At 38.4% G+C, this 72,089-nt stretch overlaps 4 protein-coding genes and 1 long non-coding RNA gene across 7 annotated transcripts; 1 reads left to right on the top strand and 4 right to left on the bottom strand.

Annotated features, from left to right (window-relative positions):
* Positions 1-21,444: 21,444 nt before the first annotated feature.
* LOC104121043 (beta-1,3-galactosyltransferase pvg3-like) lies at positions 21,445-22,647 on the bottom strand. The gene has a single exon (XM_009632937.4). It carries the CDS (start codon positions 22,555-22,557, stop codon positions 21,583-21,585), a length of 975 nt encoding a protein of 324 aa, XP_009631232.1. The 5' UTR covers positions 22,558-22,647; the 3' UTR covers positions 21,445-21,582.
* Positions 22,648-26,469: 3,822 nt separating this feature from the next.
* On the bottom strand, positions 26,470-32,771 carry LOC104121042 (uncharacterized). Of its 3 annotated transcripts, none has more exons than XR_011412234.1 (6): positions 30,789-32,771; positions 30,594-30,675; positions 28,559-30,491; positions 28,147-28,214; positions 26,816-26,978; positions 26,470-26,718 (listed from the first exon to the last, which is right to left on the bottom strand). It is a non-coding gene; the product is annotated as an uncharacterized lncRNA (long non-coding RNA). The 3 variants fall into 3 exon arrangements; XR_011412236.1 differs by having other exon boundaries at positions 30,410-30,491; XR_011412235.1 differs by lacking the exon at positions 28,559-30,491.
* Positions 32,772-35,333: 2,562 nt separating this feature from the next.
* Positions 35,334-36,850, bottom strand: LOC104121040 (beta-1,3-galactosyltransferase pvg3-like). The gene has a single exon (XM_009632936.4). It carries the CDS (start codon positions 36,510-36,512, stop codon positions 35,430-35,432), a length of 1,083 nt encoding a protein of 360 aa, XP_009631231.1. The 5' UTR covers positions 36,513-36,850; the 3' UTR covers positions 35,334-35,429.
* A 3,728-nt stretch (positions 36,851-40,578) lies between these two features.
* Positions 40,579-43,703, bottom strand: LOC138901309 (uncharacterized). Its single transcript, XM_070189065.1, has 6 exons — positions 43,637-43,703; positions 43,221-43,521; positions 42,636-42,959; positions 41,989-42,059; positions 41,382-41,432; positions 40,579-40,667 (listed from the first exon to the last, which is right to left on the bottom strand). The coding sequence occupies exons 1-6, from the start codon at positions 43,701-43,703 to the stop codon at positions 40,579-40,581; spliced, it is 903 nt and encodes a 300-aa protein (XP_070045166.1).
* Positions 43,704-49,855: 6,152 nt separating this feature from the next.
* LOC138901308 (uncharacterized) lies at positions 49,856-52,693 on the top strand. The gene is made up of 7 exons (XM_070189064.1): positions 49,856-50,082; positions 50,817-50,883; positions 50,962-51,048; positions 51,142-51,262; positions 51,795-51,958; positions 52,076-52,130; positions 52,344-52,693. Exons 1-7 carry the CDS (start codon positions 49,856-49,858, stop codon positions 52,691-52,693), a joined length of 1,071 nt encoding a protein of 356 aa, XP_070045165.1.
* The last annotated feature ends 19,396 nt before the right edge of the window (positions 52,694-72,089 follow it).

Genomic DNA, 72,089 nt, shown 5'->3' with positions numbered 1-72,089 from the left:
ATGATTCAAGTAGCTCACAAAGGGGTACAAGCATATGAAGCATGATAGCATGAAGCTTAGGTTTTGATACAAGGAATAACATAGCCTAAACATTACCCCGAGCATGGATGAAAACGGGATTCACACACACACGCTCATCCCTCGCATGGGTTTCACCCTCGGCACGTAGTCATCATTAATAATTCAAGCAACTAGTGCCTAGGCAAGATAATTATCTCAAATAATCCAAATCAATACTTCAAAAATTTTGTCCCTCGCAAATCTACCTCCAAACGGTTCGAATCTATCCACAAATAACCCAATAACATCAAATAAAGCTATAGGAATCAATTTTAAAGAATAAAACTTCAAACATTACACACTTCTCAAAAAGTTAATCAAAATCATCCCGGGACCACATGGTCAAAGCCCGATTCAAGGGGTACATGCTGACTACCCATAATCCCACGAGTCCAATATGTGATTAGATTCCAAAATCAAGTCCAAATGGACCTCCGAATCCTCAATTTTCACTCTCTTAAGTTGTAGGAACACCCCACCCCCCCCCCCCAATTTCTTTCAAAATTCCATATTTTAGGTGTTAATAATCCTTGTAGATTCTTGAAATAATATTTAAATTGAATAAAAATCACTTGCCCCAAAGTCTTGTATGAAATCCTCCTTCAAAAATTATCTATTTCCAAGTCTAGAATTCAAAATATGAGAGAATGAGCTAAATTTCTGAAATTAGAACTTTATATAGTTTGCCTAGCGCTACCCTTCGCGAATGCGGTCACTGCCTTGAGTTCGAGAAGCATGAACATGCAACAGCCCACAAAAACCTATCGCCAACACGGAAGAACCATCACGAACGGGATGCACAGCTGCCCCCTGGAATACGTAAACGTGAGCCCCCTCCAGCGAAAGGCCAAGCTCTAACCAGCCCCCAGTCGGCCTCCCTTCTACGCGAACACAACTCCAAGGGCGCGAACATAAAGACCAAAATCCACAGCTCTATGCCAACATGACCTTCAGCTTATGAATGTGAATATCAAAACTACCCTGACCCCAAATCCTTCTCCGTCATCACGAAGCACACCAGGCACCAGCAAAATTCTGCAATCCCAACCATGTTGCGGGTGGTCCAAAACTCACTCGAGCCACTCGGGATCCAGTCCAATCACAACAACAAGTTCATAAACACTATCTGGATTTAACCTTATCCTCAAAACATATACGATAACATCACATCAATGAATCAAAGGTCAAAACACAAATTGAACTTTTCTTAAGTTCAAGAACTTCTAACTTCAAGCCAATCGTTCGATTCGATCCTAACAAATCCGGATTACAACCAAACTTTGCAGACAAGTCTCAAATGATAAAACAAACCTATTTCAACTTCCAAAACAATAATCCAATTCTGATATCATCAAAGTCAACTCCCGATCAAACTTATGAACTTTCGAACCTTCAAATTTCCAACTTTTGATGATTAGAGACAAAACACTCTAGGAACCTCCAAAACCAAATCCAGATATATGCCTAAGTCCAAAATCACCATATGAACATGCTGAAACTATCAAATCACCAATCTGAGGTCGTCTATATAAAAGTCAAACCTTTGTCAATTCTTACAACTTAATCTTTCAAGGATGAAACTAATTATTCCAATTCACTCTAAAACCTTTCTGAAGCCATATCAACCATCCCCGCAAGTCACAAAATATCAAACAAGCGTAGAAAAAATATCAAATAGGAGAACGGGGCTCAAAATACAAAACTACCGGTCAGATCGTTGCAAACAGATTAGAAAGGAAGTTATAGAAAGAATAGGTTCACTTTGAATGTCAAAAAGGCACATAATTGTAGGGAGTTGTTGATGAGGCTTATATGTATAGTGTTTGTTTAGAGGCTTAATATTTATAATACCTTTCCTAGAATGTGGTTATGAACTTAAGTGCTTTCTAAGTGTATTTATTTTGTTACTAATGGTAATATTCACAGTTGTTACCAAAAATTGAAGTTTCCCCTAAAACATGCTACAATGTTTATTTTTGAAATTCTTCAAGAGTTGTGTTATTTATGGTAATACTATTTAAATAGGACATACAATATAAATATCCTTATTTTCTTCATGCATCTAATGCCCGTTTGCTTTTATTAAGACTAGTTTCTGAACATGTGTTGTAGTGATCCAATCTCTCATTTTGAGTTTTAGCTCTTCATTTCATGTTTGAAAACTAGGTTCATATAATATTTTTTGACTTATTGGGATAGTTTGCAATAGGACCCAAGAGATTGGGGGTGAGTTTCAACATTGTATGGAGCAAAAACAGAATTTTGATAGCTGAAATAGGGCCAAGTGCGGCCAACACTTGGGGAATGCTGTTTGTACTGTGGCTAGAACTTGGCTAATTCGATCCCTAAAGCATGGCTCTTTAACCATATTTTTTCGTGAATAGCCATGGCATTTTTACTAACTAGGACATTTCCTTTCTTGCATGAATAGTCATGTATTGACTTAGCTGGTCGTTTTGTGTATTTTGACCTCGTTCCCCTATTTGATGTTCCTGGTATGTGCATATGATATATGCTGACTTGCGGCGTCGTTGGGATTGGTTTCGGGGAGGTTTTGGAGTGAATTGAGACACTTTGTCTCATTTTGGAAGTTTAAGTTGTAAGAGTTGACTAAGGTTGACTTTTATGTAAACGACCTTAGATTTGTGTTTTTTTTGGTTCCAATAGGTTCGAATGGTAATTTTTAACTTAGGAGTATATCGTGTTGGCTCTAATTGTCGAAAGTTGGAAAGTAAAAGGTTTGGAAAGTTCATAGATTTGACCGGGAGTTAATTTTTTGATATCGTGTTTGAATTTTTGTTTTGGAAGTTGGAATAGGTTCGTTATGTCATTTGGGACTTGTGTACAAAATTTGAGGCCATTCTGAGGTGGTTAGATGTGGTTCGTCATGAGTTTTGAAAAGTTGGAAGTCGATTAGTTTATTAGGCTTAAATTGAGGTGCGATTTGTAATTTTGGTTTTATTTTGTGGGGATTTGAGACCTCGAGTAGGTCCGTTTTATATTTTGGGACTTGTTGGATTGATTGGACAGGGTCCCGAGGAGCTCGGGTGTGTTTTGGATGAGTTTCAGATCATTTTAACCTTGTTTGGCAGTTGTGTTATTGGTATTTTGCACATGCGAGGTTTTGTCCGTATGTGCGAGTCCACATGCGGATAGGGGAATCGCAGATATGAAGGAAGGCAGAAGGCAACAATGTTCTGTAGGTGCGGAGCTCTGGGCGCAGGTGCACACACGCTGGTTTGACCGCAGAAGCGAGAGTGCTTTGCAGAAGCGGAGGATCGGGGAGCTAGTGACTTTCGCAGATGCAAGCCTGGGCTCGTAGAAGTGAGATCACCGATGCGTGGAATGATCTGTAGAAGCGGAAAGAACTGGGCAGAGTATTTTTAATCGAGTGCTTGACTTATTTTATCATATTCTAGGATTGGGAGCTCGTGTTGGGGCAATATTTGAGGAATTGTCACTCATTTGGATTGGGTAAGTTCTTTTAACTCATATTTGATTATAAATCATGATTTTACTCTTCATTTTGGCCTTTGTTTGATGAAATTTAAGGGAGAAAATTAGGATTTTTGTACTAGATATTGGAGAGCCATTATTTGGGATTTGAACCCCGATTCGGAGTCAATTTTGGATGAAACTTGTATAGTTGGACTTTTATTGGAATGGATAGTCGGGATATGTGACTTTTGTCGGGTTCCAAGTAGCAGGTTGACTTTTATGTTGACTTTGCATTTCCTATGGCCTTATTTGATGTTATTGAGTTATTTTTGGCTAGATTCGAGTCGTTCGAAGGTTGATTCGTGCTATTGACTTATCTTTCTTGAGGTAAGTATCTTTCCTAAGCTTGGTTGAGGCACTAATTGTCTGAGTTATTGTTGTCGGCTACATGCTAAGGGTGGCGCACATCCGAGGGGTTGATCCCATGTGCGTGCACCGAGTTTTTATCCATGCTCGGGGTAGTTCTAAAGCTAATTTATGCCATAAATTGAATGATATACTTCTTGCTATCATGATTCTTATGTTTGTACCCCATTGGTGAGCTATTGGAATCATGTTAGAGATTATAGTAGGTAAATCTCTTGTTCAAACATGGGGTCGGTTGTACTTATACAACATTTACCATTTAATTATGCAGATCCAGATGTTGGACCTAGCTGAGACTTGTTCGTAGTTGTTGTGAGCTGCTAAGAGACGAGGTAGAGCTGTATTCCGATCGTAGTCCTTGACGTCTCTTTCATTTTAATTACTTTTGTTATTGTTCGGACAATATTTCTATTTTGTATTTTCACACTTGTATTTTCTATTGTAGAGCTCATGACTCTGTATTACCAGTTCTGGGAGATTTCATGTATTGACACAGTTTATTTATGATATTTGACTTTAGATTTGTATTATTTCCAAAATTTCATTATCATGTTCGGTTATTGTTATGCTTGGCTTGCCTAGCAAGTAAGTTAGGTGTTGTCACAACCGGATGGTGGTTTTGGGTCATGACAAGTCATGACCTTTTCGTATAATAACCCGTCCGGTCATTTTGAACGTATTAGCCTCGATCCCCTATTTATTGTCCCCTCTGTGTTATATTGTGGTTATGTGACTTACTGGGGTGCTTGGTTTCGGGTTCGGGAAAGTTTCGGATTGAAATGGGACATAAAGTCCCTAAGTTGGAGGTTTAAATTGAAAGAGTTGAACGTAGTTTGACTTTTGAGTAGATGATTTCGGAATGGAGTTTTGACGATTCCAATAGCTCCGTATGGTGATTTTAATCTTAGTAGCGTGACCGGATGTGGATTTGGATGTCCGTAGGTCATTTCGGCATGAATTGGCGAAGTTAGGAAAATTAAGGTTTGGAAGATTTGAGAAGTTTTACCGGGAGTTGACTTTATTGGTATCAGGGTCGGATCCTAATTCTGGAAGTTGGAATAGGTCCGTAATGTTAATTATGACTTGTGTGCGAAATTTGAAGCCAATCAGAGTTGTTTTGGTATGTATCGGCGTTAGTTTTGAAATTCGCAAGTACATAAGTTCTTTAGGCTTGAATCGATGCACGATTCGTGATTCTAGTGTTATTTGATGCGATTTGACGCTTCGAGCATGTTCGTATGATGTTTTAGAACTTGTTGGTATGTTTGGTTGAGGTCCCGGGGGCCTCAGGTGTAATTCGGACCAGATTCGACACATTTTGGAACATTGAAGATTGCTGAATCTGGTGCTTCTGGTTTCCTTATATGCGATCACGAGTTGATTAACGCGATTGCAAAGAGTATTTGGGCACCGGAGGAAATTTTCTCTATGCGATCGCGAGAGGAGGTACGCAATCGCGGATGGTTCGCATTCAGTGAATCGCGAACGCGTGAAGGAGGTCGCGTTTGTGTAAAAGAAATGGCGAGGCTGGGGGATGTGGCAGTCTGTGCTATGCGATCGCGTGTCCTGGAGTGCGATTGCAAAGTTGAGGCAGCTTGTTTATCGCGTTCGCGGTTTGTTTCACGTGATCGCGAAGAGTAAATTGGAGCTGGGCATAATTTGTGTTACGCGATCGTGAAGGGATTTCCGCGATCGCGATGTGTAAATTACTGGGCAGCAGATTTAAGTTTCAAAGTCGAGGGTTTATTTCATATTTCATATTTTGGACATAGAGAGCTCGATGTGAGGTGAAATTTTTGGATATTTTCAGATAGAGCATTGGGGTAAGAATTCCTAACTCGATTTTGGTTAAATTACACGAATCTATCGTTGTTTTTATCATCTAATTAGGTATTTGAGTTGGAAAATTTGGGGGGAATTGGTAGAAACTTCTTAGGCTAAAAATTGAGGATTTGAAAGGCGATATAAGGTCGGATTTGAGTAATTCTTGTATGGTTGGACTCATTATCGAATGGGTGTTCGGAGTTTGTAAATTTGGTCAGGTTCAGAGACGCGGGCCTGGGTTTACTCTTTGAGTTGACTTTTTATTTCTTCACAAAGATCATAATTTTATTGTTCGAATTAGTTTCCTATAGTTTATATTTATGGTATGAAGTTGTTTTGGCTAGATTCGAGTCGTTCGGTGTTGGCTAATCAAGGGAAGGCCTACTAGTGGATTGATTTAGCGTGATTTGAGGTAAGTGACTTGCCTAACCTTGTGTGGGGGAATTATCCCTTAGGATTTGTGTTGGTTGTGCTAATTGTGATATTGAAAGTTGTGTACGCAAGGTGACGAGTGTGTACACAGGCTAAATATGAAAATTTCCAGTTTTAGCTATGAAGATTCCTTTCATGCCTTAATTGAGTTATCTTAACATGTTATATTCATCATCCTTAGTCTATTTTTACATATCTACTTGTCTTATTCTCTTACATGCTAATTGCCCTACATGTTTAGTTGAAGTTCTTATTTCCTTTATTCCGTGTTCATTACTTAATTGTTGAACTTTTTACCTGAAGTTGTTAAAATCGTGGAATATCTTGTTCTTGAAATTTGGTATTGATATGTAAAGATCGTGATTCACATTGAGGTAAAGTATTAAGTTGTAAAATACCAATCTGTTGAGTTGTTCATTCCGGTTATTATTGTTGAGACCCTTGTGTACTTTGTGGTTGAGCCATGGGCTCTTTACTGTGAAATTACTGTTATTGTTTGGTTTCACTGGCAAGTTGTAATATTGGGCACTTGAGGTGCGATTTGTAATACATTATGATATTGATACGCATGCGGTGGTATAAGGTTTTGGGTTTGAAATGCATGCGATAAGATAAGATGGGCTTGATACGCGTGGCTAGTAGGTGAACTACTAGAAGTCATGCAGTGTGATAAGGTGGGCTAAAACACGGGATGCTATTTCGGGGAAAATGATTTTAAAAACTAAATGTAAAGTCTCTCGCGGTGATATAAGGAAAGGTTGTGATTTATTCTTGTGAGTTGAGACTACGAGGCGGTACCTCGGTAGTGATTCTTGTTGGCATTTCTCCGTTTTTGCACTTGTCTTTGGTTGTTGTTTCCTTAGCATATTATTAATTGTTTTCTCCATGTTGCACTAATTGCTTTAGTTCCGTGTAGCTAACCTTGATATTCTATTCCTTGTTTCAATTTCATTACTGTCATTGTTACACTGCCTTATGTTTGTTCAGTCCTTTATTCATTCCAGTAGTTGCCTTGACCTGACCTCGTCACTACTCTACCGAGGTTAGGCTTGGCACTTCCCGGGTACCATTGTGGTGTACTCATGCTACGCTTCTGCACATCTTTTTGTGCAGATCCAGGTACATCCTACCAGTCCAGGCATCAGTGATTTGAGTTCGAGTGTGGAGACTTCAAGGTATACCTGCCAGTGTCTGCATGCCTCGGAGTCCCCTTCTACCTTGATTTCCTTATTTCATTTCCCTTTATAGACATCGATGTATAGGGTTATTCAGTATTATTACTTAGAGCTTGTGACTTATATTTCGTAGGGTTTGGGGAGTTATACATGTTGAGTTGCAGATTTTATTTTATATAATTGTTGAAGTTTTGAGATTTTAAATTATTATTATTTCAATTACTCTGCATGTTTGTTAGGCTTACTAGTCTTAGAGACTAGGTGCTGTCACGACATCCTACGGAGGGAAATTGAGGTCGTAACAAGTTGGTATCAGAGCTCTAGGTTCATAGGCGTTATGAGTCACAAGCAAGTTTAGTAGAGTCTCGCAGATCGGTACGAAGACGTTTGTACTTATCTTCGGGAGTCTATGGAACTGTTAGGAAAAGTTTCACTTCCTTGATTCCTTATCGTGCAAACTTGTTGACTTCAAAATTCTATATCTCTATCTTTCTATTCTCTCACAGATGGTGAGGACATGCACAACTGGATCTGATGATCAGACACCTACGTCCCCTGCTAGAGTCGCTTGAGGTCGGGGCTGGGGCAGAGGCCGAGGACGTCCATGTGGTGCAGCCAAAGCACCCGCACGAGCTACTAAAAAGGAGCCACCAGTAGCTCCAGTTGGAGAGCAGGAACCTGAGACGCCTGTTACTACCCCAATACTTCAGGAGACCCTCGCCAGGTGTTTGTCTATCTTTCTATTCTCTCACAGATGGTGAGGACATGCACAACTGGATCTGATGATCAGACACCTACGTCCCCTGCTAGAGTCGCTTGAGGTCGGGGCTGGGGCAGAGGCCGAGGACGTCCATGTGGTGCAGCCAAAGCACCCGCACGAGCTACTAAAAAGGAGCCACCAGTAGCTCCAGTTGGAGAGCAGGAACCTGAGACGCCTGTTACTACCCCAATACTTCAGGAGACCCTCGCCAGGTGTTTGAGCATGTTCGGCACTTTAGCTCAGGCAAGGTTGATCCCACTTGCTCCTGCCATATCTCAGGCCGCAGGAGGAACACAGACTCCCGCCACCCGTACCCCAGAGCAGCGGGTCCAGGTTGACCAGGTCCCAGAGATCATACCAGTGCAGCCGGTCACCCTAGTTAAGCCCGAGGTTAGGGCAGCAGCTTATGAGGGGGAGTAGCTCAGGCTCGAGAGGTACAAGAAGTACCAACTCCTACTTTCAACGGGTTAGATTCAGAGGATGCCCAGGATTTTCTTGAGGATTTCCATTGTATCTTCTATAATATGGGTATTGTGAAGTCGAGTGGGGTTGCTTTTACTACGTTCCAACTTAAGGGAGCGACTTATCAGTGGCGGCGAACGTATGAGTTGGGCAGCCGGGCCGAGGCATCTTCACTCACCTAGGATCAATTCTCAGAGATGTTCTTTAGGGAGTTTGTTCCTCAGAGTCTTAGGGATGCATGGCGCGCCGAGTTTGAACAGTTGTGCTAGGGTTCTATGACCGTATCGGAGTATGCAGTCTGGTTCAGTGATTTGTCCGGGCATGCACCAGCCTTGGTTTCTACTGTCATAGAGCGAGTTCATCGATTTATCGAGAGGCTCAACCTTGGTATCAGATTCAGCATGACCCGAGAGTTGGAGATAGACATCCCACACCAGCAGGTAGTGGAGATTGGAGGGTATGTGGGCCCGAGAGAGAGAGAAGAGGGAGTCCAAGAGGCCTCAGGATTCTGGCACATACAGTGGTACACGTGCCCCGGTTGCAGCCCGTCATGGTAGGGGCTATGCGAGCACTTCCATCTTCCAGCGGTATTCCATCCACTCCCAGGCCTCAGGTTCCCCATTATGCATCGCCACTGTCTAGTGCACCTCTTGCACGGGGTGCTTTCAGCGGTCAGTCCTACCGATCAGGCCGATCCAGCTCTAGAAGCCACGTCCTCGGAGGGCTTGTTTTGAGTGTGGTGACACTCGTCACATGGTGAGGGACTTCCCCAGACTCAGGAGGGGTGCACCTCCACAGACTACTCAAGCCCCATGTATACCACAGGGCCCTCAGGCTTCTCAAGTCATGGTTACCGCAGCAGTTGCCACTCCACTTGCACATCCAGCTAGAGGTGGAGGTCGGGGAGGTAGAGGTCGCCCTAGAGGAAGAGTCCAGGCCAGATATTATGCTCTTCCTGCTAGGACGGAGGCAGTTGCATCCGACTCAGTTATCACAGGTATTGTTCCAGTTTGTCATAGAGATGAATCAGTCTTATTTGATCTAAGCTCCACTTATTCCTATGTATCGTCTTATTTTGCTCCATATTTGGATATATCCCGTGATTCTCTGAGTTCCCCTGTCTATGTGTCCATGCCTGTGGGAGATTCCCTTGTTGTTGATCGTGTGTATCGGTTATGTTTAGTTGTTCTTGGTGGTTTTGAGACCAGAGTCGACCTATTGTTGCTCAGTATGGTAGATTTTGTTATTATTTTGGGCATGGACTGGTTGTCGCCCTATCATGATATCCTTGATTGTTATGCCAAGACGGTGACGTTGGCTATGTCGGGTTTGTCGGGGTTGGAGTGGAAAGGTACTTTAAATTATGTTCCTAGCAGGGTGGTGTCTTTCCTTAAGGAAAAACAAATGGTTGGTAAGGGATATGATGCGTATCTAGCATATGTGAGAGATGTCAGTCTTGATACTCCTACCGTTGAGTCAGTTCTTTTAGTGAGGGATTATCCAGATGTATTTCCGGCAGATCTTCCAGGCATACCACCCGACAGGGATAAAGATTTTGGTATTGATTTGTTACCGGGAACTCAGTCCATTTCTATTCCACCATATCGTATGGCCCTACCAGAGTTGAAGGAGTTAAAGGAACAATTGCAGAAGTTGCTTGATAAGAGTTGCATTCAGCCCAGTGTATCACCTTGGGGTGCTCCGGTCTTGTTTGTAAAGAAGAAGGATGGTTCTATGCTCATGTGTATTGATTATCGCCAGTTGAATAAGGTTACAGTGAAGAACAGGTATCCATTGCTATGCATTGATGACCTATCTAATCAGCTACAGGGTGCCAGAGTGTTCTCCAAGATTGAGTTGCATTCAGGCTATCATCAGTTGAAGATTCAGGAGCCAAATATCCCGAAGACTGCCTTCAGGACTTGGTATGGTCATTACGAGTTCCTTGTGATGTCATTTGGGCTGACCAAAGCCCCAGCAACATTCATGCACTTGATTAACAATGTATTCCGGCCCTATCTTGACTCATTCGTCATTGTGTTTATTGACGACATTATGGTGTACTCCCGAAACTGGGAGGATCATGAGTAGCACCTGAGGATCGGGTTTCAGACCTTGAGAGAAAAGAAGTTGTATGCAAAATTTTCAAAGTGTGAATTCTGGCTTGATTCGGTGGTATTTTTGGGTCATGTAGTGTAGAGTGAGGGGATTAAGGTAGATCCGAAGAAGATTGAAGCAGTGCAGAGTTGGCCCGGACCATCTTCAGCTACTGAGATTCGGAGCTTTCTTGGTTTGGCAGGGTATTACCGTCGATTCGTAGAGAGTTTCTCATCTATTGTCGCACCTATGACTAGACTAACCTAGAAGGGTGCTTCGTTCAGGTTAAGGCTGGCATGTGGGTCAGGGCCGGTCCTAAGTGGGCCGGTCCTAAGTGGGATAGGTCCTAACTTAAACGGGCCTATGTGGGCCCGGGCTACGCGGGCTTTTTGTTGGAACTAATGATCCCGGGCTAAGTGGGCCCAACGGATACTTTCTATTTTTTTAAAAAAATTTATAGAAGTTAGAGAAAACAAATGGTAATAAAAATATCTAAGGCAATTCCTTGTAAATTATATTATAGAATTGTGAACTAAACTTTTTAATTCAAATTTAAAGACAAAAATATTGTAAAGAGATATTCAAAGCAATGCGTTATAATTTTATTATAACATTAAAAAAATATTGCAATATCTTTCTTAGTCTTCCTCCTCTCTATGGAATAAGCACAATAAGGTGATAATACCACCATTGAGAAGAAAAAGAAACTAATCAAGATGTGCCAAAATACAAGTTACATATTAATTTTTGTTCATACAAGTTACATGGTATCTCTTTCAAATTTCATAAATCCTTCAAGGTCCGGAAGAATTTCCGTTGGTGGTGGCGGAAAAGAAGCTTGGCCATCACCGCTTCTGGGCAAAGCAGCATCCTCCGCAAGTTCAGCTAGTATTTTTTCGTAAGCTTCGTCTACCTCTGGTTGTGATTCAGCAAGTCCAAAATTTCTTCTTTTCGAACGGATCCAATCTCTAAAAAGTACTTATTTTTCCAAGCTCTCCCTCATAGACGCTCTATAATCACCGAGTTGAAGTCTTGCTTGACTGAAAGCGCTCTCTGATGCTGTTGTTGAAGCTTGAATAGTTAAAATGTCTCGAGCCATCCTTGAAAGAATCGGAAAGTATTTTTCTTTGTCCTTCCACCATTCCAAAATATTAAAGGAGCCATCGAGATTCACTTCCTCAATTCCCTATGACAAATACACTTCAAGCTCATTTAGTTGTGAAAATTCACTAGTACTAGAACTTTGAGAACCCCTGAACCCCGCCCAAGCACTAAGTGCTCTTATTCTCGCAGTTCTTTTAGATGATTGAGAACTAGAAGAAGAAGGAGTTGGAACATTTGGTCTAGCATGATCTAATGCAACTTCATAAGCATTATAAATAGTTTGAACATTTATTTTAATTGAGGCTATTGCGTCCGGAAGTTAAGACAACTCCTCATCTTCAAGTGCTAAACCATTATAAACAGTTTCATACCGAAATTGAGGACCTCCTAATTTCATTGTAGGATTTAACAAGGCAGCAACACCATAAATAGGGGGAGTAGGGAAAAAATATTTTTTAAACTTTTTTCTCATAGAACCAATAGCAAGTTGATAAATTTCCCCACCCTCTGAAAAATGATCAAACAAATTTGCAAGTTCTGCAATATAAACAAAATAGTTAGAAATAGTAGGATAATATTGCTCAGAAAATTCATTTGTAGCAATATGAAATTTTTCTAAAAAATCTACAAGCATTTTAACATTATCCCAATCCGCATTTGTAAGGTGCTCATCATCATCACTTACATGAGCATTAAACGTTGAGTTTATGTGGTTTCTATATTCATATGCAACAACGAAACTTTCATACATGTAATTCCATCTAGTTGGACAAGATTTAGGAACCTTTCTTTCTCTTAGGCCAAATTCATCACATCTTTTAAAATATTCTCTAAGTCTACTTCTACGGTTTGAATAAAAAAGCCAGTTAAGAGCCATTTTAACCTTTTCAATTTCAACATTTAAAATTCGCATACCATCACCCACAATTAAATGGTAAATATGACAAATATATCTAACATGAAAAATGTTACTAAATGTAGGACTTAGTGTAGTGGTAAGTAAGGCTACAGCATTTGTGTTACTAGTAGCATTATCCATTGAAACTGACATTATTTTATCACTAATACAAAAATATCTACAAATATCCGTAACCGTGCTAAAAATAAACTTCTCTGTGTGACGTGAATTAATTATTCTATAATCAATAATGCGCTTTTGCATTATCCAATCCTCATCAATCCAGTGACTAGTAACAGTAAGGTAATCACAGTCATTACCACTTCTACCAATATCAGTTGTAATAGCAATACGACAATTTATATGAGTAAATAAATAGCGCAAATATTATTCATATTCATGTTTATATTTATAAATATCGCTCTTTACGGTTGTGCGAGGAAAACCTTTACAAGTAGGATTATAAACTTTTCTAATATAATACACAAAGTGAGGGTTAGAAGGAAAACTATAGGGTAAACACATAGCCGTAACCAGTTTTGTCAATTCCTCCCGATCTTTTTTTGGATCATAATATAAAATACCACTGGTAATAGTGTTAATTCTCGGTTGAAATTAATTTGACCCGGTACTAAGGTCAGCCTGACTAGGTACACTTGTCCCCTCGGCCAACGTTTTCATACGAAAATATCTAGCTTTATCTTGAGGGTGTAGCAATATGTGTATGATCAAATCCAACATATTTAAAAACTAACTCTTTGTCACAAGTTTTACACTTAGCCCTATTTTTTCTCTTAGTTGAGTAAAAAATGGCCAAACAACAGATGTTTCTGTCCGTTTAGAAGGTTGTCTAGAAATATTAGGGGTAGTAACAGGAGGGTCAGACGGGGCATCATTTGGATTATTATTATTATTAGTTGGGTTAACTTCAGGAGCAGGACTAGTGGGTGTATCATCATCCGGTTGCGTTTCATCAAAATTTATTTCTTCATCATCATTTTCATCAATAGTTGGATTACCATAAAGAGCATTTATATATTCATGGTTTAATTATTCACCAGGTGCAATATTATGGCAAAATTAACTCTCAGTAAATTGTAATAAACTATTATCGCTATCAAAAATAGCAGGTGTAGGACGGGTAACAGGTTTGGGTCGGGGAGCCATGGGAAGAGGAAGAGGAACAGATTGGCCACTAGATTCACCACTCTGGGATTTTTCCTTATTCTTACTAAATATTTTTTTTTAAGGAATAAGCTATCTTAATTAATCAAGCAATACAAAGTAAATAAAATAAACAAAACTATAATATTAAAACTTAAGAGTTGGAACGAGTTTACCGAATCGATGAACAACTTGTTGAAAATTAATTATCGTTGAAGACTTAAAGACTTCAATTCACCAACTTCACAATTTTTCACAAATTATAAAAATAAAGTAAGCAATTATAGAAGAAAATTAGAGAGAGACTGAGAGAGATTGATGATTTTGTGAGAAAAATGAAAGAATAAGGGGGTATTTATAGTTGAAAATAGGGAAAAGTATAATTATAAAAAGTTTGGGGTTAAAACAAAGTTGGGGGGTTAAATGGCTATTTTGTAAATAGCCAACGGCTATTTTGGCAGAGGAAATGGCTACATTTTAAATGCCCCAACGGGCAAATTTTTTTTTTTAAATTAGAGCCGTTGGGACCGTTTAGGCCCGCTAGGAACGGTCTAGTCCCGGTCCCATCCCGGTCCCAAACGGCCCGGTTTCGCGGGCCTCGCGCAAAGGACCGATCCACTTGCCAGGCCCACCTCCCCCGGTCCTGATCTTAAGCGGTTAGGACCATTTAAGCCCACTACCCATATGGGCCGCTTTCCTGGGCCGGTCCGATCCTGGACCGGCCCACTTGCTAGGGTTAGTTTAGGTGGACCAAGGAGTGTGAGGAGAGCTTTCAAAAGCTCAATACTTTCTTGACTACAGCCCCAGTATTGGTGTAGCCTACGGGTTTAGGGTCTTACACTGTATATTGTGATGCGTCGCGTATTGGTCTCGGTGCGGTGTTGATGCAGGACGGTAGGGTGATTGCCTACACTTCTAGATAGCGAAAAGTGCATGAGAAGAACTATCATGTCCATGACCTTGAGTTAGGAGCTATTGTTCATGCCTTGAAGATTTGGCGGCACTATTTGTACGGTGTCTTTTGTGAGGTCTATATCGACCACCGGAGTCTGCAACATCTGTTAAGGTAGAAGGATCTTAACTTGTAGCAATGGAGATGGCTAGAGTTGCTTAAGGACTATGATATCACCATTCTATATCATCCTCGGAAGGCCAATGCGGTGGCCTATGCCTTGAGTCGCTTGGCAGAGAGCTTGGGCAGTTTAGCATATCTACTAGTAGTAGAGAGGCCATTAGCATTGGATGTTCAGGCCTTGGCCAACCAGTTTGTTAGATTGGATATTTTGGAGCCTAGTCGAGTTTTGGCTTGTGTGATTTCTCGGTCTTCTCTATATGATCGTACCAGAGAGTGTCGGTATGACGACCCCCATCTCCTTGTCCTCAAGGACACAATTCATCATGGCGATGCCAAGGAGGTCACTATTGGGGATGACGGTGTGTTACGGATGCAGGGCAGGCTGTGTGTGCCCAATGTAGATGGTTTGCGTGAGCTGATTCTTCAGGAGGCTCACAGTTTATGGTACTCCATTCATCCGGGTGCCGCCAAGATGTATTAGGACTTGAGGCAGCACTATTGGTGGAGGAGGATGAAGAAGGACATAGTGGAATATGTAGCTCAGTGCCTAAACTGTCAACAGGTGAAGTATGAGCATCAACGGCTAGGTAGATTGCTTCAGAGGCTAGAGATTCCGGAGTGGAAATGGAAGAGAGCTGCTATGGATTTTGTTGTTGGGCTCCCACGGGCTCAGAGGAAGTTTGATGTAGTTTGGGTGATTGTGGATAGGTTGACCAAGTCGGCTCATTTCATTCCAGTGGTGACTACTTATTCTTCGGAACAACTGTCTTAGGTTTATATTTGCGAGATTGTCAGTCTTCATGGCATGCCGGTATCCATCATCTCTAACTGAGGTACGCAGTTTACATCGCAGTTCTAAAGGATCGTACAGTGTGAGTTAGGCACGCATGTGGAGTTGAGTACAACATTTCACCCTCAGATGGACGGACAGTACGAGCGCACTATTCGAATATTGGAGGATATGCTTTGTGCGTGTGTGATGGGTTTTGGGGCTTCTTGGGATCAAATCCTTCCCCCTTGCGAAGTTTGCCTACAACAACAGCTACTAGTCGAGCATTTAGATGCCTATTTATGAAGCTTTGTATGGGAGGCGGTGTCGGTCTCCGATGGGTTGGTTCGAGCTGGGTGAGGCTAGGCTATTGGGTATAGACTTGGTTCAGGATGCTTTGGAAAAGGTTCGATTGATTTAAGATCGGCTTCGCACAGCCCAATCTAGACAAAAGAGTTATGCGGATCGGAAGGTTCGCGGCGTTGCATTCATGGTTGGGGGCAGGTCTTGCTCCGAGTTTCGCACATGAATGGTGTTATGAGGTTCGGGAAGAAGGTCAAGTTGAGCCCTAGGTATATCGGACCTTTCGATAATCTTGAGAGGATTGAAGAGGTGGCCTACAAGCTTGCACTGCCACATAGTCTAGCTGCAGCTCATCCAGTATTCCATGTTTCAATGCTCCGGAAGTATCACGGTGATCTGTCTCATGTGTTGGATTTCAGCTCAGTCCAGTTGGACAGGCCTGTCCAAAAGTTGAGGTCGAAGAACATTGCTTCAGTAAAGGTTCAGTGGAGGGGTCAGCCAGTCGAGGAGGTGACTTGGGAGATCGAGCATGATATGCATAGCCGTTATCCTCATCTTTTCACCACTTCAGGTATGTCTCTATACTTGTTCGAGGACGAACGTTTGTTTTAAAAGGGGGAGGATGTAACGATCCGGCCGGTTATTTTGAGTGTATTAGCCCCGATCCCCTATTTACTGCCTCCTTTGTGTTATATTGTGGTTACGTGACTTGCCGGGGTGGTTGGTTTCGGGATCGGGAGAGTTTCGGAGTGAAATGGGACACATAGTCCATAAGTTGGAGGCTTAAGTTGAAAGAGTTGACCGTATTTTGACTTTTGAGTAGATAACTCCGGAATGGAGTTTTGAGGTTCCAATAGTTCCGTATAGTGAATTTGAACTTAGGAGACCGGATGTGGATTTGGAGGTCCGTAAGTCGTTTCGGCATGAATTGGCGAAGTTAGGAAAATTAAGGTTTAGAAGATTTGGGAAGTTTTATCGGGAGTTGACTTTATTGGTATCGATGTCGGATCCCAATTTCGGAAGTTGTAATAGGTCCGTAATATCAATTATGACTTGTGTGCAAAATTTGAAGTCAATCGGAGTTGTTATGGTATGAATCGGCATTAGTTTTGGAATTCGGAAGTTCATAAGTTCTTTAGGCTTGAATCGATGCCCGATTCGTGATTCTAGTGTTGTTTGATGTGATTTGACACTTCGCGCGTGTTCATATGATATTTTGGGACTTGTTTGTATGTTTGGTTGAGGTCCCGAGGGCCTCGGGTGTAATTCGGATCATGTTCGGCGCATTTTGGAACATTGAAGATTGCTGAATTCGGTGCTTCTTGTTTCCTTATACGCCATCGCGAGTGGATTAACGTGATTGCGAAGGGTAGTTGGGTAGTGGAGGAAATTTGCTCTATGCTATCGTGAGAGGAGGTACGCGAACGCAGAAGGTTGGCTTTCAGTGAATCGCGAACGCGTGAAGGAGGTCGCATTCGCGTAAAAGGAATGGCGAGGCTGGGGGCCGAGGCAGTTTGTGCTACGCGATTCTGTGGCCTGGGGTACGATCGCGAAGTTGATGCAGCTTGTTTATCGCGTTCGCGATTGGTTTCACGCAATCACGAAGAGTAAATTGGAGCTGGGCAGAATTTGTGTTACGTGATCGCGAAGAGATTTCCGCGATCGCGATGTGTAAATCACTATGCAGCATATTTAACTTTCAAAGTCGAGGGTTTATTTCTTATTTCATATTTTGGACTTAGAGAGCTCGGTGTGAGGCAAAATTTAGGGAGATTTTCAGAGCGAGCATTGGGATAAGAATTCCTAACTCGATTTTGGTTAAATTACATGAATCTATTATTGTTTTTATCATCTAATTAGGGATTTGAATTGGAAAATTTTGGGAAAAATGGTAGAAACTTCTTAGGCTAAAAATTGAGGATTTGAAAGGCGATATGAGGTCGGATTTGAGTAATTCTTGTATGGTTGGACTCGTTATCGAATGGGTATTCGGATTTTGTAAATTTGGTCGAGTTCCGAGATGCAGGCCCAAGTTGACTTTTTGAGTTAACTTTTTATTTCTTCGCAAAGATCGTAATTTATTATTAGAATTAATTTCCTATAGTTTATATTTATGGTATGAAGTTGTTTTGGCTAGATTCGAGTCGTTCGGTGTTGGCTAGTCGAGGGAAATGCCTACTAGTAGATTGATTTAGCGTGATTTGAGGTAAGTGACTTGCATAACCTTGTGTGGGGGAATTACCCCTTAGGATTTGTGTTGGTTGTGCTAATTGTGATATTGAAAGTCGTGTACGCAAGGTGACGGGTGTGTACACGGGCTAAATGTGGAAATTTTCGGTTTTAGCCTTGAGTATTCCTTGCATGCCTTAATTGAGTTATCTTAACATGTTATATTCATCATCTTTAGTCTATTTTCACATGTCTACTTGTCTTATTCTCTTACATGCTAATTTCTCTACATGTTTAGTTGAGGTTCTTGTTTCCTTTATTCTGTATTCATTACTTAATTGTTGAACTTTACTTGAAGTTGTTAAAATCGTGGAATATCTTGTTGTTGAAATTGGTATTGAGATGTAAAGGTCGTGATTCACATTGAGGCAAAGTATTAAGTTGTGAAATACCATTATGTTGAGTTGTTCATTCCGGTTGTTATTGTTGAGACCCTTGTGTATTTTGTGGTTGAGCCACGGGCTCTTTACTGTAAAATTACTGTTATTGTTTGGTTTCTCTGGCAAGTTATGATATTGAGCACTTGAGGTGCGATTTGTAATACATTGTGATATTGATATACATGCGGTGATATAAGGTTTTGGGGCTGAAACGCATGCGGTGAGATAAGGTGGGCTTGGTACGCATGGCTAGGAGGGAAACTACTAGAAGTCATGCGGTGTGATAAGGTGGGTTAAAATGCAGGATGCTATTTCGGAAAAATAATTTTCAAAACTAAATGTAAAGGCTCTCGCGGTGATATAAGGAAAGATTATGATTTATTCTTGTGATTTGAGACTACGAGGCAGTACCTCGGTAGTGACTCCTGTTGGCATTTCTCCGTTTTTGCACTTGTCTTTGGCTACTGTTTCCTTAGCATATTATTAATTATTTTCTCCGTGTTGCACTAATTGCTTTATTTCCGTGTAGCTAACCTTGATATGCTATTTATTGTTTCAATTTCATTACTGTCATTTTTACACTGCCTTATGTTTGTTCAGTCCTTTATTCATTCCAGTAGAGCCGTGACCTGACCTCGTCACTACTCTGCTGAGGTTAGGCTTGGCACTTACTGGGTACCGTTATGGTGCACTCATTAGACGCTTCTGCATATCTTTTTGTGTAAATCCAGATACATCTCAGTCCAAGCATCAGTGATTTGAGTCTGAGCGTGGAGACTTCAAGGTATACCTGTCAGCTTCCGCAGGCCTCGGAGTCTCTTTCTACCTTGATTTCCTTATTTCATTTCCTTTTATAGACATTGATGTATAGGGTTATTCAGTACTATTACTTAGAGCTTGTGACTTATATTTCGCCGGATTTTGGGAGTTGTACATGTTGAGTTGCAGATTTTATTTTATATAATTGTTGAAGGTTTGAGATTTTAAATTATTATTATTTCAGTTATTTCGCATGTTTGTTAGACTTACCTAATCTTAAAGATTAGGTGTCATCACGACATTCTACAAAGGAAAATTGGGGTGGTGACATATCGTTTCGGCAAGTGACCACAAAGACTAAGAGACCTACAATTGGGGGAAAAAGTCTCTTTAATAAATGCAATCATTTGATTCGAACTGTGGGTGCCACTATTTTATTGCAAACCGGACACTAGTGAAGAAAATTGAATTAGCGTGTACATTCAGTCGATTCGATCTATTTTAACTTAATTCTGTTTAGTTCGATCCGTTTTGAATTTATTCAATCCAATTTTAAAAACAATTTATACATAAATGAATATGTGATACGTCCTTTCAATCTACATGTAGCTGATTAATATTATATTGTACCTGATGCATCACTATAAAATTTTTCTGTAATTAATAAAATAATATTAGATGGATAAAAAAAGAAAATAATTAAATTACATCTAAATAAAATAAGATCCAGAAAGTGATAAAGGAAGCAAATATGCAATATAAATAAATAATAAAACTGGAATTGTACAAAAAAAAAAATGAATAACAAAGATGAAGGAAATAAGAGAAAATAAGAGAAATTAACAAAAAGAGCATTAAAAAGAAAGCAATGGGAAAAAAGAAAAAGAGGGACAACTAGGGACATCCAGGGAGCCTCGATCCTGGATGTTGTGCGTGGGAATTCAACAGTTCAACTATGGCACCTTCACTTATTTTGTGACTTAGGGTACCACTTGTTGGTTATGTAATCGTTTTAGTAGAAAATACTAGTATGTATATAAAATTTTATTCGAGCGATTGGGTGGCGTGCCACCCTCAATTCCATACGTAGATCCGCCCCTATTTGAACATTGAAAATCGTTATGGTGGACTATTCGACTGCTTATAGCTAGTTACCTTGCCCAATTTAAAATTTTCACCTGATCAGATTGAGAGAGAGTACCGACAACATTGAGATTTAGTCTACAAAAATAAAAAGTATTGCGTGAGATGGAAAGAAGTAGCACAAAGTCCGTGACCATATTTCACTCTAAAGCAAAAGAAAAATAAAAAACAAATGTTGAGAGCGACTAAAGCTAATTGTACGGCCTGTGAATGGAGGAGCAAAGGATACGCAAAGGGGAAGGGTGAGGGAGAGGAAAAGGAGGAAAAGTAAGGGGGAACCAAGATTTGAGCATCAAGGAGACACCACTTTAAAAATAAAATAAAAAATTATGCATTCTCGGATTCGAACCTGGGTCATCAAGAGATTGAAGGTACATTAAGCACTTCTACAAATCAACTCCCCCGTCCAGATTTTGTGATTTTAGGGGGTCGAATAAAATATTTAAGAGATCCCTACTATATATATATATAGATATATATAAAATATATATACAGTCTTTTTGTCGAAGCTAACGGTTCCGATGACCCCACCCCCAACTGTGGATCACGTGGTTCTCTTCTTAGTTTAATTCCACATAATAGTAAATTAAAGCTTGTTGATGTTTATGCAATAAGGAACCTTAGGTAGGTAATATACTTATATTTGAAAAAAATAATTTAGTAGCAATCGGTATTCTTGGCAGAGGGAGTTCTCAGTTCTCTCCATTAATTGACTCCGATCCAAAATTTCTGAACTAGCATTCAGAAGGCAAATTTTCGAGCCTAACAGCTATTGGTTGCATCAGTTGAGTGGACCACATCTTAGTTTGGGACATAACTAGGTGCTGTCGTATTAATATAATGTAATTGACATTTCAATTGTAAAAATTGCAGCACTATTGGATAGTACTGCTCCAATGAAGGAAATTTAGACAGAAAGTGATAATTGTCCCCTGCCCATTTCAAATTCCAAAAGCAAAATTTGTTCTTATTCTCTTTTCAGCTTGCAATAATACTATAAAGCCTGTATCATCAGCATAAAATTCTCCAATAAAAGGAAAAAACTATTGAACTAGGAAAAAGGGAGGACAAAAAACGTGTTTGCCTATGGTATATGATACAACTTAGATGGTTTAAGATCCCTAGTGACATTGAAATAAGTAAGTGTCTGAATCCACTTCTTTTGGTTCTTCAGAAGATGAACAGCAATGGTGTCCGGCCACAGCTCGTGCGTGCATCTAGTCGGCGGCTCGGGAAAATTGTACATAGACCATTTGGCATTGTACCTATGTCTTGCCCGGTGACCATCTCGGAGCCACTCTCCAAAAACCTTATCTTCTGGCCCTTCTAAATGATTTTTAGGAATATTAGAATCTCTTATCCATTCTGCTATATCCCAACTCACTAAATAACCCATGCCTGACATGTAGTGCACAAAAGGGTTCATGCTAGGACATGGAATAACATAACCGTAGTACAAATCTTCCCTAGGCAGTGTCCTTAAGGATTCTACAAAATTCTCGAGCCTTATGTACGTGTCATCGTCGGCTTTCATCACGTAATGATAAGGTGGATAATATGGCTGGTCATCTGAGACTGAAAATAGATCTGGCAAGCTGGAAAAATAGGTATACGTCTTACCTTTGTTCATATTTTCTTGGCAGTTGAGGATGATGATATCGTCGTAACGCATTATTTCAAGTGCCACTAATACCTTTTGATCTTCTTTTGTGAGATTGCAGAATACAAACTTGATGTCAACGATTGCACCCGTTATTGGAGGTTGTGTTCCATAGATTAGACGCAGGAAGTGTCGCTTTTGGTACTGATCGGGAAGTGTCAAAATTCCTATGAGAATTCGGATTTCGTTATTGGTGGACAAGGAGGAGGAATTTACACTAAGAAAGTTTGTAGCAGAAGAAGAATTACTACTAATTGCTGTTTCTGATAAAGCACATCTACCAACCTTCAAAAAGTTATCAAATCCGATTTCATTGATTGAAGCTAGAACGCAAAGGAAAATAATACAGAAAAATGAGGGAATGATGAAACGTCGACCATATGGTCTGTATTTCTTCATCGTAACATGTAAACAAAAGTTTCCTGAACAAAAAAACTTAAAGAGGCGAAGCTTTGGGAGAGTGAGTTTAGAGTTTAAAGGGCAGCATTTCAATGTTAAAATTGGTCATCATAAAGTGCACTAATTTCCTTGAGTTAAAGATTTTGGTTGGCTATATCGTGCTACTGAGTCTACCGCTTTGACTTTCCTCAATTGGACACAAAGAGTACGTGTGTATTAGTACTCCTTTTGTTTCCATTTACTTGAAGAATTTCGATAGGCAAACAAATTATTATATATTGATTGTATTTTTTTTATATGTCTTTTAAATATATTAGATTTTTTTTTTGTATCTTATTATACTTTTTATGAAGTTTCCAAATATATAAATTTAATTTCAAAAAGTTAAAAAAAAAAATATGTCCAAATGCATAATCGAAATTAAAATTATTGAATTTCGAAAAGCGAAAAGTACAAGATAAATTGGGACAGACGGTATATATATACATTACTTTATTTTATTTTATTTATTATATTATACGCTTTTATAGAAACGGGAACAAGAGGGGCTTAGGGCCGTCCTACTTAGAAGGGCAAATTGGTCATTTCATCTATTTTCATTTTTTAACCATTTGTGCATTTCGCTGGAAAGACGTAAAAAGTAAGGTTCATCTCATTTGCTGATTGTGCTTTACTCTCCGCGGACCGTTTTAGTAAATTAACACAAGTTGGTTTTTTTTGACTGGTCCATATTTATGATTACTGTAGCTATTTTGTTATTTTTGTTTGTGAAGACAATTTTATTGTAACGATTTCTAATGTGATTTTTACCTATATGTACTATATTAGAAATTTATTTACCTTCAATGTTTAGGTTTTAAGTTAATTACAAGTTGGTATATAATTTATCAATTATATATAAATTAGTATTAATGAGTATCTCATTATATTAAGAATTGAATAGGGAATTCCCTCTTCTCTCTCTGTCTCTCTCTCTCATTCTCTATCAGTATTCTTATATTAATATCTTCATGTGGATTAACTGAAGAAATGATACTACTGTTAAGTGAAAAAAAAAAAGATTAGTATATACCTAGCAAAGTTCTTGCTTCAGATCCTATGAAAACGAGGAAGTAAATAAGAAAAAAATTAGCTATGATAAAGAGAATCATTTTAGTTATCATTCTTTTAGCTTTTTGGAATCAATAAACAAAATAGTATTAATTAGAAGCGAGTAGATTGAATTGGAAACTATGTTAATCCATTAAAAACTTCATTCACAGCCACTAAAAAGTTTCAAAGTTTTGAATTCGAAAATGGAATTTCATGAAATTATTTTTTGTTTGGATTGGGTGTTGTTGCAAATGATTGAGAATATCCTTTGGAGTTTATATCTCAAATTTGAGACAATTTGGTGAAGATTCAAGGTGATTTTGGTTGAAATTTCAGATTGAAACTCGAAAAAGAAGACATGAACAAATTGTATATATTTTGTATGTCGAATGTAGAAACGGAATATAAAATATCTACAACTTACATAATTGTATATAAGTTGTATGTAAATTATAATTTTTGACCGGATTCTGTACAAAATATGTGTATTTATGTTGTAGATAAATTGTAGATTTTGACCGGATTTATATATATTTTGTAAAAAACTTTTGTTACTTCCGTAAATATAAAAACTTATACAAAATTAGGTAAATAATTTTAAAATCTTGTATATATACGAAAAAGTGCCATTTCTAATTGGTTTTGGTGGCGACATTCTATGTATTAGTGGAGATTTCATTATTCACAAAAGTATGATTTCTTGTAGTGAGTGTGAGTTGAACATAATGTGGCGTGACTCCATTAGTAATGTAGTTGTCACTAATCTCCAGAAAGTTCAAAATATGTTGTTGCGGATTGTCGTATGATAGTCTTATGCACTAACTAATTGCATGTAGTAGCTGAATCATGCTTTGTCTAAGCTTAAAATGATCGATAATTCTAGGTTTAATGACATTGGCGGTGAAATTGGCAATGCTTGGCATTGACACCTCTTGTAATGCTCGTGGTTGTTCGTCCGCCATTTCAACAGGCAGTTAAATGAGTGCTTGTGTGTTACTAGCTTTTCTTGCATCCTCAACCCTCTACAAAGAATTGTTTCAGGCTCTAGGTCGAAGTCTTGAAGTCTATCTTGACTTCTAACGCATTGTATTTAAGCAAAGTATATGAGATTTAGACACATGAGCAAAAATAAAAATTAGACTCGACTAAGTAAATAAAAAGAGCTAAATCTAGTAAAGCAGTTAATATCATAGTCTCCGGTAGCGGCGCAAAAAATTTGTAGTTCCGAAATGCCCAAGCAAGTATACGTGGTCAATAAGCAGTATAGTGACACATAGTAAGATATCGAGCCCAAAGATACTTATCATTAACTACTTACCAATTCAACTAAAATTCTTTATCTATTGGAGTTCACCAAATTGAATTTTGTTATTAATTTAAGTTGTCATAACTAACTAAATGAATAAAAATATGACAAGGACAAATTATTGCTTATGAGTTTAAATTCAGTAGAGTTAAATATTCTAGGGTTGTGGCCAATTTATCTATCCTATTAAGTTCTCACTAGTATTAGAACTTGCGTGATGCGCGTTCAATATTAAAGAATATTAATTATTTTAAATTATAATTTATCTTTTTAGTATAGTATATTATATTACGTTAATAGAATTTCAATTGGTATTTTATTTTCAATACAATACACTACGAAAAATTTGACAAAAACCGACCACGGTCGACCGACCAATTTTGGTTGGTCATAGAACCGGCCAAAAAATAGACCAAAGTTGGTCGGTTTTTCAAAATATTTTATTTTAAATTTTATTTTTTACGAAACCGACCAACTTTGATTGATTTTCTTTGGCGCAAAAATGCGGGAAACTATTTTTGAGTCCCGCGAAATTTATTTTTCAAGAAACCGACCAACTTTGGTTGGTTTTTCATTTAAAATTAATTAAAATTAATATTTAAAAAAAGAACAAAATCGGTCGGTTAATTCGGCTGGTCATTTTAAAAAATTGACCGAATTCGGTTGGTAATTTTATTTTTTAATAAAACCGACCAACTTTGGTCGGTTATTTTCGTGCAAAAATACAATTAAAGAGTATAAATGAAATAAAAGACAGTTTTAAAATAAAATGCACCAATGGTCTAGTGGTAGAATAGTATCCTGCTACAGTACAGACCCCGGTTCGATGCCCTGGTGCATTTTTTAATTACATAATAATTAAAATACCAACCAATTTTGGTCGGTTCTTTCGGCAATTATTTTTTGAATTTAATTGACCGACCAAAGTTGGTCGGTATGCCTTTCCGACCTTCAAAATACCGACTACACGTTAATGGTCGTGTTTTGGACGGTTATTGGCCATTACCGACCAACTTTGGTCAGTTTTTTTGGACTGTTTTTCCCGAATTTCTAATAGTGATGTTTCATAACTAAAGTATATGAACAATAATTTATTTTAAAAATAGTAACTAATTATTAACAATAAATTATGCATAATTTAATTTATTTTAAAATTTAAATTTAAAAAGAAACTAATTATTACCTAACCTAACTAACATTGTTCTAAATTGTCAAGTGGCCTATTGTGAGGCAGCCACTTGACTTAATATGAGGGCTTTTTCCTCTCCTTTTAATAATACTAGTATATGTATCAGCGCGTTGTGCGGTGAATATTAAATATAGTTTTTCATATAAAAATAGTACTTGAAAAATATGGTAGACACAAAGGAGCATGCAAACGCTATTATTTTATGAATATGTAAATCCACTAGATTTTCAAACATTCAAGTCATAAGGAACCATATGTATCCATTAAAAAATAGCTAGTGAGGAAAGAATTCATAAGAAAATACAATCTTGGATGATTAGCCATATTCTGATTCTCAAACAAATGTATTAGTAGCATTTGAAAAAGGCCATTTTCACTACACGATATGTTGGTACAAATTAATAAAGTTCCTCTTAAAGGTACAAAACATAATCTTCCTTTGATCCGGTTTCAAACCGTCAAGCATCGATGAAATTGACCTTTAAATGTCAGCTATTGAAAACAAAATAAGCTCTTGGTTAACAAATTCAGTGTATGAAATATACTTTTCTTTCTGGTTTAGATGGGTATCAGGCTGCAAAGCATAAAAAATAAAGAATGATCAGTTAAATAATTAGGAAATTTTGGATGTATGCTAATCAAACTATAATAAAAGTATTAATGGTCCCAACCTCAAGTTGTCTACGCCAATTCTTCCTTGCTTTTATCTTCTTCTGATTGAAATCAAGTTCTATGGATTCCCCATCTTAGTTACCCGTCCAGACAATTGTTTCCGTGTTTCTAAAGATCTTGAAAGTACTCGTTTCCTTATTTTGAAGTACTTGTTCCAAACCCCTATCAAAGAACAATTAGTAGAGAGTCAAGTTTGATGGTTTATAAAATGTCTGGTATAAAACCTTATAATAGTACTTAATGGACCAACCACTTTAATTGGCACCCAAAGTCTATCTTCATGACTCAAACCCAGACATGATATAAAATGACAGTATCGTCACACTTGTGTAATTAGCATCAAAACGCCTTATAGTGGCTGGTCAAGCCATGAAACAATTATTTAGCTATAGAAGATACAAATTATAGATAGGGATTTGAATTTAAAGATAAAACATGTCTTCGGATAAATTAGAATTGATAAGTTTTGTTATGCATAATAGAAATGATACAATCAAATATAGATTAGAAGAAGACTTCCGTCTAATCCACTCCGTTAGAAGTAGTTATTTAAAAATGAAGCTAAACACTTTCACATCTATTGCAAATATTTATCTTTTTATTTAAATTAAAATTTTCCTTTTTTATTCAAATTCAAATTTATATTATAATTTTTATTAACTTTTGTCCTAAGGTTTAAAAGTATTCCATAATGCACGAAAATTCTCTTGCATATGAATTTTAAAGGAAAAAGTAAATTTGTAGATTATTGAGTAACCAATGTACATCATGTTTAGTTAAAAGTAAAGCATCAATATTGAATATTTTTACAAAATATATTATTGTACCTTTTTAGATTGTGATTTGACATTTAAGCGTGATTAAAAAAAGGTGTCAGAATATAGTAGAAAATATTCCATTCATGATTTCAAGAAAAGTTAAGAAAGCATAAGTTAATCAAGCAAAGAAATAACAAACAAATATAAATTATTAGTTAAGTTATATTACGGGGAAAAAGGTACTCAAATGCATTATGCATCATTTCTATCCCTAACCAGTATAATAGTGTAATGAAATATTAAAACAATATTAAAATATCAAATTGGATTCTCATAGTATATAGACGACAATTAACTTAGATAATATGTTTACTATAACATAAAAAGATAAAGAAAGTAGAGTTGCTAAATTATGTTCATATTACAAAATAATCACATGATACCAAAATAATGTGCGTCACCTCCAAAATAATCACCCGTCACCTAGCATGTGCGTCACCTCCAAAATAATCACATGATACCAAAATCCGAGGTTTAATACCCTCAAGACTAGATTTAAAACTGTTATTTACCTCAAAACGTGAAACTCTTTACTCTGCTATGCCTTTGCTTCGCAAATCGGCCTCTGAATGCCTCGAATCTAGTCACAAATAATTTGTTTCAGTCAATAAAATTTATTGGAATTAATTCCATAAGAAAGTACTAATTTTTCATAAGAATCCGAAATTTAGCTCAAAAATCGCCCGTGGGGCCCACGTCTCGGAACCCGATAAAAGTTACAAAATCCAAAAACCCATTCAACCACGAGTCTACTCATACCAATTTTACCAAAATCCGACCTCAACTCGACCCTCAAATCTATAAATCTTATTTTCAAATTTCTAAGTTCCAATCTCCGATTTACACCTCAAAATCATGTAATCTAGTCGGATTATTGGATGATAATTCAACATTATGGAGTAGAAATGATCACAAGGAACTTACCTTAAGTTGTCCTTGAAAATATATCAAAAATCGCCTCTCCTCAAGCTCCAATTTGTCAAAAATGGCGAATGTGACGAAGTCTTTGTTTTTATAATTCTGCCCAAACAACCTCGGTTCTGCCTCGATCTTGGCCTTCGATCGAGGTCCTCGATCCTAGAACTCGATCCTGACCCTCGATCCTGGTCCTCGGTCCTAGGCCTTCGATCATGTCTTCGACCCTGCCTTCGACCGTGACCCTCGACCCTGGGCTCGATCATGGCTTCGATCGTGGCCCTCAACCCTGGGCTCGATCATGGCTTCGATCGTGGCCCTCGGCCCTGAACTCGATCTGAGCTCGATTTCTGTCAGAAGAAATTTCCAACAGAAGGAAATTGCAGCAGCTGTTGTAGTTTAATTTTTGATCCGTTAACCATCCGAAACTCTCCCGAGGCCCTCGGGTCCTCAACCAAATATACCAACAAGTCCTAAAATATCATACGAACTTAGTCGAATCCTCAAACCACCTCAAACAACGCTAAAACCATGAATTACGCCCCAATTCAAGCCTATTGAACTTTGAAATTTCTAATTTCTACAAATAACGCCGAAACCTATCAAATCACGTCCGATTGACCTCAAATTTTGCACACAAGTCATAAATGACATAACATACCTATTAAAATTTTCAGAATCGGATTTTGACCCCGATATCAAAAAGTCAACCCCTCGGTCAAACTTTCCAAAAATTTAACTTTCGGCATTTGAAGTCTAATTCCTCTACGGACCTCCAAACAGTCTTCCGGACGCGCTCCTAATTAAGTCCGAAATCACCATACGGAGCTATTGAAATTATCAGAATTCGAATCCGAGGTCGTTTACACATAGGTCCATATCCGGTCCACTTTTCTAACTTAATTATTTTTTTCAATTAGGAGACTAAGTGTCTCATTTCACTCCGAATTCCTTCCGGACCCGAACCAACTAACCCGATGAGTCATAAATCAATAGCAAGGCATAAATTTAGCAGTAAATGGGAAAATGAGGTTATAATATTCAAAACAACCGGCCGAGTCGTTACAGAATGAAAAAATAGGATTTTTTTCTTTATTTCTTTTGTTACAATAAATTTCAATTTTCACACAAAAAAAAAATTATAGGAGAGAAAATAAAACATTTCATTCTATCATTTTGTAGTCATTCTGTTGATCCAATTTTTACTTCATCAATATCATTTGTTACAGTCAATATAACATCCACTTTGGAAAAGTCCTTCATATTTATCCAAAAACTCAGCACACAAAATTGCGAAATGCATATAAAATAACATTTGGAAAAACATACTCTGTCCTTGAATTATTGGAGCGGCGAAATTGAAAATGTCAAAAGAAAGATTAGTGCGCATAAAATATGTAGTGCTGCTAAGACCGATATTTAAAACCAGTAAATAGAAAGTAAAATATCCTACTTAGATGAGCAAGTTAATCTACAAAGAAAATATATAGTTTTCAAGCTTTCCATCAGTTTCCTTCCCTCCCATAGAAAACAAACGTAATCATTCCACATAAAATATAGTAAGAAGGTCTTTAAGAACCTATATAACATAATCCTTAGAAAACTTAAATATTAAAAAAATTGAAACATGCATCTACCATAACTGTTCAATAATCATCTAGCATATTGTTAAGTTGAAACTTTACCTTTTATAGGCATAACTGTAAATAGTACAAAAATTAATTTACCTTTGAAAATGTTTCATGAGTATAAAATTGGAATAGTTTTCTCCAGTAAGTTGCTCTACCAAAAGAAACAAAGAAGAAGAAATAGAGGAAAGCAGAAAAGAAGAAAGTGAAAAGAGAAGGGACAGTTGCCAACCAAAAAAAAGACATAAAAACGATGAATACTTCAACAGCAAAACATTATTTAAAATTCCATATTTGGATACTTGATCTCCTTCCTATAACCATGACCAAACAAATGAAGAAGATAAGTAAGGGGAAAAAAGGGATTAGAGAAATGAAAATCATAAGAAATATACTGAATTGGTGAAGATTCTTACTGGCACAAATCAACAAATTTACTTGTTTTTTTGCTCCAAGTTCTTTTGAAACCATGACCTGCTATCCAAACCACTCCTTGTCCTAAACACAAATGTAGCACATTCAGATTTTGAATTAAGTAACCAATCAACCAAGTTGCAATAGTGAAACTTTCTACCTTCAGATGAAAAACTGGGAAAAGAAAAGCGTTCTACCTTCTGATCATCTTCTCCGTTAAACTTCTTCTCCTTTGTTATTTTTTTTCTCTGCCTTGAGTGCCATTGCAGTTGAAACTTGAGGCGTTTGAAATTGAAAATTATGTGTTTGGTTGAAACGACGGGGAAAACGTGAAGGCTTTGGCTTGAAACGGTACTTAAGAAGATTGTAACTATTGCCTTGTCTATATCCTTATTATTAGGAGTTGTAACTGTAATTAAATGTGAACTTTTAAATTTTGATAATAATTGTTTGTTTATTGTTAACTAAAAAAAATCTTAATTTCCATAAAATAACTGCCCAACATGGGAGGCAGTATCCCTTTTTTTTTTTTTTTGTGAATCCGTTGGATGAATGTTTTTTTTGCCTATTTTCTAGTTCTAGTTTCAAATTAACTCCAACTTTTTTGGAGACGTGTCTTAAAAAATGACACTTGTTGAATTATAGTTATGCCATTTTGTATCATTACATTCTTTTGCTTCTCCTTTTATATATAGATAGCCATAAAATAACTGCCCAACATGGGAGGCAGTATCCCTTTTTTTTTTGTGAATCCGTTGGATGAATGTTTTTTTGCCTATTTTCTAGTTCTAGTTTCAAATTAACTCCAACTTTATTGGAGACGTGTCTTAAAAAATGACACTTGTTGAATTGTAGTTATGCTATTTGGTATCATTACATTCTTTTGCTTCTCCTTTTATATATAGATAGATTTTCTAGTTCTAGTTTCAAATTTCATATTAACTCCAACTTTATTGGAGATGTGTCTGAATTGTAGTTATGCCATTTGGTATCATTACATTCTTTTGCTTCTCCTTTTATATATAGATAAATAGATATAGATTATTTCTTCTTAATTCGAATTATCTATGGTTCCTAATTTGCCAAATTAGACTTGTAGTGTTCTTCTGAAATGTTACTCGCCTATTAAAAGCATATTAATACCTATATCATTATGAAATTAATCTATTATGAACACTCCGAGGTCACGATATTTAGTTAAGCGAGGTGACTAGGTATATTCCTATCATAACTAAATCCGCACCTTACCCCTAGGGCTGAGTTCAAGTACTCTTTAATTCTTTTCTAATCTAAAAATGATTCTATAAACTTGATAGTATATAGAACTAGACTGTCGACAAAGTAATTATGTGCAGAATTAAAGAAATAACCACATGATGACAATTTGTATTAAAAGAGAAACAATCGTTAAACGTCAATATTCATGGCTAGCCACAACGAGATGATAGAGAAATTAGCCACGGCTAGAGTTCATCTCAAAACAATGATAAAATTTCATAAACTAACAAAGAAGATGGAAGAAAAATAGAAACTCATCGCCCAATTCCTTTCGTCTTTGCTCCTCATCTGTTCCTCGCCTCCAAAGTAGTGTATCCCCCTCTAAAAGACGTTTCTTGGGGTATATATTACCTAGGGTAAGTTTGGGGTAGCATCATCCAATACCTGGTCGGATAGAATAACTGGGGTGCTCATTTGCGTCGCACACTACGCGAGGATCGATAGCCGTCCGTCTTCATACAATTGTGCCCAAGATATGAAGCGTAAATCTACTAAAAACATGTATTTTTTGCGGAATATCAGTTACTCCCACAATTGAAACCATTAATTAGTTCTTTTTCTTTTTCTTTTTATAGTTTGTGGGAAACAAGGGGTTCAATTGGGTCAACTGTGATAAGGAAGCCAATTGTACACACTGACGGCTGTTCAAATGATGACCTTTAGATAATCTTAGTGGGCGTTTGGACGTAAGAATTGTAAAATTCTAAAAAAGTGAAAAACAATTTCAAGTGAAAATGATTATTTGAAACTTAGAGTTGCGTTTGGACATGAATATAATTTTGGGTTGTTTTTGAATTTTTGTGAGTGATCTGAGTGAATTTTGAAAAATAATTTTTTGGAGTTTTTCAAATTTTCCAAAAATTCCAAAATTCATCTTCAAGTGAAAATTAAAAATTTCATGGCCAAACGATAATTTTGGAAAAAAATAATTTTTATTTGAAAAAAAGCGAAAACTTTTGTATGGCCAAACGGCCCCTTACTGTCTTCACAGAACCACTTAATTTCTTTGATGGGGTAAAATACAAACTTTCAGTCAATTTTCACAAACAAATAAAAAAAACTCTGTCAGTTTGAAAGTCACAATAGAAATTTATTCCCTAAAGAATATTTAAAAAAAAAAGCAGAATGGCCTAGTAGACCCCTAAACATATTTCGGTTTGACATCCCGGTCCTTCTACTTAAATTGTTTTTATTCAAACTCTTTTAATTAATCAAAACCTATATTTTAACCACCTCTGACCGTTGACCAATCATACGTGGCAACATTATGACTGAGTTGGACAACAAGCGTGTAATTCACGCATGCAACGAGCGTGAACATAAATAATTGGCCTAAGAAATGATTGAACTAACAAGAAAAATAATAATAATAATAATAATAAAAAAAACAGTCATATACAAAGGAAAAAACTAACCCCCCCCTTCCCGTTCTTCCCCAAAACCCATCTCCCATTTTCTATTTCTTTTTCTCTTTCTTCCCCGTTCTCTCCCACCCGTCACCCCCCACCTGCACCCCCTTCCCGTTCTCCCTCCCAATTTTCACCCAAAAACTATTTTACCTTGAACCTATTCTCATCCAACAGACAAAAACTATTGTAATTTCCAGATAACACTTTTCTAAAGAGCAAATGATGAGTTGTCCGATTTTAATGGAGAAGTAAATTTGCTTTTTTGAGAAAAAAATCTATTCAATTTATCTAGTAATGAAGTGTGTTGTTTGCCAATAATAAGAAACCAATGGAGAATGAAGAGTGATCTCCAAATTTTAATGGAGAAGTAAAATTCTGAAGATGATTGGGAAGTGAATTTATCTTTTTGGTTGTATCGGTGAAGGAATAAAGATGGAGGAGTGCGGAAGAGTTTTATTGTGACTAACTTGCGAAGGTTCATGGTATTCTCCGGTGGCCGGTGGAATTTTTCGGCGATGGCAGTGGTGGAGTTGTTGGCGGTAAGGAGAAGAGATGGTGGACTAGGTGAAAACAAATGTAGATAAAGTCAAAAAATAAAAGCAAAAAAGTCAAAAGGGTTTGTTTTTATTTTTTGTAAACTAAAAAATGACATGGTATATTTTATCCTATGTGGATTCTGATATGGCGCGATTGTGAGACACACATCGTCACAAAGTTTCAAAACATAGATTTTTTATCAAGTAGAAGGGTTTGGATGAAAAAAAGTGAAATAAAAGGACCGATATGTCAAACCGAAACAAGTACAAGTGTTTACTAGGCTATTCTGTCAAAAACAAATATTAAGTTTTATTATGGAGAAAGCTGGAGTTAAAGAAAAATTGAGCTTCACAAATAAATATAAAGGGGCCAAATTTTTTGGTCAGGAGTCTAGATATTCAAATCTCTCATTTTTTTAATTTCTATTTTTTCTTTATGCTTTGTGGGTGGGTGGAGTTTGGGGTGGGGAGGTTTGCCTTTCCGTGCGCTGCAATTTAGAAGTCGCTAGCTGTCCTTTGCAGTCACATGCATTTATTCTATCTTGGCGGAAATAAGGTTATGGAAGTGAGCCTAACTTTAGTCTCACTCCAGATTAGGCAGCTTCTTGCTTGCACTTTTGGTCAAATTGTCAACCGCATCTGTAGTTTCTAATTAGGTAATTTTGCATGAGAATGGAAACTGCTTTATGTAACCTACTCTTCACCATGCATGAATTTCATGTGCGTGAAAAGTTGATCTCATTTTGGTAATCACATATTGTGTATACGGTTAAAATCAGCCCCACCCGATTTTACCGTTTGACTGAGACCGGGAGTTTGCATCGAAGGACGGTCTCGTAACGGAATAGGCCATATCACAAGGATAAGGTACCGAGTTCAGAACCGAGGTACCTGTCGAGATCGAGGCTAGTAGCGATCGAAACCAAATGAGACAGACATTGAGCAAGATCGAAGATAGCATAATAACAGAAAGACAAGATATTCGGGGCTGACCGAGGATCATGGCGTAAATCTCGGTGACTGGCCGATGATCATGGCATAAATTCGGAACGGATCAAATCAGAAACGGTTAATTAGCTAATCATGGGGTTTCTTTCTGTAATTAGAATTGTACCATAAGTGGAACTCCTCTGCTATATAAATGGGGATTCTAATCATTTGGAGGACACGGTTGACAGACACAAAAAGCAACATAATTCTCTTTATTGTTTTCACCATTGTTATTGAGCTTGTTATACTTTCATAATTCTTGCATCATTCAATTCGAGGGCACTCTAGAGGGTTTGAATTCCGTTTCAATACTGGTTCGCTTTATTTTATAGTTCATTTCTGTTATTAATCTTTATATTTATCTATCGATATTAAGTGAAATCACGTATCTTTAGAACTTCATTATAAGTTTAATTGTTATCCAATTATAAGGGTAAACATATTGATTTTTGTTTGAAAATAGATATAATTAGGTTATTAAGATATTATGAAACCCGTTAAAAATTTAAATGCTAGATTGTGTAATGAATTTCTGCAACTTGTTTCTCTTTGAATCATCTCAAAAAAATTGTCACGTTAACTAGAGAACTAAAACAGAGGAAAATACGTGTTTGCCTAAGGTATATCATATATGATACAACTTAGATGGTTTAAGATCCCTAGTGACATTGAAATAGTTGAGCGTCTGAATCCACTTTTCTTGATTCTTGAGCATATGAACTGCAATCGTGTCCGGCCACAGCTCGTGCGTGCATCTCGTCGGCGGCTCGGGGAAATTGTACATAGACCATTTGGCATTGTACCGATGTCTTGCCCGGTGACCATCTCGGAGCCACTCTCCAAAAACCTTGTCTTCTGGGCCTTCTAAATGGCTTTTAGGAATATCAGAATCTCTTATCCATTCTGCGATATCCCAACTCACTAAATAACCCATTCCTGACATGTAATGAACAAAAGGGTCCATGCTTGGACATGGAATAACATAACCATAGTACAAATCTTCCCTAGGCAATGGCCTTAGGGATTCTACAAAACTCTCAAGCCTTATATATGTGTCATCGTCGGCTTTCATCACGTAATGATAAGGTGGATAATATGGCTGGTCATCTGAGACTGAAAATAGCTCTGGCAAGCTGGAAAAATAGGTATACGTCTTGCCTTTGTTCATATTTTCTTGGCAGTTTAGGATGATGATATCGTCGTAACGCATTATTTCAAGTGCTACTAATACCTTTTGATCTTCTTTTGTTAGATTGCAGAACACAAACTTGATGTCAACCTTTGCACCCATTATTGGAGGTTGTGTTCCATAGATTAGACGCAGGAAGTGTCGCTTTTGGTACTGATCGGGAAGTGTCAAAATTCCTATGAGAATTCGGATTTCGTTATTGGTGGACAAGGAAGAGGAATTTACACTAAGAAAGTTTGTAGCAGAAGAAGAATTTCTAGTTGGTGTTTGAGAGAAAGCACAACTACCTAATATCAAAAAGCTGTCAAATCGGATTTCATTGATTGAAGCTAGAACGCAAAGGAATATAATAAAGAAAAATGAGGAAATGATGAAACGTCGGCCATTTGGTTTGTATGTCTTCATCGTAACATGTAAAGCAAAGATTTGTGAAGGAAAAAAGGCTAAAGAGCGAAGCTTTGAGAGAATGAGTATATGGAGATTAAAGGGCAGCATTTCAATGTGAAAACTAGTTATCATAAAGTACACAAAGTTCCTTGAGTTTAAAGATTTTGGTTGGCCATATCGTGCTACTGAGTCCACCTATTTGACTTTGAATCAATTGGACTAAAGTACACGAAATGAGAAAATTAGGGTGGGATCCAATATGTTTCTCTCTCTTCCCACCGCTATACTCGGTGCTTAGAAAATTAGAGAAAAGGGAATAAACACTTTAGTAAAGAAAATTTGGTTCACAAAATTTTCAAAGTTTTTTATTGGGAAATAAATCATTTGTTTCACTAATTTGGTTCTTCCGAAACCGCTAAGAGATGTCAGGAATATCAAATTTCTCATATTGCCTACCATAAGATAAGATTCAAGGTGAGGGTCTGTATATGCTGGTTATGTATATCTGTGTATCTATATATATATATATATATATATATATATATATATATAGAGAGAGAGAGAGAGAGAGAGAAAGGATTCACAATTTTGACAGTGAAAGCATTTAATGTTTCCTATTGAAATTATGTACTATACAATCGAAAATTGTATACTACAGTAACCAAGTATATACATATTGTTAAAAAATTTAAATATAGTGATATTCCATATATATTGACTTGAAATCCTGAATATTCTCATAAATTACATAGGTGATAGGTTATGTTTAGATTGATAACCAGTTAAATAAATATTTTTTTTCCAAGGCGATAGCATATTAAACGTCTTCCTTTGCCAACCATTTGATATAACATGTGCTATGATTATTCTTGTTCGCAGGACTTAGTCCTGTAACTAATAGGTGGGCTCTTTTGTTGCGATATATATATATATATATATATATATATATATATATATATATATATATATATATATATATATATGTGTGTGTGTGTGTGTGTGTGTATTTTGATGCCTCAGATTTCAATTACTATCAGTTTAAATTCCTTCTTGATAGTTTATCATATTCTGAAAGTGATGCTTTATACTTTAATGTCACCCGGGGTGATTTGTGTGATTTCCGATTTTCGCGTGCACTGATTATAGAAGGACCTAATTCTTCTATGTGTTCCTTATACTACTGTTGCGGAAATAGTAAATGCGGAAAGTAAAGAACACAAATATTTTTATGTGGAAAGCACTCGGCTCAAAAGATGAAAAAACCACGACCTACTACTCAATAGGATTTTTCCCAACACTTCACTAAATCACTGAGCCAAAACAATATTTACAAAACTCTTTGTAAACCTAAGGATTACCTCTAATCCCGTTGTGGTAACCAACCTCTAACTGTTGCGACAACTTCAAGTTAACTCTAACTTGAATACTCAGAGTACCTAATACAATTGCCTCTAGATAAAGCTGAAAGGTACAATTTGAAAAGCCCTACTACAATTGAACTAGAATAAGAGACAGACACTTGGAACTGATTTTTCTATCTGGTTCATGTAGCTTCAGGTTCGCACACTTGAATCACACAAGAATTATTTTCAAAATGCCTTGCTATTTTGCTCTCAACTCACGTTTAACTTCAGCGTTTGTGCGTCACTGTAGAATGAGAACATCCTGTAATTTATAGTGTTAGTAGAATATGAATAACTAGAGTTCTAATGCTACTCTTCCTTGGTGGAAGAGTTCTAGTTATCTTCAACTTCTAACTCCTCCCTTATCTTGGATAAAGTTCTTTTCGAGTAAGGAGTTCTTCTCCTTATTATTTATGCAACCTTTTCGATCAGGAGATATAAGATATAACAACTTAAGCTTATCTCCTTCACGTGCATCTCTTATGCTCGAATCTGCCCGTGTCTGTGTACACTGTGTATGGACCTGGTTCATGCTTGAGTTCCTTTGTCAATCATCAAAACTAACTTCACGTGGTCCAACAAATTCCCCCTTTTTGATGCTGACAAACTCTGTGCTTTTTCTAAGCATAGGCCTTGTGTCAACTTAACTCAACATCAACACAATGTTAGAACACTTTCCATTTTTAAGTCACAAATCATCAAGGACCAGGTTCATTAGGTTAAAAACATCATAGTCCAAAGTAAACAACACAAACTATCTTTCCCCTTTGACATTATCAAAAAGTTTCATAATTATGTTAGATAACTAGGTTTTAATAGAAATTACTCATGGCCACTAGGGCTACTTCAAATGTAATCATGGAGTCAAGCATCATTTATCAATCTAATGATATTAGTCAACTAAGAAGCATCAACAAACAGTTAGAACACAAAAATAGTTGATTATCATTTATACTAGTCATCCACAAAGCATAAAAAGAAATAAAAACACTGGATCATGAGCAAAAAGATCAAAAAGAAATCCCATCCGTGTCACTAGTGTGTCTAACTAGGCTAGGAAGGTTTTAAAGCTGGGAGGGACCAGGTTCTTGGTTCTTGGTTTGAAGAAGTTTCAGCATGTCATGAAGAATGCCATCATTCTTCTCTTTTTCCTTTGCAAGCTCAGCTCTGAGAGCATCTCTCTCAGTTTCTACTTCTGCCAACCTCTTCTCCAGCCTTTCTATTTCAGCATCCTTTGCCCCACTTTCTTGCACCAAGGCTCGCACTTTACTGTTCAGAGGTACATTTTTGGATGAACCATGTTCTATGGGAGTGGTGTGGACTTCATAGTCACAAGCAATCAAAGTGTTTGCCCCAAAGTGATTCTTGCTTGTACCAACTTCCTATTTCTTGATAGGTGCCTTGAAGTGTACGAGTACAACCATGAGAATGAACCTATCGGGTATGGCATGAGTTTTGGTGCCAGTCAGAATCCTATCGAGAAGCTGGATGGTGAATCAAGGCCAATTGATTTGCCTTCCACCGTCCAGACATTCCATAAGGACCAGGTCAATGAAGGTGGCAATGTGCTTCCTTTCTTGCCTAGGTAGCACAAATTTGTTAAAAAATTCGAACAACACTTTGTGGGGTGGCTTCATCTCACTTTTGTATATAGCCTTGGGCTCAAGCTCTTCTTCATTGTCACCAAACTTTCTTTTAATGGCAAGAGCAGTAAGAAGATTCCTTAGACTTAGCCATTTGAGTTTCTTGTAATCATTGTACCCTGCAACAGGTACGCTTAAGATCTGTCCCAGTTCCTTGTCATCAAAACTCACTGACACCCCCTTCACTACACTGGTGATTCTACCATTCTTGATCTCACAATTTGCCATGAACTCCACAATCTCAGCTCTAGCAAGCTTTCCATCCATATGAAGTACCATGTCCTTCCAACCTTGCAATTGTAATTTTTCCAACAGTATCACCATGCCCTCCTCCTCCAAGTTCCTAAGGAGTCTACTTTTCAAGATGGTTCTTTTCCCAAACTTAACCATCTTGTCCTTCTCTGCATCTTCTTCTTCTTCTTCTTCTTCTTCTTCTTCTTCTTCTTCTTCTTCTTCTTCTTCTTCTTCTTCTTCTTCTACTATTTTTACTTTTCTAGACTTCAAAGCAGACCTGGTTCTTCTGGCCAAGGTAGATGGACCTGCATACTTTGTCTTTGACACAAACTTCTTTGAGGAAGTCTTGATCTTCTTTGCCTTTGGAGTCACAACCTCCATTTCTTCTGCCTCCTCTTTATCATGAAGAACCAGGTCCATCTCCTCAATTTCAACTGCCTCAACAGGCTCGCCCACCTTCTTCTTTCCCTTAGCAGCAACTTTTCTCTTACTTTTTTCTAAGGCCTTTTCCAGTTCAGCCTCACTCCGCTTCTTCTGACTCCCTATATCTCTTCATCTTGTAGGAGGAGTCTCTACAGGGATAGACGAGGCAGCCTTTATTTTCTTGTTTGCCCTAGCAGTACGAGGGACTTTAACTACTGAACTCCTTTTCCTTTTAGGATTGTAACTGTCAGACACTTTTCTTAGTAGGTCCTCGAGGGGTTCCTGCACAGAAGGAACAGGTTCTTGAACCTTCTTCCCCAATCTAACCAACCCCTTAGTAGCTTCTCTAGACCCATTTCCCCCTTTTTCTCTCATACTTTGTTCTTTTCCACGCGATTCCTCACACCATACTTCCATAGCTCCTATTTCTTCAGTTAAACCAACATGAGTGGGTGAAGATTAAGCCACTCTTTTTTCCATTCCCCTCACATTTCCTCAAGCACCCTCACTCTCCTTTTCTTTTTTCCTTTTATTTTTACTACCAATCATCTCAGACCCAGCAATCTCTACCCCAGCCACAATTCCTGCCAAAACAAATCAAGTTTCCAGATTTGCAGCAACCTCAGAGATTACTTCAGATGTAACTTTAGGTCCAGATATTACCTGCTCTGTTTAAGAAGAAACAGTTTCTTCCCCCTCAGTAGCAGACTTGAATGATTCATCAGATTTCTAGGGTTCGTATGCCTGCCTTGCCTTCAGTTTCTCATTGATTTTCTTGATTTGTTCTCCTCTAGCAACTACTTTGCGAGCAAGCATCTTAAATCTTCCTTTATTGGAGATAGGTGTGGTTGAGGGTGTGGTGGAAGGAGTGGGTATTGATTCTTTGGGTGGTGATGAGGGATTCTCTTAAGTGTTTTCCATTGATGTGTTTGGGTATGATAAACGAGAGTATGTTTATGTTTGGACGATGAGAGAAGATAGAGAGAATTGTTTGACGGCTTAGACTTTGAAGTGAAGAAACAACTAAGGCCTAATCAATTTAAAGAAGTAGAGTTTAATTGGGTAACAACTACTTTTTCAGAAGTTCAGAGTTCTAATCAAATTGGGAGTCAGTTCAGAGAGACATTTATGACTCTCCCTAAAATCTAGGCACTTATTGTGTTTTTGGGATTCCTTTGAATGAAACTGGTTCATTTTGTAATAAATAAGGTCAAGGAGGTTAGGATTAAATGGGACTCTCCATTTGATCATAATCCAAATATAATTATTTCAAAATACTCTTAGTGTAGAATACGTACCATGTAATCTTGATGAACCAGGTACTTCACTGAGAAATCTCTTGTGTAAGTCTGAATTTTCCAAAAAAATAAAGATAATATCATTAGAGATTACTGAGACATTTTAGCACATGGCACAAGAGTATACTGATGAAAGTATGTGACTGAGCAGAATCTAATCTAGTTATGTACAAAAATTCATAGTTTTTCTAACCAATATTTTGAGTTAGAACTGGTTCCTTTTAGGTGATCTTAATCATCCCTAATTCTAACACGTTCCTTTCAATGTGATCTCTACTTAAAGCCTTTGTGAAGATGTCAGCTATTTGTTTGTTAGTAGCACAAAATTCCACAGTGATCAAGCCCTTCTCATAGTTGTCCCTCAAAAAATGATGCCTAACATCTATGTGCTTAGTTCTCTTGTAATGAACCGAGTTCTTAGTTATACTAATTGCACTAGTGTTATCACAAAAGATGGGAATACAACCTACATAAATTCCAAAGTCCATTAATTGTTGTTTGATCTACAACAATTGAGCACAACATGAGGCAACAACAACATACTCATCTTCAGCAGTAGATAAGGCCACAAAATTTTGCCATACTGATCCAAGAAAGTGTGCCATACCTGAGGTGCTCTTTCTATCCACAAAAAAACTTGCATAGTCAGCATCAACATATCCCACTAAGTTGAAATTACTACCTTTTGGATACCATAGACAGAGGTCAGTGGTGCCTTTTAGGTATCTCAAGATCCTCTTGACAGCAGTCAAGTGAGACTCCTTTGGATTCGCTTTAAATCTAGCACAAAGGCCTACACTGAAAATAATGTCAGGTCTGCTAGCAGTGAGATATAAAAAAGAGCCAATCATTCCCCTATACAACTTCTGATCAACGGATGAACCATGTTCATCTACATTCAATTTTGTGGCTGTTGCTATATGAGTGTCAATTTCTTTGGAATCTTCAATTTAAAACCTTTTAAGCAACTCTTTCACATACTTCTACTGATGGATCATAGTTTCATTTGAATTTCTTTTAATTTTTAAGCCTAAAAAGAAATTAAGCTCACCCATCATACTCATTTCAAATTCACTCCTCATTAGTTTAGCAAATTCTCTACTTAACTTATCAGTAGTTGCTCCAAAAATTATATCATCGACATATATCTGAACTACCAAGAGATCTTTACCTTTTTATTTCAAGAATAAATTATTATCAATTTTACCTCTCTTGTAGCCATGCTCAAGCAAGAATTTTGATAATCTTTCATACCATGCTCTTGGAGCCTGCTTGATCCCATAAAGTGCCTTGTCAAGGTTGTACACACGATCAGGACAGTCCTTGTTTTCAAAGCCCGAAAGTTGTTTGACAAACACTTCTTCCTTTAGATACCCATTGAGCAAGGCACTCTTGACATCTATCTGATGGAGAGTGAATTTCATATAAGCAGCAAAGGTTATAAGGAGTCTAATTGCCTCCAATCTTGCAACTGGAGAAAAGGTCTCATCATAGTCTATGTCCTCCTCTTGACTATATCCTTGAACCACCAATCTTGCCTTGTTCCTTGTAACTATCCCATCTTCGTCAAGTTTGTTTCTGAAAACCCATATTGTGCCAATTACTGATCTGTCTTTGGGTCTTGGTACCAAATGCCAAACTTGACTTCTCTAAAATTGGTTGAGTTTATCTTGCATTGCATTCACCTAGTCTGCATCCTGCAAAGCCTCAACAACCTTTTTAGGTTCAATAAGAGATAAAAAAGCATCAAAAGCACAAAGATTCTTCAAAGAATATCTGGTTTTGATTCCAGAGGTTGGATCAGTAATTATGTTCTCAATGGGATGAGAACTTTGATACTTGTAAGGTTTCACAACCAGCCGATTTCCCCTAGATGTTCCTTCAATATTTTGTTGCTGAGGAACAGGTTCATGGACAGGTTCCCTCGAGGTTTGAGGATCAGTTCCTCTTTGTTCAGTTCCCCCTATCAAGTTTCCCTGGGTGGAAGGACCTCTTCCATCCCCTATGCCTTCCTCTGGTGCAACTTCAGCCTGGGCTGTTGTTTCATTTGAGTTTCTTAGTAGCCCAATTGCTTTATCATCATGTTCCTGCCTCTCAGAAAGAATGTTAGTTTCATCAAAAGCCAGATGTACACTTTCTTCTACACACATAGTTCTTTTTTTATAAATCTTATAAGATTTACTATATGAAGAATATCCCAAAAATACTCCCTGATCACTTCTGGGATCAAACTTATCTAGGGAGTCTGTCTTTACCATTATTATGCACAAAGCACTTGCATCCAAATGCCCTAAGATGGGACCCAGATGCACTTCCACCCATCGTCCTGGTGGTGCTTACCACTTTCTTTCTTTTTAAAGAGGATCTTACCTACTTCTCCCTTGCACAAGCCTCACAAACTTTATCTTCCTTGAACTTAATGCTAGGCAGCCCTATAACGAAGTCCTTGGAGACTAGTTTGGTGAGTTGACTTAGACGAGCATGTCCAAGTCTCTTGTGCCAAAGGAGGGGATCATTATCCAACACACTTAAGCAAGTGAGTTTATTTTCTGAAAGTGTGGACAGATCTACAACATATATGTTGTTCACTCTTTTTCGTTCCAAAACTATATTGTCAGTGGTAAGATTAATCACAAAGCATTTTGTAAAGGAGAATGCTACCATGTTACCTCTATCACACAATTGTGATACACTTATTAGACTGTACTTCCGTCCATCTATCAAGTAGACATTCTCAATAGAGTGAAAATCAGTCTTACCTACCTTTCCACCTCCAATGATCTCACCTTTCTTCCCATTTCCAAAGGAGACATTACTTCCTTTAAGGTCCTCAAGTGAAAAGAACTAGTTCTTCTTTTCAGTCATGTGCTTTGAGCAGCCACTATCCATGTACCATATTTGGATGCTCCCCTTTACTTGGATCTGCAAAAGGAAATCAGGGGTTAGTCTTAGGAACCCAAACTAGTTTGGGCCCCTTTCTATAGGCAAAAGGATGAATCAAATTCTTTTTAGCCCAACTCGGTAGCCTATTATTCCCTTGAACAAATTCTTTATTCTTTTGACTTGCCTTTTCTTTTGCATTGCATTCACTTTTATATTGACCTGTTTTACCACAGTGTGTTCAAATCTTGTTCTCAGGAAGTGTGAGGTACTTGCTTTTGGGATCCCACTTAGGTGCCAGGTTCCCAAAGCCAAGTTCTCTTCTGTTGCTACTATGGTGTTCGTGTGGCCATGAAAGTGCATCAGAGGATCTGCTCCATTTACAAGTTCTGTCTAGCTCATGCTTGACCTTGCTTAGATCCTCCATTAGGATTCTTACCTGCTCATCCCTTTTATACAACTCATCTTTCATTTTCCTACATTTTCTTCTAGAGTGAGTTGTGTGTGATCAACTGTCTTTTTACCTGTTCCTAATTTCAGTTTTAGATTTTCAGATCTAAGCTCTAGGACAGTTGAGTTAAGTGCATGAACATGGTTCTTCAACACGGTATTTTCACTTACTGTTTCACTAACCCTAAGTTCAGGTTTTTGCACTTAGCCTTTAAAATCATACATTCTTTAAACAACTATTCCTTTTCATTTTTTACATCCTCAGATTCATCAATTAGTTTTAGAAGTAACCCAAATAACCTTTCTTTAGACAACAATTTAATCTTGTCTTTGAGATGAATTACACTTACCTCAGTTTCTTCATCAGATTCTCCAATGGCCATAAGTGCTTGTTCATCCTCATCATCATCATCTGAGCTTTCATCTGAGCTTTCTCCCCAAGCAGCGACCATAGCCTTGGTTGATCCTTTGTTGTTATTTTTCTTGGGTTGAACCTGTTCCTTCTTCTTGTTCCTTCATTCAACTCTTTCCTTCTCCATTCAATTTCTCATAAAGGACAGTTCTTAATGTGGTGATCAGTCTTTCCACACTTGTAGCAACCACCATTGGTTTGCTTCTCAGGGGCTTTTGACTTGCTATAGTTTCCACTTCTTGAAGAGCCTTTTCCTCTCCTCAGGTACTTCTAGAAGTCCTTGGTGATCATAGCCATTTCATCATCTTCTAGATTAGAACCTTTAGTGATTCTGAGTGCCAAGCTCCTTTCCTTCTTAGGTACACCCATTTTCATGTTTTGACTCCTAAGTTCATAGGCAGTGAGATTTCCAATTAATTCATCCAGCGGGAGAGTGGAAATATTCTTTGATTTCTGACTGTTAGTGATTTTGATCTCCCAAGTGATAGGCAAAACCCTAGTCAGTATCTTCTCAACTCTATCTTCTTCAGGAATAATCCTTCCAAGAGACTTTAGTTCATTTGTCAATGTAGTGAACCTTGTGTACATATCTTGAATGGTTTCTCATTCCTTCATAGCAAAGTTCTCATATTGAGAATACAATAGAGTTCCTCTAGATCTCTTCACCTGAGGTGTTTCTTCATGAGCCACTTGAAATGTGTCCCAAATTTGCTTGGCAGTGGTACAACTTTGGATTCTACTGTACTCATATAGACCAACTCCACAAACAAGTAATTTCTTGGCTTTAGCATTCTTCTCCCATTTCTTCCAGTCCTCAGCAGTGCAATTCGCTCTTGTGGCAGCTCTACTCCTTTAGCATTTATCTTTAAGGTAGCCAGTGGACCATCGATGACAATATCCCATAGCTTATAGTCTTCTCCAATAATGTGATCTCTCATCTTGTTTTTCTACCAAGAGTAGTACTGGCCGTTAAAGAGTGGTGGCCTACCAATGGATTGCCCTTCCTGGTTTCCAGGTGGTGCACTCATGTTGATCTTCTCCTAAGGTGTTAGCCTCTTCAAGGATAACCTGGCTTTGATACCAATTGATGTTTTATACTTCAATGTCACACAAGAAGAAGGGGGGGAGGGGTGATTTGTGTGATGTCCGATTTTTGCGTGCACTGATTATAGAAAAATCTGGTTCTTCTATGTGTTCCTTATACTACTGTTGTAGAAATAGTAAATGCGAAAAGTAAAGAACACAAGTATTTTTATGTGTAAAACACCCGACTCAAAAGATAAAAAAAACCACGGCCTAATACTCAATAGGCGTTTACCCAACACTTAAATAAATCAATTGAGCCAAAACAATATTTACAAAACTCTTTGTAAACCTAAGGATTACCTGTAATCCCGTTATGGCAACCAGCCTCTAACTGTTGCGATAACTTCATGTTAACTCTAACTTGAATACTCAGAGTACCTAATACAATTTTCTCTAGATAAAGCTGAAAGGAACAATTTGAAAAGCCCTACTACAATTGAACTAGATTAAAATACAAATACTTGGAACTGGTTCTTCTATCTGGTTCATGTAGCTTCAGGTTCGCGCACTTGAATCTCACAAGAGTTGTTTGCAAAATACCTTGCTATTTTGCTCTCAACTCACGTTTAACTTCAGCGTCTGTGCGTCACTATAGAGTGAGAACATCTTGTAATTTATAGAGTTAGTAGAATAGGAATAACTAGAGTTATAATGCTACTCTTCCTTGGTGGAAGAGTTCTAGTTCTCTTTAACTTCTAACTCCTCCCTTATCTTGGATAAAGTTCTCTTCGAGTAAGGAGTCTTTCTCCTTATCATTTATGCAACCTTTTTGATCAGGAGGTATAAGATATAACAACTTAAGCTCATCTCCTTCACGTGCATCCCTTATGCTCGAATCTGTCAGTGTCTCTGTACATTGTGTATGGACCTGGTTCATGCTTGAGTTTCTTTGTCAATCATCAAAACAAACTTCACTTGGGCCAACAGAAAGCTATGTATAGGCTTTTCTGTTACTTAAGTTCATTTTTTACCATTTTGTTTTTGCTCGGGAAAAAAACATAAACAATGTACTCCATAATCCATACTAGGAAATAGAAGAAAGATAGTTTGCATGCACTAACGCAATATATTTCCAACATTATAATTACTCCTACAATATTGAAAGCATTAACTAGTTTTTTTTCCTGCAAAGTTTGTGGGGAAGGAGAGATTCAATTAGTTCAAGTGTCACAAGGAAATCAACTGCATGCACACGCCATATAATACTGTTGAAATGATGACCTTTAGATATGTTTTCACATAGCTAATTCCTTGGATGGGGTTAAAAACAAACTTTGAGGAAATTTTTAAACCTTTCTCTAGTAATAAGGTATGTTTTTAAGCGGCCTCCCTTTAAAGGAGCAGAAGCATTGAGTGGTAATTATGAAAAGATTGGAAGATCTACCCCCTGATGGGCAAGGCTCTTGGTGTGTCACTGCGTCTTTCACCATCGATGGTAAATCCTTTTGCTTAGCCTATTTCCTTTTCCCTTTGAGTTCAATCCTATCAGCCTTTGAGTCACCGTCTTCGCAACCTGCCTTTTCATTCTTCGCTCTATTTTAATCATTTCGTTTGGTAGATGGAGTACCCGGGCATTCTCTTGTCTTCCCATTCCTCTAGCTCTCATTTCGCGCATGCGCTTGGACTTTTGGCTTAACAACATCAAAGCGAAATCCAACCTCTTCCAATTTTGTGTTAATAACAATTTATTTGATTCCCCCTTCCCTCCTCCTTCCTCCGTTAGTTTAGCTTCAATGGCCGCCGATGCAGGAAGAAATTCCTCTATGTGAAATTGAAAATGTCAAGGTAAGCTATGTCTTATAAATAAGAATTCTTTCAATTTTGAAGTATCATTTTTTAAATTTATTCCCCAAATACTTAAAATAAAAGAGTATTAAAAATGTTCATGGAGAAAGCTAAAGTTGAAGAAAATTCATTTAACTTCACAAATATGTAAAAAGGGTTTTAACTTTTTTGGGCAAGAGTGTTATATTAGTTCTTCAAATCTCTCTTTCTCTTTTTATTTCTAATTTCCTTTATGCTTTGTGGGTGGGTGGGGTTTTGATTTTTTGGGGAGGGAGGGGTTGCCTTTCCGTGGGCTGCAATTTAGAGGTGGCTATCCTTTGCAGTCACATGCATGTATTCTATGTTAACGGAATTAAGGTTATGGAAGTGAGCCTAACTTTAGCCTTACTCCAGATTTGGATTCTTCCTTGGAATATTTGTCAAATTAGGTATTTTCGCATGAGAGTGGAAACAACTTTATAGAATGTAACATACTCCTCAGAATCCTTGAATTTCAAGGGATTGACTATATATTGCAATAACAAATTCGCGTTAGAGAAAAAAAAAAGAATAACAATTTGTGAAAAAAAGAAGAAGATAATTTCTCATTTGATTCTGTTTACAAAATGTGCTTTGATTCTCTGATTAGTGTTATTGAAAAATAAATTTTCCACTTGAAACCTATTGTACTCTAATCTTTTCTTGAAAGTTGATCTCATTTTGGTGACCACACATGATATTGGCTTATTGAACACCGACAAAATTGGGTGAAATTTGTCGGCGTTTGACAAGATATTAAGTTGTAAGTACTTAAAATTTAATTTAATTTTTCAAATCCATTTACATGTATGGACCCAATTTCATTTGGATTGAATAGTTAATTTGGACTTTACAAATTAAATAAGTTAATTTTGTTATGAAGAATTAATTTAATAGCCATTCACCTATCTGTTTAAAATAAAAATATCATGTGAATGTATTATATATGTGTAATTAATGTATATGTAATGACCTGGACGGTCGTTTTGTGTATTTGAGCCCCGTTTTCCTATTTAATGTTTCCTTGTATGCATATTTGATGTTTGGTGATTTGCGGGGATGTTTGAGTTAGTTTCGGAAAGGTTTGAGAATGACTGGGATACTTAGTTTCATTCTTGGAAGTTTAAGTTGTAGGGTCTTGAGTCAGGTTCTCAGGGTTAGTCTTAGAGTCAGCAACCTCGCCAGAGGAATAGTTGTTTTGAGTCTGGGGATTTGAGTCATCTCAAGAGGGATTGCCCCAGACCTTTGAGCAGTGTACCCCGTCAGGGCACCCAATCCATGGTTCCATGGCCAGCAGCTACACCACCTGCACATCCAGCTCGAAATGAAGCTTAATCTGTCCGAGACCGTCCTAGAGTGAGAGATTAGTCATGTGGAGGACAAACTCATTTTTATGCATTCCTGGGTAGGCCAGAGGCAGTTGCTTCAGATGATGTGATCACATGAATGCTTCAGTATTATTTGACCACGCTTCCACTTATTTTTATGTGTCATCATATTTTTCTTCTTGTCTGGAATGCCATATGATTTTCTCGATGTTCCTGTTCATGTATCTACACTTGTTGGTTATTATACTGTGGTGGATTGTGTGTATCGGTCTTGTGTGGTTATTGTTGGGGGTTATACGACTAGGGTTGAATTTTTTTGTTGCTCAATATAATTGTTATAGAGGTGATTTTAGGTAAGGATTGACTATCTCCGTACCATGTTATTCTTGATCGTCACGCTAAGCTCGTGATGGTGGCTATGCTAGGGTTATCGAGATTAGAATGGAGGGGTTCACTTGTCACACTCCTAGTAGAGTGATTTCTTTCCTGAAGGCTCAACGAATGGTTGAGAAGGGATGTTGGCATATCTAGCCTTTGTGAGAGATGTTAGTGTTGATACTTCTACTGTTGAGTCAGTTTCAGTAGTAAGAGAGTTTTCAGATGTGTTTCCTGCAGATCTATCAGGCTTGCTTCCTGATAGGAATATTGATTTTGGTATTTATTTGGTGCCGGGCACTCAGTTCACATCTATCCCGTTGTATCGCAGGGCACTAGCTGAGTTGAAGGGGTTGAAAGAACAGTTGTAGGAATTATTGGATAAAGGTTTTATCAGCCTTAGTCTTTTAACTTGGGGTGCGCCGATATTATTTGTGAAGAAGAAGGATGGTTCTCTGAGAATATGTATTGATTATACGCAGTTGAACAAGGTTACCATCAAGAATAAGTATCCACTGCCTCGCATTGATGATTTGATTGATCATCTTTAAGGTTCCAGGGTGTTCTCAAATATTGACTTGAGGTCGGGGTATCATCGGTTGAAGATTAGGGCTTCGGGCATTCCTAAGACGGCTTTTAGGACTCGTTATGGCTTTAAGAGTTCTTGGTGATGTCTTTTGACTTGACTAATGCCCCAAAAACTTTCATGCATTTGATGAACGATGTGTTCTAGCCTTATTTGGATTACCTTTTTATTGTATTCATTGATGATATCTTGGTATATTCCCGTAGTAGGGAGGAGCACAAGGAACATTTGAGGATTGTGGTTCAGATTTTGAGGGAGTAGAAGTTGTATGCTATGTTCTCCAAGTGTGAGTTTTTGTTGGACTTCGTGATATTCTTGGATCACATGATGTCTAGTGATGGGATCAAAGTGGATCTGAATAAGATTGAGGCACTTCAGAGGTGGCCCAGACCTTTTACTGCTACGAAGAACATGAGTTTCTTAGGTTTGGCTGGTTACTATTGTTGCTTTGTGGAAGGTTTTTAATCTATAGCAACTCCGTTGACTAAGTTGACTCAAAATGGTGCTTTATTCAGATGGTCCGACGAGTGTGAGAAGAGCTTTCAGAAGCGTAAGACTTCTTTGACTATGGATCAAGCTTTGGTATTGCCCTCAGGATCGGGGATGCATACTATTTATTGTGATGCTTTGGGTATTGGTATTGGATGTGTGTTGATGCAGGATAGTAAGGTGATTGCCTATGCGTCGCTCCAATTAAATCCCCATGAGAAGAACTATCATGTATATGATTTGGAGTTGGCAGATATTGTACACACACTCAAGATTTGGAGACATTACTTATATGGCATGTCTTGTGAGGTTTACATTGATCACTGAAGTCTCTATCATTTGTTCAAGCAGAAGGATTTAAATTTGAGGCAGCGGAGGTGGTTGGAGTTATTGAAGGACTATGATATCACTATTTTGTATCATCTGGGGAAGGCAAATGTGGCAGCCAATTTCTTGAGAAGGAAGGCTAAGAGTATGGTGAGTTTGGCATTTATTCCAGATGTGGAGAGGCCTTAGCTATATATGTTTAGGCGTTGGCCAATAGATTGGTGAGATAGGATATTTTTGACCCTACCAGAGTTCTTGCTTGTGTTATTGTGTAGTAATCCTTGTTTGAGCATATTAAGGCTAGTCAGTATGATGATCCCTACTTGCTTATCCTTAAGGACACAGTGCAGTGAAGTAGTGACAATGAGGTGATATTGGTGATAAATTACGACTTCGGGGTAGGATTTGTGTGCCGAATGTGGAGGATTTGAGGAAGTTGATTCTTGAGAAAGCTCATATTTCGCGGTATTCTATTCACCTAGGTGCTACGAAGATGTATTGTGACTTAAAGTAGCATTATTGGTGGTGAAGTATGAAGAAGTACATTATTGAGCATGTTTCACGGTGTTTGAATTATCAACAGGTCAAATATGGGCATCAAAGACCCGATGATTCTCTTCATAGGTTAGATATACCTAAGTGGAAGTGAAAGCGTAATATTATGGACTTTGTGGCAGGATTTCCATGGACTTTGGGGAAGTTTGATGCACTTTGGGTCATTATGGACCGGTTGACCAAGTTGGCGCATTTCATTCCAGTCGCGACTTCTTACACTTTAGAGAAGTTGGCACAGATCTACATCAAAGAGATTGTTCGCTTTTATGGTGTACCTGTCTCTATCGTCTCAGACCGTGGCACTCGGTTTACATCACACTTTTAGAGAGTCTTTCACAGTGAGTTAGGCACATAGGTGGAGCTTAGCACTGCATTTCACTCTCAAATGGATGGGCAATCTTAGAGGACCATTTATATCCTGGAAGATATGTTGAGAGCAAGTGTTATTGATTTTGGAGGTACGTGGGATCAATTTTAACCATTAGCGGAGTTTTCCTACAACAACAACTACCCGTTTAGTATCTAAATGTATCCGTATAAGGCGTTAAATGGTAGGCGATATCATTCTCCGATTTGTTGGTTTGAGCCTGGCGAGGCTAGGTTGTTGGGCATAGATTTGGTTCGGGATTCTTTGGAGAAGGTGAAGTAGATTTAGAAGAGGCTTCATACAGCACAATCGAGGCAGAAAAATGATGCTAATAGGAAGGTTCGTGATGTAGCTTTCATGGAGAGTAGGAATGTTCTTCTTAGAGTTTCGTCTACGAAAGCCGTGATGAGATTTGGGAAGAAAGGCAAGTTAAGTCCTTGGTATATAAGTCAATTTGAGATCTTGGAGAGAGTTGGTGAAGTGGCTTATAGATTTGCTATGCCGCCAAGTTTGTCGGGGGTTCATCCTATGTTTCATGTTTCAATGCCTCGGAAGTATCATGAGGATCAGTCATATGTGTTGGATTTCAGTTCGGTACACTTGGATAGGAATTTGGCATATGAAGAAGAGCCGACGACCATTTTGGATAGTTAGGTTCAGAAGCTGAGGTCGAAAGATATTGCATCAGTGAAGATTAAATGGAGAGCTCAATCAATCAAGGAGGAAACTTGGGAGACCGAGCAAAATATACGAAGAAGATATACTTATCTTTTTGGCATTCTAGGTATGATTCTTGTAATGATTCGACCAGTCATTTCAAGCCGTAGAATGTTTTTCGACGGTTTGAGACCTTGAGTAACTTAATATAATGTATTATGACTTGTGTGTATAGTTGGTCTTGATTTTCAAGAGGTTCAAAGTTGATTTGGAGGAGTAATTCTCAATTCAGAAGCTTTAAGTTAAAGAGTTGACCAAGGTTTGACTTTTGAGTAAACAACCTCGAATAGGTGATTTGGTGATTCCAATAGGTTCGTATGATAATTTTGGATTTGAGCGTATGTTCAAATTTAAATTTGAATGTTCCTAGAAGGTTTTGACCCTATTTGTCAAAAGTTGGCAATTTGAAGAATTTAAGAGTTCATAAGTTTAACCGGGAGTTGACTTACTCCTATTCTGTTTGAGACCTTGGTTGGGTTCATTTAGTTGATTGAAACTTGTGTGCAATGTTTGGTTGCAATCCTGAATGTCTAAGTGTGATTCAGACGAGTTCAGTGAAGTTGGATTATTTGAAGTTAAAGAGAATGATTTGATCTTTGATTCTTAGTTTTTATGTTATTTGTGGCATTTTGGGACATTGGATAAGTTTGGATAATATAATTAGATATGTTTGTATGATTGGACGGGGTCCTCAGGGGCTCAAGTGTGATCTGGGTCGTTCAGACCATTCTTCTTTGATCTGCATGGCTGATCATTTGATGTTTCTAATGTGCATTGTGTTCACGGTCACTGGGCCGCGTTCAGATAGGGTGATTTTTGTCGCTGGAGTTATGTTCTTTGCGTTCGCTAGTTGGAAATCGCATCCACAGAGTATTGTGGATGATGGCTATTGCATTTGCATAGGTGTCTTCGCGTTGGCGAAGTGTTGGAGAAGGTTAGTCAACAGCCTTCTCCGGTCGTGTTGGGTCTCTCGCGTTCATATATTGAGATGCCAGATGGCCTTCCTGTTCGCATGGTGCACATCGCGTTCACGATAAAGGTTTTTCAGGCAATGGGTTTTCTTTCTTAGTGAATGCGGGGCTGAGGTCGCATTCACGATGAGTATTGCTGGGCAGAGTATTTAAGTTGCCATTTTTGGGATTTTACCCATTCTTTTATATTTTGAGCCCTAGACTTCGAGAAGAGGAGATTTTGAAGAATAATTTCTCTACTACCTTGGAGGTAAGTGATTTTCACTTGGATTTAATTTTATATATCGATTACCTATGGATTTCTACACCTAAAACATGGAATTTTGAAAGGAAATTTGGGGTTTTTATCTATATTTTAAGAGAGTGTATTTTGGGGATGTAAGTACCAATTTGGACTCGATTTTTGAAAATAATTATATATTTGGACTCATAAGGGTTTGGGGTCATTGGAGTTTATTATTAGTTTCAGATTTCGGGGATGCGGGCCTGAGTTGACTTTTGAGAATTTTTTCAAAGATTTAAACTTTATGCATTGGGACTGCTTTCTATGGAATTGTTGTCTTTCTTGGATGATGTTTTGCTTGGGTTTGAGTGGTTGGAGCGCTAGAGCGAGATTTTGATGCGATTTGAGCTTGAAGACTAGCCAGGAAGGGGCAAGTATTGTGCCTAGGCTAAGATTGAGGGTATTTACCCATTGGATGTGATGTAGTTATATCTTGGGGGTGACATATATTCGAGGTGACGAGCTTATATGCGTTCACCGTGGTTGTTCATGCTCAGGGTAGATCATAGGCTATTATATGCCTGGTTATACTATCATGCTTATTTGATACCGTATTTTCTCTATTTGTATGACTACGCGAGCTATTATTCATGCTAAAAATCATGTCTGGGCTATTTTCTTATTTGTTAAGACATGATAGGGCTATGTTTGCTATGATTCACTCATGATATTATATCTGCGTATTACATCTTTGTTTCTGTGCACTTTTTATATGTTATCTCACATGTTATTTGTATCCTTGTGTGTGACACGGGTTTGAGCTTAGTTGTGGCGAGCTGGTATATTCCATGCTATATATTGATTATGATTCTTTGAGATATTTGCATATGGATATTTGAGCGGATTAGTGACTGATCTTGGGCCTTATAGCATTGTTGTTATTGATTGTGAGGTGACGTTTGCATCCAAGCCCCATACTTGGTTGAGTGGCATTGGTTGTTGAGTGTTCATATGGATTTTGAGGGGACGCTGCGTTAGGAACTATATTAGACCGAGTGATATTGATTGTTGACTTTGATCCGATCAACGCTTGGGCTAGGATCCACCCCTCCGGGGCCAGCTCATAACCTGTGAGTGCAGGCACTTGATATGTGCTTTAGTGAGGGGCATTATGCCAGACACTCGTACAATGCTGAATGTGTGTATATGATGATTCAGGGGCATTGTGCCAAGCACCGTTAGTGTGCTGGGAGTATGTTTGAGGGGTACTTGTGCCATGCACTATGAATGTGCTTAGATTGTGTATACTTGATGATTTAACTGTGACATAGTTGTTTTTGGGATGCACATTTGATGTGCATGCATATAGATGTATTTTTCTTATGCTAATTGATATTTGATGTCTCTATTTGTTGTTTAGAGTTTGAAGTTACAATTTATCTTGATAAATCTATATCTAAGTGAATTCTATGAAAATGTTGATGCCTTGACTGATATACCTGATAAAGTATGCATACTTCTCCTCTTGTTGTGTTAGAATTGGGCATGTATTATTTGAGCTGCTTTTCTTCATATGTTAATATTCTGCTGTTAATGTTGTTGTTGGTTGTTGTATAGGAGCATTAGACTTTGCAAAGATCATCACTACTTTTAGCTCGAGGTTAGGCCTGCTACTTATTGAGTACATGAGGTCAGTTGTACTCATACTACACTCTGCACTTCGTGTGTAGATCCAGGTATTGCTGGTAGCGGCGACTGCTTCTAAGTTGTATTCGGATTTGCTTGGAGATATTTAGGTAGAACTTCTGTTCCATTCCCTGGCCTTGGATTTCCCTCCTTTATCTTATGTTCTTACAGTTCAGTCTTTCAGGAAGTATCACATTTTGTTTAGACTTTGTATTTAGCACTGTATAGAGCTCATGTACTTGGTGACACCAGATTTTGGGATGGTTTTAAGTTGTATTGTCATTATGACTTCTTTTATTTATGCCATTCTGCTTATGTAAGCTATCTCTTATCTTTGTTGAAGTTTATTTTTGCATATTTTGTTATCTTGTCTAGCAAGTGATGTTTGGCGCAATCACGGCTTCAGTGAGATTTTGGATCGTGAGAAATTGGTATTAAAGCACTAGGTTCATATAGATCTCACGGGTCATGAGCAGGCCTAGTAGAGTCTTAAAAATCGGTATGGAGACGTCTATGTTTATCTTCGAGAGACTATAGGGCTTTAGGAAATTTCTCTTTCTTGATTCCTTATCGTGCAACTTTATCGCGGCTTGAAGTCTATATCTTCAGTTCTTTCTCATTCTTTTGTACGTGATTTTGAGTACACAAAATTAGTTGGTCACCGGCGAGTTGTGATGATGATACAGATATGGTGCATGATATTTTTCCCCTTGTTATGAGGGCATACTACTATTGTCACCTTGCAGAGGGGTTGTCGTCTTGTAATGACCCAACCAATTGTTTTGTATATTTGAGCCCCGTTTCCCTGTCTGATGTTTCCCTTATTATTGATTGATGTTTTGTGACTTGAATTAATGGTTGGTTTGGCTTTGGGAAGGTTTTGGAGTGAATTTAGACACTTAGTCTCATTTTGGAAGCTTAAGTTGTAAGAGTTAACCAAGATTTAAGTTTTGGGTAAACGACCCCGCATTCGTGTTTTGATGGTTACAATAGGTTTGTATGGTGATTTTTGAATCAGGCATGTGTTCGGATTTGGGTTCGTAGGTTCCTTGGTTGATTTGGTTTAATTTGTCGAAAGTTAGCAATTTGAAGGTTTCGAAAATTCATAAGCTTGACCGAGAGTTGACTTGGATGATATTTGGCTCGGATTGTTGTTCTGAAAGTTGGAATAGTTTCATTTTGTTATTTGGGACTTCTGTGAAAAGCTGGGTTATAATCCGTATTGGTTAGGCTTGAATCAGACATTTGGTTTCAAGTTGGAAGTTTATGAACTTAAGAGATTGATTTTGATTGACGATTCTTGGTTTTGATGTTAATTTAGGATTTTTGAGCCTTTGGATAGGTTTGGGTGAAGTATTAGGACTTGCTGGCATGGTTGGACGGGGTCCTAGAGGGCTTGAGTGTGTTTCGGATTTGTATCGAACCATTTGGAAAATATTTGGCAGGTCTGGTGCTGGTGCATCACACCTGCGAAGTACTTTGCACCTATGAGTAACAGGTGCTTAGATGCGATGTGGAGCTTGGTTTGGTAGCGGCTGCATTTGTGATGATTGGCTTCTTCTCCAAGGGTCGCTTAAAGGATGAAGGTCCACAGATATGGAGTATTCTTTTGCGAAGAAGTTCCGCACCTGCGAGATTTGATTTATTTTTTTTGAGGTAAGTATCTTTCCTAAACATGGTTAAGGCACAAGTTTCCTGAGTTATTAATGTTGGCTACATGCCAAGGGTGGCGTACCTGCGACTGTCAAGCCCATGCGCGTGCACTAGGTTTTGTTAGTGTTCGAGGTAGTTTTTAGGCTATATTATGCTTTTCTTTGAATATTTGTTATTCTTACTATCGTGCCTTACAAGTTGTAAGACTATGTGACTTCGTGAATCATGTTACAGATTATGTATAGGTTAATCTCCTGTTCGAACCTGATAATTTCTATTTTGTAGCTTACCCTCCTAATCTGAGCAGTAGTTGTACACTTCGTACATGTATACACTATAGCATGTTATTTTATTAGTCTAAAAGAATGTGAATTGCTATCCATTGACTATATACATGTGTCCTTGTATGTACTTTCAGTAATTTGGACTGGTTTGACAACTAATGAGTTATCTGTGCGGGTTGAGTTGATTGTGGCACGTGAGTTGTCTGTGCGGTTATTGTGGCACGTGAATTATTCGTGCAAAATGTGGATAAGGATCTATCCCCCTAGGTTTGTCCTCTCATGTTTCTACTTTATGACGTACACGCGGTCATGGAAAACTGAATGTGGATAAGGACTATATACATGTTTCTCCGTTTCTGTTAATGAAATAATACATAGTACGTATCTTCTCTATATGTCTCTTTGTCTCTCTTAGTGTAATTTGACATGCATGTTCATCCATATCTCCTCTATATGCTGAATGGTTAGCCTGTTTAATGCCGTGCATATCTTCTCTAACTGCACCATTAGCTTTACCTGCAATTATACATAGATTTTGGTAATTTTACTTGTGTTCGTATGTATTCATGACTTGTACAGATTATATCATGTGAGTATCATTGATGATTCTTGCGACTTCCTCTCTGAGGTTAGTCATGATACTTACGTAGTATATAGGGTCACTTGTACCTATACTACACTTTGCACTTAATTTTGCAGATCCAGGTGTGGGACCTAGCTGAGAGCTGTGCTGGCCCATTTGCGGAGTTGCTGAGAGACGAGGTAGAGCTGTATCCCGTTCACAGATCTTGGTATCACTTTCCATTTCTACTAGTGTTATTGTTTTTCACAAAGTACTTTTATATTATCAAACTTGTACTCCTATTTTAGAGCTCATGACTTTGTATTACTAGTTTTGGGGGATTTATTGTATCTGCGCGGTCTTTATTTATGATATTTGGCTTTTAGACTAGTATTATGTCATAATTCCTTATTGTTATGCTTGGCTTGCCTACTAAGTGGGTTAGGCGCCATCATGATCGGATGGTGGTTTTGGGTCATGACATGTCTATTGTAGTCCTAGTGTTGATATTGCCCACGAGTTTGGGCTTTAAACAATGTATTGTGATGATTCACACGTTGGTTTTGACGTGGTATTGGTGCAGAACGGTTACGACCCAAAACTCCCAATCAGCCGTGATGGTACCTAACTCACTTGTTAGGCAAGCCAAACATAATAAAAGCGAAACATGATAATATAAATAAATTAAATAGTATAAGTCTAAAGACAATAACATAAAATAACTACGTCGATATATAACAATCCCCTAGAACTGGTAATACAAAGTCATGAACTCTAAGATAGAAGTACATGACTGGAATACAAAACAACAATGCTGTCTGAATGAAAATAATAATACTACAATGAAAAGAGATGACAAGACTTTGGTCGAGATACAACTCTACCTCGTCTCTCGAAGTTAATCACAGCAACAAGTCACAGTTACTGACGGCTCGGTTCAACATCTGGATTTGCACAATTAAGTACAGATTGTAATATGAGTACAATCGACCCCGTGTACTCAACAAGTATCATAACTAACCCCCACAAGGTAATGGAGGCAATAATTATCAACGATACTCGCTAATAACCTATTCAACTCATAAATCTGACAAGTATATAGCAATAATTTGATCAAGCGACGAATCACAGATAAGGCCACCTCGGTGCACAAGATAACATAACATATTCCGCTCAGTTAACAATCATGTATATAGAGAAGATTTTGTAAACAAGGAATGCACACATTCATGATCTAGCATATAAAAAAGATATGCGAATAAAAGAGGTATACAACCAAGGAAATTGCAAGTAGAGAAAAAAATGCAATAACCAAATAAAACACTAGCCAATTTTGCTCATATCACGTGTTTACCATTAAGAGAGAAACATGAGAGGGTGACCCAGGGGGATGAATCCTTATCCACACGCTGCACAGACAACTCAGGTGCTGCACGGACAACTCATGTGCCAATAGTATCTCAATCTCACTGACAATTCACGTATAAATAATATCCCAACCGCACGGATAACTCACATGCTAATAATAACAACCACACGGACAACTCACGTGCCAATCATAACAATATATCAGATACGCACGGACAACTCACGTGTTGTCATAATTCAATCACACGGACAACTCACGTGCCAATAATCACAACTGAATGGAAAACTCACGTGCTACCATAAATCAACCGCACAGACAACTCACATGTCAATAATCATAATCGCACGGACAACTCATGTGCTACCAGTCCAATCCATATCACGTAAAAGGCATATATACAAGATTACATATATATGAACATTTTATATATCAAATTTTATACTCATGGACCGGTATACGTGACATGCTAGGTGTATGCATGTGCAAAGTGTGCTACCATAGCTCAAATCTGGTGATTACATCACAAAAGTAGCAATTATCAGGTTCAATAAGGAGATTAACCTCTATCTAACCTCAAACATGGTTCAAATCACTCATAAAGAGGTACAAACATAAGAAACATAACATTATGAAGCTTAGCAATCAATTCAAAGCATATAATAACCTATGCACTAGCCCGAGCATGAATAATACCCCGGTATACGCTCATGGGATCATCCCCTCACATGTGCGCCACCCATAGCACGTATACATCACAAATAATTTAGGCAACTAGTGACTCAGCCCTGTTTATTTAAGATACTTACCTCAAGCATTCTAAATCAGTACTCTAGAAAGTCCTTCCCGCGTGAATCAACCTCCGAACGGCTCAAATCTAGCCAAAATAACTTAATAATATCAATAGAAGCCATAGAAAATAACCCCAAACAATAAAGATAAGATCTAGATGCAATTATAAAATGTCAACCTTGGGCCCCCACCCTGGAACCCGAAAAAGCTCACAAAATATTGAACACCCATTCTAATATGAGTCCAACCATGTGTGTTTTATCCAAATTCAACCTCGAATCGACCCTCAAATCATCAATTTTCACTCCAAAACCATTGTAAAAAACCCTCAAATTCAACCTTTAATTCATATAAACTAGGTGTAATAATCCATGGGTAATCAATATCTATCATCAAAATCAAGTAAAGTTTACTTACCCTTCAATTGTAGTGAAATCCTCTCCAAAAATTACCTCTAGCTAAGCTCGACAACTCCAAATAATGAAACATAACCAAACCCTCGAAGTCATATAGTCTGCCCAACGATTCCACATTTGCGGTAACAATATCGCACCTGCAGTACCGCATCTATGGAATATCCATCGCAGATGCAGAAGTCACTAATCCTCCCAACCAGCCACTTCTGTAGAGGCCTTGTTGCAACTGTGACTCCTCTTCTGCGGTCCGCCGAGCACATATGCGCATCTACTTCTGCGGACAACCTCCGCATTTTGGGACCTCCCCCTGCCAGGACCGATCTCTCACCTGCGCATTCATGGACGCATTTGCGGCTTCGCATATGCAACCAAACTTCCGCAAATGCAAAAGCACCAAATTTTGTAAATCCATAGCAATGCCAACATAATCCGAAATGATCCGAAATCCATCCAAAACACACTAGGGCCCCCTGGGACCCTGTCTAAACACACCAACTAATCCCAAAACCTAACGCGAACCTACTAGAGGCCTCAAATAACACAAAACAACATCAAAACCACGAATCACACCTAGATTCAAGCCTAAGGAACTAATCCAAAATTCTAAATTCAAAACTTATGCCGAACATGCCATTCCGAGGTTTTCTACACAAAAGTTAAACTCCTATCATCTCTTACAACTTAAGCCTCCAACCAAGGGGCTGAATGTCCCAATTCAGTCCAAAACTCCCCCGGAACCAAACCAACCATCACTGCAAGTCACATAATAAAAAAATACACATATGTAAAGCATCAATAGTGGAAACAGGGCTAAAGTACTCAAAACAAGCGGTCGGGTCGTTACATTCTCCCCCTCTTAAACAAACGTTCATCCTCGAACGAGTCTAAAACCATACGTGGGATCTCAAAAAGGTGAGGATACCTGCTCCGCATCTTTTGCTAGGTCTCCTAGATAGACTCCTCGACCGACTGACCTCTCTAATGAACCTTCATTGATGCTATAGTTTTCGACCTCAACTTTCGAACCTACTGGTCCAAAATGGCCACCAGCTACACATCATAAGTCAAATCCTCGTCCAACTTCACGCTGCTGAATTTTATTACGTTTGATGGATGCCCATAGTACTTCTGGAGCATGGAAACATGAAATACTAGGTGAACTCTCGATAAACTAGGTGGCAAGGCAAGTCTGTAGGCCACGTCTCCAACTCTCTCTAGCACCTCAAAAGGATCAATATACCTAGGGCTCAACTTGCCATTCTTCCCGAACCTCATCACACCCTTCATAAGCAAAACTCTGAGTAGAAAATTCTCACCTACCATATATGCCACATCACAAGCCTTCGTGTCAGCATAACTCTTCTTCTTGGATTGTGTTGTACGAAGCCACTCCTAAATCAACTTCACCTTCTTCAACGCATCACGAACTAGATTAGTGCGCAACAACCTAGCCTCCACAGGCTTAAATTAACCAACCGGAGAACGACATCGCCTTCCATATAAGGCCTTATAAGGAGCCATCTGGATACTCGATTGATAGTTGTTGTTGTAGGCAAACTCTGCTAACGGTAGGAACTGATCCCACTGACCCTCTAAATCAATGACACAGACTCGTAACATATCCTACAAAATTTGAATAGTACGCTTCGACTGCCAGTCCATTTGAGGATGAAATGCCATACTTAAATCGAAATATGTGCCCAAATCACACTAAACTTCTCTCTTAAAATGCGATGTAAATTGAATTCCCCGATCCGAGATAATCGACACAGGCACTCCGTCAAGACGAACAATCTTTCGAAGATAAATTCGAGCCAGATTCTCTAAAGATTAGGTAGTTGTGACTGGAATGAAGAGTGAAAACTTGGTCAGTCTATCCACAATTACATATTACATATCAAACCTCCTCAAGATCCATGGAAGCCCAACTACAAAATCCATGGTGATACGCTCCCACTTCCACTCTGATATATCAAGCCTCTTAAGCAAACCACCTTGTCTCTAATGCTTGTACTTAACCTGCTGACAGTTAAAACAACGAGAAACATACTCAATAATATCCTTCTTCATCCTCCGCGACCAATAATGCTGCCTCAAATCCCGGTACATCTTCGCAGCACCCGGGTGGATGGAATACCGCGAACTATGGGCCTCCTCAAGAATCAACTCTCGATATCATTCCACATTCGGAGCACAGATCTGACCCTGAAGCCTCAATACCCCATACTCTCCAACAGTCACCTCCCTAGCATCACTGTATTGCACGGTGTGCCTTAGGACAAGCAAGTGGGGATTATCATACTGACGCGCCTTGACGCGCTCAAACAAAGACGACCGTGATACAACACATGCAAGAACCTTGCTAGGATCCGAAATATCCAACCTCGTGAACTTGTTGGCCAATGACTAACATCCCAAGCTGACCATCTCTCCACAACTGGAATAAAATTAAGACTCCCCATGCTCTCCGCCTTCCTACTCAAAGCATGAGCAACCATATTACCCTTCCCCGGATGATAAAAAATGGTGATATCATAGCCCTTTAGTAGCTCTAACCACCTCCGTTGCCTCAAGTTCAAATTTGTTTGCTTGAATAAGTTCCCGAGACTCCTATGATATATGAACACCTCGCAAGACACACTGTAAAGATAATGCCTCGAAATCTTGAGTGCGTGAACAATGACTACTAACTCCAAATCGTGCACAAGGTAGTTCTTCTCATGGGCCTTCAATTGACGTGAAGCATAAGCAATTACCCTACCATTTTGCATACACACACACCCAATGCCAACCCATGAGGCATCATAATAGATTGTATATGAACCTGATCTCGAAGGCAAAACCAGAACTGGAGGTGTAGTCAAGGCAGTCTTGAGCTTCTGAAATCTCTCCTCAACTCATCACACCACCTAAATGGGGCACCCTTCTTCATCAATCTAGTCAATGGGGCTGGTATAGATGAAAACCCCTCCATAAAATGGCAATAATACCCAGCCAACCCAAGGAAACTCCAAATCTCAGTAGCAGTAGACGGTCTGGGCCAACTTCAAACTGCCTCAATCTTCTTCGGATCCACCTTAATCCCCTCACTGGACACCACGTGACCCAAGAATGCTATCGAGTCTAATCAAAACTCACACTTGGAGAATTTAGTATATAGCTTCTTCTCCCTCAAAGTCCGGAGCACAATTCTCAAGTGTTGCTCATGCTCTTCCTGGCTGCGAGAATACACTAATATATCATTAATGAAAACTACGATGAAAGAATCCAGATAAAGCTGAAATATGTTGTTCATCAAGTGCATGAAAGTTGTTGGGGCATTGGTCAACCCAAAAGACATCACCAAGAACTTATAGTGCCCATTACGGGTCCTGAAAGCCGTCTTAGGAATATCTGAAGCCCTAATCTTCAACTGATGGTACCTCGATCTCAAGTCCATCTTTGATAATACCCTGGCTCTCTGAAGTTGATCAAATAAATCATCAATACACGGTAGTGGATACTTGTTCTTCATAGTAACCTTGTTAAACTGAATGTAGTCAATGCACATCCTCATAGAACCATATTTCTTCTTCATTAATAGCATCTGTTCACCCCAAAGTGACACACTAGGATTGATGAAACCCTTATCAAGCAATTCCTGTAACTATTCCTTCAACTCCGTTGGTGCCATGCGATATGTTGGAATAGAGATGGGTTGAGTGCCCGGCACCAAATCAATATCCCTGTCAGTTGGCATGCCCGACAGGTCTTCAAGAAACACATCTAGGAACTCCTTCACTACTGGAACTAACTCAAAATTAGAAGTATCAACACTAACATCTCTCACAAAGGCCAAATACTCCAAGCACCCCTTCTCCACTATCCGTTGAGCCTTCAAATATGAAAGCACTCTACTGGGAGTGTGCCCAAGAGAACCTCCCCACTACACCATAGGCAACCCCGATATCGCCAATGTCATGGTCTTAGCGTGATAGTCAAGAATAGCATGGTACGAAGATAGACAATCCGTACCCAAACTCACCTCAAAATAAACTGTACTAAGCAATAAATGATCAACTTTACACAATCCACCATATAGAATCTCCCATATATGTAGATACATGAACATGCATGTCTAAAAAATCATGAGGAATATCCAAATAATGGGCAAAATACGATGACACATAAGAGTAAGTGGAACCAGGGCCAAATAACATTGAAGCATCTTCGTGGCACACTGAAATAATACCTATGATCACGGCGTCAAAAGAAAATACCTCTATCCTGGCGGTAAATGCATAGCAACGGGCATGCCCACCACCTAACTGGCCTTCCCCTCTAGGGCAACCTCGTACTAACTGAGCCCTACCCTTAGCTGGTTGTACGGGTGGTGTAACTACTGGTGCTGAAACCATGGATTGCGTGCTTTGCTTTTTGACTCTATTAAGAAGTCTGGGGAAATCCCTCTTTAGATGACTCAAGTCTCCACACTCGAAACAACTGTTCCTCTGATGAGGCTGTTGTCCTTGATAACTCAAATAACTGTCTATGGAGCCTTGAGCAAATGAAGCATGGTAAGAACTCTATGCCGACAACCTACTAAATGATGAGTGAACATGGCGAGAACTGTATGAACTATGGCTAACTAATGAACCATAAGGAATCTGACGAGCTGATTGAGCGGGCCTAAAAGGACGACCTCTTATGTGATATGTCTGGCCTCCAGAAGAGGCACCGCCAAAACCACCCAAACCACGGGGCCTCTCACCCTCCCACTCCTCTCGCTCATGCTTGTGAATATGATCCAAATGCTTAGAAATATCAACCACCTGGTCAAACCAAGCATCTGTCTTGGCCTCTCGAACCAAACTATATGGTTGACCATAGTTGAGGCCATCAATGAACCTCCTGATCTTCTCCCTCTCTGTGGGAACCAACCATACTGCATGTTGCACCCTATTTTGCACTAGACAAGACATGATTCAACTTGTGGTTTCTCTGTTATTGGTGAAAAAGAGTCGCCACCTAATATTTAAAGGTATACTAGGGTACATATTTAATTACTAAGTCATATTCCTTATAGGTCTGCAAACCGATGAGATTATGGGTAGGGGTTCTTGTTCTTCTAAGGGGAAGGTGTTAGGCACCGCTTAAATTCTACCTGAGGTAGCTCCATATGACTTAGACTAATTTTTAGGGACCAGTTATTTATACTATGCTTAATTACTACTAAGGAACGACTTACTATATATATTAAGGGAGTGTATATATATATAAGGGATGTAAGACTTATGATAGACATGAGATCATAGAAGAGTTCTGAAAGTAGTCCATATTTTAAGGCTTGTAATTATTAAGTGATGGAAGTAATTAACTTAGAGAATAGATGCATGTATAATTTTAAAAGATGTTTGTAAGAAAGTGATTCTAAATCTACCTTGGTTTACAAAATTCTGAAGAAGAGCAAATCTTTGAAAATTCATTTGGGTGACAGTACCTTACTGGTTTCTATGAAAAATCTAGTTTCATTCCATGTTAGCAAAGACCGACGATTCTTTTCTGATTTCCTTTGAAAACGTGCTGCTGTTTTTTATTAGAGTCTGGGCTTCAAAAATCTTTAAGAGGGGTTAGTGTACAAGATGAACAAGTTATAATTAGCAGAGTGAAGATTAATTACTAACTAATTCTCTTTAAGTCCTATATTAGTTAGTGTTTGCATATGTTTCATGTGATATTAAAGCATGAAGATAAAGCACAAAATTTAATATATGAGTGTTAAATACATGATAATGAAGTATGATAAAACGACAAATGCAGTAAGCGAAAATAATGAAACACTAAACTAGGCTATGGAAGCAATGCATGGTAACGAAAGAAATAAAGGAGAGGAGACTGGACTCCAATGGTTAGGCCTCAAGAAGGTAGGCCCAACAATTAAAAGGCGCGACTATAACTGACTGGATCCTTTAGAAAATACAACAAAGCTGGTTTGGGTCTGAGTTCCTTAGGAACTCAGCAGGCCCAAATTTATACATGCCCAAAGAGAAAAAAGGTCATTAGAAGTATATCCCATATACCCAACATATTCAAAACATTCATAAAATATATATATAGACAAACAGTTGGAACAAGGAAATAATCAATAATTTGAATACTGTGAGAAATTATATTAATGTGGTAGTTCTGCTTGGCAAATAATTCACATTGAAAACCTTTTGTTGTCATTAAATATTAAATCCCTAAAGAACTAAATGCGTCAATGAATTAAGGGCTAAGGAGGAAGTTCCACTCAAGGTTGATGCTCCCTTTGAATCCCCCGATATTTCAAAGTTCCCAAGGGACTCAAGGCCTTGGGCAATGCTTGTGCCAGGGAGAGAAGCCCAATGTCACACCCCAATCTCGGGAAACGTAACCGATGATCAACCGACTTAACCCGGCTGAGCAAGCCTGTCAGATACTGTCTACCCAACACACCCATGATCAAGAAAAGATGTGATTTCATTAATTATACAGTAGGGAGCTCATTCATGCAATTCAAAATCGTTTCATTAGCCATGGCGCCTTTGAGTCTCAAAATACACATTTCTTATAGTTCGAGTGGAAAAAGTGACCCATATACAAGCCTCATAGTGTCTACGGAGTCTCTAAAGATACGAAAGAGAGTAAAGATGGTGCCGACAATACGGCCCCGACTATAACTCAAAAAGTGACCACAATATAAATAAAATGACCCCAAAATGAAATGGGGCTCACCGAGTCCGCTGGGAAGAGGATGCAACACTATCTGTGATCAACACTGTCTGTTATGTAACCACCTGCATCCATTTAAAGATGCAGCGCCCCCGGCAAAAGGGACGTTAGTACCATCGAATAGCACTAGTATGTATAGATAAACACCATCTCAATGGAATGAATAATAATACAAGAGGAACAGTCAAGAATTCAATAAGAGATTCAAATAATATAAAACATCATGTTAAAGATCACGTAAGTTTTCAAGTCGATCTCCACGTTATTAGGTAGGATGGTTTTTAGTGCCAATATACCACAAACCACAATACCACCGTATTGTTACACGGAGTCCGATCTCGGCCCGATCGGCTAGGATATATCATTTGAGACATCAACCATTTTCACATCTTCATCCACAATACCACTGTGTTTTTACACGGATTACGATCTCGGCCCGATCGACTAGGATATATCATTTGAGACATCAACCATTTTCACATCTTCATCCACAATACCACTGTGTTTTTACACGGATTCCGATCTCGGCCCGATCGCCTAGGCCATCGCATTTGAGACATCAACCATATTCATAATTTCATACATAATACCAACGTGTTCATACACGGAGTCTGATCTTGGCCCGATCGGCTAGGCCTTCTCATTTAAGACATCACCCCTTTTCAATTAATCATCTCAATTCATATTTCTTTCTACTCTGTCCAATACAATGGCACAAGTGGCCCCAATTATAAAGTTATTCTGGGCGCTTGGCCGTATTCCATGATTCAAGTTCTTTTCCACATTCCAAAATTATTGCTATCATCAATAACAACCCAGTTTTTCATTCAAGGCTTATGATTTCACATGTGAGCAATTTGGAATCTAAGGCACCTAGAGGCTTTTCACACAGTTTGACATAACAGTCTTTAATCGAATTTGACTTGGAGTCTAGGCATTTTTTAGCACATATTCTAAGTTTTGAACATTTCCTCAGATGACGAGATAACATGATGAAAGCTTGGGAATACATATTACACATATATTTTCAAAGCAAGCACATTCAGGATATCAATGTCCATGACGTTAAATTTGGGACTTACGTCGATTGCATGAATACTGTGGGATTCAATTCTAAGAAGATGAGGGTTTAGACAACATACCTCAATTGAGCTTCTTAAAACTCTAAGATGTTCCGTAATATTAGCAACTTCAATATATTTTAGCAATATGGCAAAATTGAACCCAAGATTAGGAAAATGATCATAATTCTAGCTCACTTGAGCATTCTATCAAACACTATGTGTGTATTAAGGTTTCATGGCACTTTTTATGAAAGGCTCCACCAACCCACACCCCATTCTTTTCTATCTTTAACTCACAACCTCCCCACATACCTTAGGAACACATGCATGCAAGGTAAGCACTCCCATCCCCATGAATTACCTTAGTAATGGCCCATTATAGTTATATTTTGAAATTAAGAGTTTGGGTGATAGAATCTTACCTATTAGGAAGAAGACCTAGGTGCCTCTCTTGATAATCTTCAAGGTTTTAAGTGAGAACTGAAGAGAAATTTGATGAAGATCACTTTATCACTCTAGGATCCTCCCTCTCACTCTACAAATATCAGAAAATATGTTCAAAATGGTCCAAGGTAGGTGTTTTAACGGAATAGGGTCGGGTTTCAAAACCCCAAAAATGAAGCCCAGAAATAGGTTCTGCGGTAGCATATGTGACCGTATAACCGCGAAATGACCGCGAAATTGGGCTGCCAAAACTGGAAAAAACCTGACCGGGTCTGTGGTCACTATACGGCCCGCAGATCTGTTCTGCGATCGCATAATGCACAGAACGGTTCTGTGTCTCATAGTGCACCGCAGAACCTCCCTTCGAAAAATCTCAAGGCCGTATATGCGACAAAATTGTGGCCCGCAAAACGGTTATGCGGTCGCATAATGGACGCGAAATTGACATAAAAAATGCCCCAGAAAACATTCCCACTCTGCAACCAGTCTGCGGTCGGCAGCGTGGTTCTGCGGCCGCAGAATTGCCTACTTCTGCCCAACATTTTCCTTCAAATCCCGAATGCACTGTTCAATCCAAAAAGTCCGAACCGTGAGGAGCAAGCTCGCCACGAAGAATTTCTACTATTATTAATCTCCACGCCTACTTTGGCATCACAAAATCCGTGTTTTTAGGAAAACTATTTTTACGGGGCCTTACATCCTCCCCACTTAAGATCATTCGTCCTCGAATGAGGATCAGGGTCTGCTATTAGCACCTTATGCAACTCAGTTTTTCATACCCGACACCAGTAACCCCAAATTTAACTAACTCCCTAAAATTCCAAATATTTCGCCAGAGTTTCCTTTGTAACTAGGCCTATCCATTTGTTAGAGAGCCCTAGAATCACTTCCTAAAAACATGTACACAATCCAACGATGTAATATAACTCATAATAATACAAACTGTGGCCTCATGTAAACAACATATAATCAAAAGGAACACCTTTACATTAACTGAACAAGTGATACAAAATTCATAGGTGACGAGTTCATAAAAATAAATGATTATAGAGCTATTAAAACAAGTAAGGATACTTCTTCTTCATTACTTCCTCGGCCTCCCAAGTGGCCTCTTCAACCTGCTGGTTTTGCCATAACACTTTCACGGAGGCAATTTCTTTATTTCTCAACCTTCAGACTTGTCTATCAAGAATGGAAACTGGAATTTCTTCATATGACAATTCTTTATTAACCTCAATGGTCTCAATCAGAACACTAGCGGACAGATCTCCAACTACCTTCTTCAACATGGACACATGGAATACCAGGTGCACTAATGACATCTCGGGTGGTAGCTCAAGCTTGTATGCCACCTCACCGATCCTCTAGATGATTTTGTATGACCCGACATACCTCAGACTCAATTTCCCTTTCTTTCCGAACCGTATTATTCCCTTAATGGGGAAACCTTTAGAAATACCCAATCATCTTTTTTGAACTCAGAGCAGTTCCCAACCGCTCCTTAATGGTCTTAAATTTTTCCATAGCCTGATGCACGAGGTCTGACCCTATCAACTCTACTTCCCCAATCTCGAACCACCCAATGGGAGAACTACATCTTCTACCATACAATGCCTCAAATGGTGCCATATGAATACTTGCATGAAAGCTATTGTTATAAGCAAACTCTATGAGTGAAAAATAATCATCCCAGCTACCCTTGAAATCAAGAACAAAAGCACGCAACATGTCCTCAAGCGTCTGAATAGTCCACTCTGCTTGCCCATCGGTCTGTGGATGGAAGGTTGTACTAAGATTTACCTGAGTACCCAAACCTTGCTGAAATGTCTTCCAAAAATTGGTCATGAACTGAGCCCCTCGATCAGAAATGATAGAAACTGGGGGTGCCATGCTGCCTGACTATTTCCTTGATATACAACTGAGCATACTGTTCCGCTATGTCGGTAGATTTAACAGGCAAGAAGTGTGCTGATTTCGTGAGTCGGTCCATGATCACCCAAATTGAGTCAAACTTGCGCGGAGTGCGCGGTAATCCTACAACAAAATACATATTAATCATCTCCCACTTGTATATTAGAATTTCTATGTTCTGTGCCAACCCACCAGTCTGTTGATGTTCGGCTTCACTTGCTGACAATTCGGACACCTTGCCAGAAAGTCCACCACATTCCTTTTCATGTCATTCCACCTATAGATTTCCTTGAGGTTGTGATACATCTTCATAGAACTTGGATGCACGGAATACCTAGAAGCATGAGCCTCGGTCATGATTCTTTCCCGGAGATCATCTACATTCAGAAAACATAGTCGCCCTTGGTACCTTAGTGTACCATCATCCATGCCAAGAGTACAAGCCATAGTTTTACGTTTTTGAATCCCCTCCTTCAATTGCACCAAAAATGGATCATTGTATTGCTTCTCTTTGACTTCCACAATAAGCGATGATTCAGCCCTATTTTGCACAATTACCCCTCCTTCATTAGAGTCTGTAAGACGAACTCCAAAACTCAATCGATGGACTTCCTTGGACAATGGCTTTTGATATATCTCCAAGTGCACTAAACTACCCATAGATTTCCGGCTAAGAGCATCCGCCACAACATTGGCTTTCCCCAGGTGATATAGAATATCGATGTCGTAATCCTTGAGTAACTCAAGCCATCTTCTCTTCCTCAGATTCAACTCCCTTTATTTTAAAATATATTGAAGACTCTTGTGGTCCATGAATACCTCCACATGGACCCATACAAATAGTGATGCCAAATTTTCAATGCAAAAAACACAGCCGCAAGTTCTAAGTCATGAGTTGGATAGTTCTTTTCATGATTTTTGAGTTGCTTAGAAGTATAGGCTATAACCTTGCCGTGTTGCATTAATACACACCGAAACCCGATCCTTGAAGCATCGCAATATACCACAAACCCTTTTGTACCCTTTGGCAGGGTCAACACCGACACCGTAGTCAATCTCGATTTCAACTTCCAGTAGCTTCTTTCACAAGCATCGGACCATTGGAACTTAACTGCTTTTTGAGTCAATTTAGTCAACGGAGAGGCAAGAGTAGAAAACCTATCCAAAAACTTCCTGTAATACCCTGCTAAGCCCAAGAAACTGTGAATCTCGGTTGGCGTTGTAGGTCT

Source organism: Nicotiana tomentosiformis, chromosome 11 (genome assembly GCF_000390325.3).
Source record: "Nicotiana tomentosiformis chromosome 11, ASM39032v3, whole genome shotgun sequence".
Lineage (NCBI taxonomy): Eukaryota > Viridiplantae > Streptophyta > Magnoliopsida > Solanales > Solanaceae > Nicotiana > Nicotiana tomentosiformis.
This window is presented reverse-complemented; position numbering and strand designations above follow the sequence as displayed.

Coding starts and splice junctions, on each gene's coding strand:
- LOC104121040 (XM_009632936.4), bottom strand. CDS start 36,512: ATGATAACTAGTTTTCACATTGAAATGCTGCCCTTTAATCTCCATATA.
- LOC104121043 (XM_009632937.4), bottom strand. CDS start 22,557: ATGAAGAAATACAGACCATATGGTCGACGTTTCATCATTCCCTCATTT.
- LOC138901308 (XM_070189064.1), top strand. CDS start 49,856: ATGTTGGCATATCTAGCCTTTGTGAGAGATGTTAGTGTTGATACTTCT. Junction 50,083..50,816: donor AAGGGGTTGAAAGAACAGTT/GTAGGAATTATT, acceptor TGCTTTATTCAG/ATGGTCCGACGAGTGTGAGA. Junction 51,049..51,141: donor ATTTGGAGTTGGCAGATATT/GTACACACACTC, acceptor TTGTTCAAGCAG/AAGGATTTAAATTTGAGGCA.
- LOC138901309 (XM_070189065.1), bottom strand. CDS start 43,703: ATGGGTGGAAGTGCATCTGGGTCCCATCTTAGGGCATTTGGATGCAAG. Junction 42,960..43,220: donor CTGGTTGTGAAACCTTACAA/GTATCAAAGTTC, acceptor ATGGGTTTTCAG/AAACAAACTTGACGAAGATG. Junction 42,060..42,635: donor AAGCAGGCTCCAAGAGCATG/GTATGAAAGATT, acceptor TCCAAAAGGTAG/TAATTTCAACTTAGTGGGAT.